The 60,470-nt window shown below is 48.9% G+C and overlaps 1 protein-coding gene across 1 annotated transcript; it reads left to right on the top strand.

Annotated features, from left to right (window-relative positions):
- The first annotated feature begins 602 nt into the window (after positions 1-602).
- On the top strand, positions 603-32,466 carry LOC104002907 (E3 ubiquitin-protein ligase LNX). Its single transcript, XM_054671134.2, is given in 8 exon segments — positions 603-720; positions 2,562-2,735; positions 3,090-3,161; positions 8,519-8,615; positions 9,936-10,132; positions 31,120-31,369; positions 31,371-31,480; positions 31,530-32,466. Coding segments are annotated over 8 exon segments (1,758 nt in total). The 3' UTR covers positions 32,270-32,466.
- Positions 32,467-60,470: the final 28,004 nt, after the last annotated feature.

Here is a 60,470-nt window from a genome sequence, read left to right as displayed (position 1 = left end):
ATAGTTGGTCATATTGAGAGATGAAGCCGGTTGGGCTTCTGGGTGGAGTGGGGACTTGGAGAACTTTTCTGTCTGGCTAAAGGATTGTAAATGCACCAATCTGCGCTCTGTGTCTGGCTAAAGGTTTGTAAACACACTGATTAGCACTGTGTAAAATGGACCAATCAGCACTGTGTAAAATGGACCAATCAGCGCCCTGTAAAATGGACCAATCAGCAGGATGTGGGCGGGGCCAAATAAGGGACTAAAAGCTGGCCACCATGTGCCGCCAGTGGCAACCTGTTCAGTATGCTTCTGTGTGATGCTTGTTTTTTTTATTTTTTATTTTTTATTTTTTTTGCTCTTTGCAATCTTGTTGCTGTTGGCTGTTTGGGTCTGCCCTGATTGTAAGACACCCATGGCAAAGGTCTGCAGCTTCACACCTGGATGAAGTCAGCGAGACCATGAGTCCACCAGGAGGAGCGAACAACTCTGGACCCGCCACCTTTATAGAGCTGTAACACTCATCGCGGAGCTCTGCAGCTTCACTCCTGAAGCCAACGAAACCACGAACCCACCAGGAGGAACGAACAGGTCTGGACGTGCCATTTTTAAGAGCTATAATGCTCACTGTGAGGGTCTGCAGCTTCACTTCTGAAACCAGCGAGACCACGAACCCACCAGGAGGAATGAGCAACTTTGGTTGCGCTACCTTTAAGAGCCGGAACACTGACTGCGAAGGTTTGTGGCTTCACTCCTGAAGTCAGCGAGACCACGAACCCACCACAAGGAAGAAACTCCGAACACATCTGAACATCTGAAGGAACAAATTCCGGACACGCCATCTTTAGGAACCGTAACACTCACCGCGAGGGTCCGTGGCTTCATTCTGGAAGGTAGCGAGACCAAGAACCCACTGGAAGGAGCCAATTCCAGACCCAATATTGTTGTAGAATTCTCTCCAGGGTGTGGGTGTGGTGGCTCAGGCCTGTAATCTCAGAGCACTTTGGGAAGTCAAGTTGGAAGGATTGTTTAAGGCCAGGAGTTTGAGTCCAGTCTGGGCAACATAGTGAGACCTTGTCTCTGCAAAAAATTAAAAAATCCAGATGTGGTAATGTGTGCCTGTGTCCCAGCTTTTTTGGAGGCTGAGGTGGGGAAATGGCTTGAGACCAGGAGTTAAAAGCTATGAAGAGCTGTGATCATGTCATTGCACTCCATGCTAGGCAAGAGTGACGACCCCCAACTTTTAAAATATATATTGTTGAGGCAGAGTTTCACACTGTCCCCCGGGCTGGAATGCAGTGGCATGATCTTGGCTCACTGCAACCTCTTCCATCAGGTTCAAGCAATTCTCCTGCCCCAGCTTCCTGAGTAGCTGGGGTTACAGGCGCCTGGCTAATTTTTGTATTTTTAGTAGAGAAGTTTTCACCATGCTGACCAGGCTGGTCTCGAACTCCTGACCTCAGGTGATTCACCCACCTCGGCCTCCCAAAGTGCTGGGATTACAGGTGTGAGCCTGGCATAAATAAAATTTTTTAAAAGAATGAAACAATTATCTACAGACAACTTGTCCCTTCATGGCCTGCATAGGCAGGGCCCTGCCTTTGGCGTCGTCTGTCTGGGGCCAGCTATTCTTTGACGTGAGTTGGTGTAAGTGTGCCAGCTCCCTCGCTCCAGCACAGAGGGACTGATCTGAGCCCTGGCTTTCCTGGGCAGATGGAGCTCCAGCTGCCCCAGAGGTGTCTATGTCAGTAACTTGCCCCTCCTTGGTTGCTCCTCCCATCTCCCTTCCTCCCATACCAGTGTTTCCTGGACCACCTTATGAATCAAGTGCTTGCACTTACATCCTGTCTCAAGATCAGTTTTTGGGAGAATCCCAGTCAGGACAGTAGCTCATTCAAAAAATAAAAAATAAAAAAAAATTCAAAAAACACACAACAGGCCGGGCGCAGTGGCTCATGCCTGTAATCCAGCACTTTGGGAGGCTGAGGCAGGCAGATCAAGAGATCGAGACCAGCCCAGCCAACAGGGTGAAACCGTGTCTCTGCTAAAAATACAAAAATTAGCTGGGTGTGGTGACATGCGCCTGTAGTCCCACCTACTCAGGAGGCTGAGGCAGGAGAATTGCTTGAACCCAGGAGGTGGAGGTTGCAGTGAGCCGAGATCATGCCATTGGACTCCCGCCTAGCGATAAAGTGAGACTCCGTCTCAAAACAAAAAACAAATGAAAACAACAGTGACAACAAAACACACAAAAGACAAGCCAACAGAATAACATCACTGGTCCTCAGACAGGTGGATGATTGGATAGGCAGGTGATAGGGAGGTAGGTAAGCAGGGCTTACCTGAAGCTCATGGAGCGGAAGTTCAATGTCTTACTTTTCTAATTTTCCTCTTCTCTGAGTTCATGTCTCCTTCCAACTCTCCCTCCCCGCCAGCCTCCACAAAGGGAAAACGAAGCCCCCAGATCTTGTCTTTTAAGCCCTCAACCTGACGTCGGGGAAAGAACCCTGACCTGTCTTTCCTCCCTCTTTCTGGCGTGAGAGGGCCACACTTGGTAGGGGGTATCCTCCTTTTCACAGCTAATAACACAGAAACGAGCTCCTTGTGCCCGTTGGGCAAGGGCCACAGGGATGGGCCTCAGCCCCCGGCAGAAAAGGCTCCCCAGCTCCCGAGGGAAGTTTGGGAGCAGCCCGGGAGCTCCCATGGGCAGGCAGTAGGCGTGACGGAAAGAGAAAAATCACAGCTCACACCAAGTAAGGCCTGTTGCTGGGTGCGCTGAACCTTTGGACAAAACTTTGTTTCATTTAGCAAACCTCCATAACAATGCTTTGAGGAAGCGATTCCCACTTTCAGACAAGGAAACTGAGGCTCAGAAGGCAAAGTCACCTGCCTAAGTTTCATAGGGCTTCGGGGGTGGAGCACTTACCAGTAGGAATGCTGGCCAGAGCCCCTTCTCTGCTCAAACTCTGCCTGTGGCTCCCACGTCACTCCAGGTAGAAGCTGAAATCCTTTCCATGGCTCACATGGCTCTGCTTAATCAGTCCCCCACCCTCACCCGATTCCCCCTAAGCCTACCCCCCACCACACTGTCTCTTCTTGTTCCTCAGATAGCCCTGGATCCTCCCGCGTTGGGGCCGCCATCCCTGTATCTGACTGGAGCTGGCTTCCCATGGAAGTAGGTGACCCGCAGCCACCTCCCTGCAGCCACCAGGTCTCTCCCCACAGGCAGCTTTTCCTTTCGGCCTTCCCTGGCCTTCCTGTTGGAGATCGCAGCCCTCCCACCCACTGACCTCCTGCGGCCAGGACTCCCTGACGTATTCTCCATATATCTTACATGTTTATGTATTGGATATCTGCCTCTTTCCAGCAAAACATTGGCTCTGAAAGGGCAGAGACTTTTGCATGGTTTGTTCACTGTCATTTCCCCGGTGGCCAGAACATCACCTGGCACATAGTAGGTGCCCAATATGTGTTTAGTGGATGAATGAGTTGGGACCTGCACCCGGGTAGTTTGAACTAAAGTGAACTAACTAAAATGTACCCTGACAGAAACCAAACTTCACTGAATTGTAAATCAGACTTCAGTATTTAAAAAATTTATTTTTACTTTTTATCATGGAAATTTTGAATAAACACAAAGTAGCAAGAATAGTATAACATGTCACCCAGTTGCAACAATTGTCAACCCACGGGCAATCTTGCGTCATGTGCACCTTCTCCCACTTCCACCCTTCCTGTGTTATTTAGTTTAAAAAGTACCCCAACTTTTAGCATCTTAGTAGTTTAGCAAAATAACAGTTCCTGTGGATCAAGAATCTGGGCCCGTCTCATCTGATGGCTCAGCTGAGGGCAGAGCTGCTCCTGAGCTCATTCAGGCGGTTGTCAGTAGGACTCAGCTCCTCCCAGGCAGGGGGCCAGAGGCCTCCCTCAGTCCTTTGCCAGGTGGGTCTCTCCAGAGGGCAGCTTACAATACGGCAGTGGCTTTGCCAGAGTAAGTAAGGCGGTGCTGGGTGGGGGGAGTCCAACTGAGAGGGGAGTCACAATCATTTGTGAGCTAACCTCAGAAATGACATCCCAGCCCAGGGCAGTGGCTCAAGCCTATAATTCCAGCCCGTTTGGAAGCTGAGGCCAGAAGATTCTTAAGGCCAAGAGTTTGAGATCAGCCTGGGCAACTTAGCCAGACCCCATCTCTACCAAAAAAAAAAAAAGAAAAAAATTAGGGGGGTGTGGGTGCACATGCCTATAGTCCCAGCTACTCAGAAGGTTAAGGCAAAAGGATCACTTGATCCTGGGGGGTTGAGGCTGCAGTGAGCTGAGATTGCACACTGCACACCCGGCCTAAGCAACAGAGTGAGACTGTCTCAAAAAAAAAAAAAAAAGAAAAATGAAAAAAAAAGAGAAGACATCCCATGGCTTTTGTGGTATTCAGTTCATTTGAATCAAGTCCCTAGGTTTGGCCTACACACAAGGTGAGAGATTGCACAAGGGTGTGAATGCCAGGAGGGGCCCTAGCCCATGCCTCCTAGAGAAATGTGGGCTCCCGGACGCAGGGCCCTGTGCGCGAACGCTCGCCACAGCATTGCCACAAGGCAGAGGCTTTGTGCACCACGGCGCATCCCCCCAGCCCTCCTGGCCCAGCAGTGCTGTGCTGCGGCACTGCCTCCACCCTGCCTGTGCTGTCCTCTGCTCTTCTGCCTCTGGGCTTGCTCAGCCCCTGCAGGTACAGGCTGGGTTTGTGAGGGAGCTGATGTTCTTAGGGGCAATCTTGAACCGATGGGAATGTGAGTCTGTAGAAGAGTCTCTGACCTCCATCCTATACATTCTACGTAGTGCTTCATACAATCCTTGGTGGGGTCAAGCTGCCAGTGCCAACAGCAGTGAACACCTTTGCTGGGCACCCTGCGTTGTTTCTGGACTCTTCCCCTGTTGTGGCCAGCTTCTGAGATGACCTCTGATGAGCCTTACCTCCAGTCTTCATGCCCTGTGACGTCTGTGGTCTGTTTACCTACTGGAGTAAGGTGGAGGTGATGGTGTGTGACTCCCAAGGCCGGGTCACTGAAGGCATTGCAGTGCCCTCCTGCATCTTTTGGATTCTCGCCCTGGAGAATGCCAGCCAACGTGTTGTGAGGACACTCAAGCACCCTGTTGAGAGGAACTGAACCTCCAACTAACAGCCATGCAGATGAGCTTGGAGACAGATCTTCCAGCCCCAGGCGAACCTTCAGATGATGGCAGCCCTGGACAATGACTGACAGCAAACTCACAAAGAAAGCTGAGCTGGAACCACCCAGCCAAGACCCACAGAAGCTACAAGGGATAAATAAAAGATAACTGTTGCTTTAAGCCATCTGCTCGTGGGGTAATTTGGTGCATGGTAGTAGATAATAGTGAGACTTTTATTCTCCTACTTCCTCCGTCTTGCTTCCTGAGAGCACCAACTGCCTGCACCCAAGCCTTTGTCTCAGCTCTGCTTTCAGGGGAATTCAAACCAACACAGTCACAGTGAAAACTTAGGGTCAAGATAACGTCTATCCACAAGACACTTGATAAACTGTGGTATTGTTATTCGACTGACCCCAAACAGCAGTGAACACGAGTGACCAAGAACTACCTCAATCAGCTAGGGGAGGTCCCTAGCACCTAATGTGAAATGAAAAAAATCAAGAAGCAAGAAAAAAGAAGAATACCCACAGTGAAACTCTCAATAAAAAGTTTCCAAACACATAGTTCCATTATTCGCACTAATGCTTATGGGCACATATGTATGTAGTGGTAAAAGCACAAAAGCGTTTGTGAGATGAGCAAATGCCAGAATCAGAGTAATGGCCACTTCCGGGGATACAAAGAGAGGAGAGACTGGCTGGGAAAGGGACCCAGGAGCACCATGTATTGGAATCCTTGGTGGAGAATTGAAGCAGATCTGAAGATGAAGCTTGTTGGTGAGTGCAAAGCTGTGTGTTATATAATTTTCTATGCCTGGTTGCATATTCATTGTTGCATTTAATTTTTTTTTTTTTAGATGGATTCTTGCTCTGTCACCAGGCTGGAGTGCAGTGGTGCAATCTTGGCTCACTGCAATCTCTACCTCCCGGGTTCAAGAAATTCTCCTGCCTCAGCCACCCAAATAGTTGGGATTACAGGCATGTGCCACCACACCCAGCTAATTTTTGTATTTTTAGTAGAGACGGGGTTTCACCATGTTGACCAAGATGGTCTCGATCTCTTGACCTTGTGATCTGCCTGCCTCGGCCTCCCAAAGTGCTGGGATTACAGGTGTGAGCCACCACGCCTGGCCACATTTAATATTTTTTAAAATGAGGGATGAAACATACAAAGGGAACTTGGAGGTCTGATTCCATTTCAGCCGCTGGTTCCGTGGCCTTCCAGAGCACTTCCCAAAAGGTACCACTCATGGTCCTGCCTCAATGACTTTGCATTGGCTGTTCCATCCCCAGCGATACTTTTCCACCAGAGAGATGCCTGACCTCATTCTTGCCCTTGTGTTCAGAACCACAAAACACTGTATATTGTAAAAATGTCCCGTTTGCTTATTCCTGAGTGAATGGGTTTCTGCTGCTAACCCCCTGACCAGGCACAGAGCAGTGGTCTTTGCAAGGATGGGCCTGGGGCCTTTCGGTCATTCCTCCTGAGAAATGCTGCTCAGGCCTTTGACCAAGACACAGGAAAAAGGGAGCAGAGATGCAAACACAGATATGCAGCAACCACTCTGCCCAGATTCACCTCGGCTTCCCCCTTGGCACTTGCTATTTTCACAGCTCTCCAAGGCCATTAGTGACAACTGTGCCCTAAGTAGGTCACAGCGATTATCCCCCTTTTAGGGGCAATCATCATCATCATTGTGAGGCCGCAGGTTGGTGTTTAGTGTCCTGCTGTTCCACGAACTACTTGGACACTTGACAGGCCCCATCAGCACAAAGCCCTTCAGAGAGGCCAGGGGCAGCAATCTGCTCTTTCCTTTTTCCAGAAGGAACAGAGGTTGAGAGAGGGTAAATGAACCCCCTGCCCTGCCAAGAAGAGTGTCAAGTGGGCTTTGGGGAGGGGATGAGTCCCCCTCAGACACTGTGAAAGGATGGTGTCCTCTGTGCCCAGGATCTGGTGTTGGCACCACTGACCACCCCCTTCCTTCAGAGAACGTCTCCTCTGTCCCTCCATGTGGTCCTGGGGAGGCTGCCAGTCCAGCTCACTGCCACCCTCCCTGCAGTGGGGAGCAGCCGGTCCAAATGGGATCATGAGCCACAAAGCACACAGGAAGTTAGAAATCCAGTGGTGCAATCAGAAGCAGAAAAACAAAACCCCCAAATCCGAGTGTCTCAGTGGACCACAAGATAAATTCAAGTTGGCAAGATAAAAAGGAAGGTTTCGCTAAGTGTTATTTAAGAAAAACAAGCAGGCAGGGCTCAAATTGGGAACAGAATGTGTGGGGATAAGCAAAGCTCTTCTTCTTGTACATCCCACAGTTTCCAGAGAGGAGGACAACAAAAATGCCTTGAGCACTTGAGGTGAGGACCTGGAGGAAAGGTTCAAGAGACCAAAGGCTTGCAACCTGGAGCAGAGAAAAGCACAGCCTCGCTCTGAGGCCCGCCCTTAAATGCTGTGCCCTGGGCCCTGCCAGGCCCCACCCAGGTCTGGCCCTTGCTTCCCTCACTGTTACACACTTGCCTTAAATTAGAAGCAGAGCTGCACACAGCCACCCACCCGATCCTAGGGGCTGACACCATATTTTATCTGCCATTCTTTTATTTTTTTTTAGATAGGAAAATGGAGACCCAGGAAGATGCACAAACTTGCCCACAGGTCCCAAGGCTGGCTGGGACTCTGTGGGACTTGAAGCCCAATGCTGGAGCCCACGTCCCTCACTGCTACTCCCTGCTGCGGCCCTGACTCACCCCTTCCAGCCTGCCCACTACTCTCAGCCCTTCCAGGCTGCCCACTACCCCGCCTGATGCTGGGTCCTAAGCCTGTGGGCTCCGGCCCAGCCCAGCTGTGCGTGGATCATGGAGTTGGATGGTGGCTCACTGGTCTCCCGCTCCCACCCCTGCCCCCACCCACACACTGCTAGTTTTCCTTCTAGCAGTCAGAGGGATGCTGTTGAAAGTCATCCTCCTTCCTCCCCACAAACCCTCCAGGGCTCCCACCTCCCTCAGGATGAGGCCAGAGTCCTCCCACTAGCCCCCGTGAGTGCTCTGGCCTGGTGGCATGCCTGCTCCCCTTGCTGCCTGCTCATTTCATTCTGGCCACTCACGGTACTGCCTCAGGGCCTTCGCATTGGCTGTACCCTCTCCTGCAATGCTTTTCCACACTACACAGACAGAACTTGCTCCCTCACCTCCTTCAGACTTTGTTCCACTGCAGCCTTCTCAGTAAGCCTTCCTCAAGCGCCTTGCGGTGGAGAGGTACAGAAATACCCTCTAGGGTGGGAAGAAAAGCAGCCAGCCTGGGGCCCCAGTCAGGGCCTCAAGATGTGTCCTTATGTTGCTCCGATCCTGCCCTGTCTCAGGGTGTGCCCTGCTCTCAGATGTGCCTGCCGCTGACGACCATTCCCACTCCGACAAGGAGGCTGCAAAGGCTGTAGCACCCAGGGATGAGGATGAAGCATTTTTATTCTTCCCACTGTAAGATGAAGTAGCATGCGTAAGAAGCCACGTTGGCTCATTTCTGCTTGAACCCCTGACTCTGTGACAACGTGCAGCTCTCTGGAAAGATGCTTTGAAGACAAAGCAGGATGAAGCGCACGGCCCCGCACGTCTCTTGCCTGAGTCACTTGATTCCTTAAAAGAGAAGAGCTCTAGTCCTTGCCTTTCTGACAGGCTTAATGACGATGTCTCTGCCATCTATAACCAGAGGTGCTCTTACACCCACACCTTGATGGGCTGCTGCTTCAACGTAACTTCTGAGCAAGTCCGATGTGATTTTGCACTTGCTGAACCTCCACCACCTGTATGTAAGCCGTGGGCTTCAACAGAACTGCCCCGAGGCAGTAGATGTGGTCTGGAGTCCTCAGACTCCTGAATGAAATGAACTTTAGTTCTTTGAAAGCTTGATTTTGTTTTCGTTGTCAACACTGGGAAATCGGGCTTAGAGGGGCTTCCAGGGGCCTCTTTGCCCTCCAGCTTTCCTTGCCTCCTCTTGTCTCCTGATTTGCTCTTATGTTTCTCTACCTTCCAGGATCCCGAGTTGCTAAGCTCCTAGCTCCAGCCTGTCCCACCAGCGGGGGCTCCAAGGGGCTCAGGCTTCCCAGAGTCCAGTGCCCACATGGCAGACAAACCCACATCGTGTGCCCGAGTCTCCTGGCCTGGTTTAGGCATGTGATTACACTCATGGGGTCTGTGTCTCTTGCTCGGATTTAACCACATACCCTCTCAACCCGCCAACTAGGTTTCAATGCAAGGGAAGGCCAGATCCCTGTGTGTCATGTCTAACCCACACACCCACGTGAGCGCATGTCTGTGCACATGGAACGTGTGTCTGGGGTCCCGATGGCAGTGTTTACACAGGAACCTCTGTCCAGTGAGCGGGCACACACGCATGTCCTGGGCATCTGGGGCTAGAACTCTCAGGAGTGAGAATGGGGTAAGGGGCAGAGGGTCCTTTACAGTGGGCCACCAGGGCACCCCCACTGGCAGCATGGACCCACCCCCTCAGAGGGCATGGAAAATATCTGGAGCCTAGGTCGAGGGTATGAACGTCCCCAGGGAGAAGGAAGGTCATCAGTGAATGTAGAGTGGGCAGAGTTGCCCCTTCCAGGGGAGTGAGCAAGGGGCACATCCCGTCAGTGCTGGGTCCACTGAGGGCTTGGGGGGCTGCCATTAGCCCACGTGGTGCGTTGTGTGAAGGAAGAAAGCGCCCTCTAACGGTGGCTGCACTCCCAAGGGTTGCAGGGCTTGGCTAGCGGAGCATGGACTGCATGTCAATGAGCACTGCGCCTTTGGCAGGATGCCCTTGGGCAGTGCACAGCCTGTACCGCTGTACAGGGCATCCGTGGGGGAGGCGGGACTTGTGGAGACACATCAGACCAAGGTCAGCTCCAGTGTGAATGGGGGAATTGAGGGAACCCGAGGGCAGCAAGAGGTGGAGAGGCATCCAAGAAAGGCCCAGAGGATATGTAGGCTGGGTCCCCACCAGCAGTCACGTGAGTGCCTGGCAAGACCATGAGTCAACATCCCAGCACTTGGGGTGGGGTGGGGTCCACACACTCACTCCTCTGGTGCCACCACAGCTCAGGGGGCCTCTTGTCTGCACGCTGAGCCAGGACTGGCCATGATGGAGGGGGCCAAAGAACAAGAGAGCCCTGCTCTCTAGTTAAAGAGAAAATATGCACCCACACGGAACATGTTTAAAAATGTTCTTCACAAGTTAAACCTAGAGTCACCATATGGCCCAGCAATTCCACTCCGAGGTATCTATACAAAAGAACTGAAAACAGGTGGCCGGGCATGGTGGCTCACGCCTGTAATCCCAGCACTTTGGGAGGCCGAGGCGGGCAGATCACGAGGTCAGGAGATCGAGACCATCCTGGCTAACACGGTGAAACCCCGTCTCTACTAAAAATACAAAAAATTAGCCGGGCGTGGTGGCAGGCACCTGTAGTCCCAGCTACTCAGGAGGCTGAGGCAGGAGAATGGCGTGAACCCAGGAGGTGGAGCTTGCAGTGAGCTGAGATCGCGCCACTGCACTCCAGCCTGGGCAACAGAGAAAGACTCCGTCTCAAAAAAAAAAAAAAAAAAAAAGAAAACATGTATTTGAACAAAAACTTATACATAAGTGTTTACAGCAGCAGTATTCATAACAGCCAAAAGGTGAAAGCAGCCCAATCGTGCATCCACAGATGAGTGGTAACAACTGCAGATGTGGATCCAAGCTTGGACACTTCTTACCTTCCAGACCCTGGACAAGTTCTGCAGCCTCTCGGACCCTCAGTCTCTTCATCTAAAAAATGCAAACGACAGTGCCCAGTTCTTGGGTGGTTGGGAAAACTAAGCCTACATACATAAGGTGTCAGATGCCCTGTAGGTCCTCACGGAGGTACGATATACCTGTACGATGGGATATTATTCAGCCACAAAAAGGTACAAGACAAGTGGACCTTGAAAACACTATGCAGAGGGAGGATGGCAGTCACAATAAATCACATACAATTCCACTTATATGAAATATCCAGAATAGGTAAACCAACAGAGACAGGAAGCAGACTGCTGGGTGCCAGGGGCCGGAGGAAGGGAGGAGTGGGGAGTGACAGCTCATGGGAATGGAGTTCCTGTCGGGGGATGAAAGTGCTCGGGAGCGAAATAGAGGTGATGACTGCACAGCACAGAGAATGTACTAAATGCTGTGAAATTGTTCACTCTAAAACTGTTAATTTTATAGTGTGTGGATTTTACTTCAATTTAAAGAAATCTCATGCCTGAAATCCCGACACTTTGGGAGGCCGAGGCGGGAGAATCACTTGATCCCAGGGGTTCAAGACGAGCCTAGGTAACACAGCAATATTCCATCTCCAAAAAAAATTTGAAAAATTAGCTGGGTGCGCTGTCATGCACCTGTAGTCCCAGCTACTGGGAGGCTGAGGCTGAGACAAAAGGATCACTTGAGCCTGGGAGGCTGAAGCTGCAGTGGGCTGTGACTGTGCCACTGCACTCTAGCCTGGGTAACAGAGAAAGACTTGCCTCTCTTAAAAAAGAAAAGAAAAGATCAAGAAAGCAGATGACCAACGGCCACAAAAATTTGCAGAGCTTCTTGCAGACTACGGAACACAAGGCTGGTGTTTAGAATAGTCACCAGCTGGCCTCATAGAGAACAGTCTGAGCCCACCTCTCCCTGATGGGTTGTGGGGAGGCCTGGGGTCCTGGAAGAAGGCCGTGTGGCTCAGGTTAGGGGCTTGGGCTATGAATCCCTAAGTATGAACATATCTGCAGACGCCCCCTCCCCCTCTGCCGCAGGCTCCCGAAGGAGGTCTGGACAGAGGGGAGGAGGGCCAAGGGTTGGTGGGTTTTGAGGGTCAAATAGCAAGCACTTGGGTCCGGCCAGGTCCAGGATGAAATGCCAGATTTTCCATCTGCCGTCTGCATGGACAGATCCTGCAGTTTCCCAAACCTCCAACTCCTCACCAGTGAAATGGAGCCAGTAATTCCCACCCAGCAGGAGGGTGAGGGAGAAAATGCATGGAGGAGCCTGGGTCTGCAGGCAGGTGTGGAGGGCAGGTGCCTGGCTGGTCTGGTGGCCGTCCTTTGATTACTTTTCAGAAGCAGCCGGAAAATAAGGCTCAAGTGCCCAGAATAGAAAGCCAGGCCGTCCAAACATAGGTTTAAAAAATATAACCGGGAAAAATCAACTTCCTTATGTTCACACTCGACCTCAGGTGTATTCATGGGGAAACGGCGAGAGGTCTGGAGGATGTTTGCAGCTGCTGTAGGTGGTGGTGGGCAGGAAGCCCTCCCCACCACCGCTCTGCCTGTGCGCCCGATCTGCCCGCCGTGGGGCCCAGACACACTTCCTCCTCTCCCTCTGCGCTCTGCTCCGAGGGCAATTTGGCATCTGCCGCCTTCAATTAACATTGCAGACTGGAAGTGGGGGCCTAGGGGAAGGAGGTGGGCGGCAGCGGAGAAAAACAAGCCCACTGTGTTGACAGCTGGGCACACCACCTGCTCCAGCGTGGCAGGGAAGTTGAGGACCGCAGAGCCAGGAGGGGGTGAGGGAAGGCTGTCGCACACACTGGGCCTCTGTGCCCCCCTCACCGGTTGCACCCCCAGATGCAGGCTCTGTCCCAGTCCCTGTGCCAGGACTGGCTTGAACAGACCCCTCAGCCCTCTGATGGGAGGAGGGAAGGCAGGATGCACCGAGGTGGGAGTGTTTCTCCAGCTCTCTCTCTGCCAGTCTGAGTCTTGCTGGTTTCCCTTGATGGTGCACACCAAGGCATCCTTCACTGAACTCCCTGCAGTTACCGTGGCAGGCAGGCTTTTTCTTGCTGCAACACTGGCTGCTACCCCAGATAGTGCCTGGGTGGGTGACTGTGTAAGGAGAGCGGCTACCTCCGGCCCTACTGCCAGGTTCAGCTGGGTGGCACTGGGCCTGCCTCTCATGAGGCACAGTCTTTGAGGACAGTGACCAATGACTAACCTCGACAATGACACTGGGGCCAGGGCTGATGTCTGTGTCTGGTACCTTATGTATGTGGGCTTATTTTCCCAACAACCTGAGAAGTGGGCACTGTCATCCCATTTTCTAGATGAAGAAACTGAAGGTCTGAGAGGCTGCAGAACTTGTCCAGGGTCTGGAAGATAAGAAACTTCAAAGCCAGGCCGGGGCCTGCATCTCAATCTCCTAATCCCAGCACCTTCTGGTTGTTGCCCAAGCTGCCCCTGGGGAAGTCCAGAGTTAAACGCAGTGAAGGCAGAGTCATGGACCATGCGTCCAGGGACCTGGGCAGTGCCATAGTTTGAATACATCCCCCAGACTTCATGCGCCATCCCCAGAGCAGCAATACTGAAAGGTGGAGTCTTTAAGAGGTGATTGCCCTCTTGAATGTATTAATCCATTCATCAATTCATCATCAATCCAATTCAACAATTAATGGATTAATGGGTTATCACAGGAGGAGAGCTGGCAGCTTTATAAGGAGAGGAAGAGAGACCTGAGCTGGCGGGTGGGCACGCTCAGCCCCCTCGCCGTGTGATGCCCTGTGCAGCCTTGGGACTCCACAGAGTCCCCACCAGCAAGAAGGCCCTCACCAGATGTGCCCCCTGACTTGGGATGTCTCAGTCTCCAGAGTTATAAGAAGTAAATTTCATTTTGTGTAAATTACCCAGTTTCAGGTATTCTGTTGCAAGCAACAGAAAATGGACTAAGCCCAGCAGTGAGATGCTGTTGGCATCACAGGACTCTGTCATGAGCATCCACAAGCAGCCTAGGCTTTTCAAGCCTCAGTTTCCCAGCTAGAAGATGGGCCAGACAGAGCTCCTCATGGGGCTGTTGCAAGGATAACATGGAGACAATCGGTGCAGGGTGACTGCCTGGGATGTAGGGAAGGGTTCCATAAAGGATCAACCTCTTGCTTCCGCCGCCTCCTTTTTTTCAGGATCCATGAGACTCTGGACACAAAACGGCTTTGGGACTCAGTTAGCAGCATCCAGGGAATGGGAAGCATAGTAGGGATTCTGTCCAAGTCACTGAGTCAGAGGTGGTGGAAAATTAAGCCCCAGTAGGGCACTGTTTTATCCCGCATGTGCATGTGGGGAAGCAAATCAGGACCCAGGAGATCTCGATTCTGGAAAGATAAGACAAGGCACTGGAGGAGGTGCCAGTCTACTTCAGAGTGGCCCCAAGAGGCACTGTTGGGCTCCCTCAGACAGAGCCAGTTCCATTTAACCCGCCCCCTGACCTAGTTTGGTGTCTCTATGAGAGACACTCTGCAGAGTGCAAATTGCTCTGAACCAACTTCAGCTGGGCCAAGTCAAATGGGAATGAGATGCACATGGAGGGCCTTCCCCATGTGTGTCCACACGTACAGGTGGGAGAGCATGTACAACCCACGCACCCCACCTCCAGGCCCATCTTCTGGGCAAGCCATCCCCTCCCTGGGCTGCTTCCTCATTGAGTGAAGTGCTTGGATGGAAACTGAGTTGCTTGCATCCTTTCCCCCCAGAGCTGTCTCTTCAAACAATCTCCCATGGAATCTCAGCATAAAGAGAAAGTGGGAGCACAGATGGGGCGTGTGGGGCCCTGGCCTCCTTCACAGGCCAACTGGGACCCCACAGAGTGCAGCTGAGCCCCAGCAGAGGTGGATTTCCTGGGCCCCTTCCGGGCCTGGTGCTGTCTGATGGGTACCTACCTGTCCTGGTGATGTCACCCCAGTGCTGTCACCAGAGGTTTTGTGTCCAGCCCTGGCTCAGAGCTCAACCCATCCTGCATGCGTCTGGTGACCTTTGGCATCCGCAGGGACACGCTGTGCTGAGGCTGGGCTGGAGGGAGGATTACATGGCTCTTACGCTGTTGCCAAACACATCTTCGAGAAGAAGAGAGAAAGAGCAAAATAAACAGAGCCATGTTCACCTCCCTGGTGCCCGATGAAGAAAGCCTTTCCTGAAATAGCTTGGCCACAGATCCTTGTGGAAAATCCCAAAGTTGAGAGAGGGATGTACCCTCCTGTCTCCTGTAGAGTGCCCCCCATCTTCCATCCCCCCCAGATCTCTGGGCACTTAGGGAAATAACCTGTTTAGAAGTAGTTCTATTTTTCTAGCAATTGGGAGGGTCTTGCGTATAGAAGAAAGTGCAAGAAAATTAAGTCATCTGGACATATTGTCGAAAAAATCATGAAGGACATGGGGAATCAGCTCCACCCCTTTCTTCTTGCATGACTTTGGGCGATGTCACTTTAGCCACTGAGACTTGACCTGTGTGATCCGGTCCATGGGGTCCTGCAAATATCTATTAGGCTCCAACCACCGCATCTGGCTCATGGAGGAATCAGAACATTTCCTTTCTTCCTTCCGTAGGTTGCATCACAAGCAAGGGGCTAAGTGAGCCTCAGTTTCTGCATCTGTAAATGGGGGTGTGTGCTTCATGACCAAGGCCTCCAACAGCTAATATGACCCCAGTGTCACCCTGGGTGCTGTGGGCCACTGTGTGCACAGGAAGAAACAGACTGGGAGGGACTAAACAGGGAGGAGAAGAGATGTAAGACATATGGGGAGATAGGGAAAGGAATAGAGAGGGCCAGGGAGAGACAGACACACAGTGAAATATGGTGGAAGACAAACTGGGAAAGACAAGGAGAGAGACAGGGGCCCACCAGAGATTAGAGAGAGACACAGAGATAGAAAGAGACCAGAGAAATGGCAGTTACAGAGAGAGATGAGGAGAGACCAGGGAGACACAAAGACAGGGACAGACACAAAGACCAGAAGAGGCAGGAGAGAGAGGAAAGAGACACACAGAGAAACAGGGAGACACAGAGGCAGATACAAAGAAACGCAAAGAGATACACTGGGAGAAACACGCATTTACACAAAGCAACTGTTGTCCTGGTTTCAGGTTTGTGGGTCCAGGCTCCAGTGAAGTACGACTACGCCTGTACCCTCAGCTTCCAAGAACTTCCCCTTGTGCCCCTGAGTTGTCTGGAGTGGATTTCTGTTTCTTATAATCCAAGCATCTGGAGTCAGATGACCCCCTCTTCCAGCACCCAGCAGACTACCTTGGCCCATTTGAGCCTGGCCTCTTCTGCTCACACATCCCTCCTGCCCAAACATCCTGGGCATTTTTTTGTTTCATTGAAGAAAGATTTTTGTTTTGAAATAATTTTGGATTTACCAAAGAGTTGCAAAGATAGTACAGAGAGTTTCCATGTACCTTTCACTCACTTTACTTAGTGTTTACATCTTACAGAACCATGGTACTATCCTCAAAACTAATAAGTTAACATTGTTAAAATACTATTCAATAAACTACAGACTTTATTAGGTTGCCACCAGTTTTTCACTAATACAAGAGTCAGAAAACTCTTTCTGTAAAGGACCAGATAGTAAATAGTTTCAGCTTTGCAAGCCATATGGCTACACAAAAGCAACCACTGAAAATACGTAAATACCAGCCTGGATAACATAGTGAGACCTTGTCTCTACCAAAAACAAAATTTTAAAAAATCAGCCGGGTGTGGTGGCATGCACCTGTGGTCCTAGTTACTTGTGACGCTGAGGCAGGAGGATCACTTGAGCCAGGGAGGTCAAGGCTACAGTGAGCTGTGATTGCACCAGTGTACTCCAGCCTAGGTGACAGAGTGAGGCTCTGTCAGAAAGAAAGAAAGAAAGGAAGGAAAGGAAAGAAAAAAGGAAGAAAGGAGAGAGAAAAAAAGAGAAAGATGAAAGAAAGAAAGAAAGAAAGAAGAAAGAAAGAGAAAGAAAGAAAGACAAATGAGCATGGCTGAATTCCAATAAAACTTTATTTACAAGAGCTGGCAGAGGGCCAGAGTTGGCCCATAGACTGTAGTTTGCTGATCCCTGATCAATGTTCTTTCTCATTCCCAGGTCTCACATTGCCTTTAGTCGTCAGTTCCTCGGCCTTTCTTTGTCTTTCATGACCTTGATATCTGTGAACAGTCCTGGTCAGGTATTGTGCAATATGTTGCTCAATTTGGGTCTGATATTTTCTCATAATTAGATTGAGGTTATGCATTATTGGAAAAACTACCCCAGGAGTGATGATGTGTCATTCTCAGTGCATCATATCAGGAAGTACATGATGTCAGTGTGGCTTATTATTGGTAACACTGACCTTGACCTATTGGTTACAGTGGTGTTTGCCAGCTTTCTCCATTATAAAGTTATTATTTTCCCCTTTGTAATTGATAGGTATTGGGGGAAATGCTTTGCATCTGTGCAACTCTTGTTTCTCCTTAAACTTTCTCCTACGAGTCCGAGCATCCATCGGTGGGTCTTGCCTGCAGCAGTTGTTCCTGTGGTGTTCAAATGGTGATTTGCTGTTTCCCTGGTTCCTTCCACTTTCATTAAAGGGAACTTCTCTCGAAGGAAAAATGGTCCCTTCTTCCCCGTTTACTTATGCAATCAGTTATTTATATCAGTATGGATTAATGGATATTTATTTTATTTGATGAGGTAAAACCCAATAGTATAATGTACCTGGATGTGTTGCTGGACTGTTCCAGTTTTGACTCCTGGGAGTTACTTCCAGCTGGCTCCCACATCTTCTCCACAGTCCCCTCTATTTTGAGCACATCCTGACTTTCTGGCCCTACTTGATGCTCCAGCCACATCTGGTACCTTCCCTGCCCCAGCCCTGGGCTCCGATGCTTCTCAGGAAGGTGCAGGCACTCTTGCCCTGACTCCTCCTTCTTTTTCTTTTTGAGATGGAGTCTTGCTCTGTTGCCAGGCTGGAGTGCAGTGGCATGATCTCGGCTCACTGCAACCTCCACCTCCCGGATTCAAGTGATTCTCCTGCTTCAGCCTCCCGAGTAGCTGGGACCACAGGCGTGCGCCACCACCCCAGCTAATTTTTTGTATTTTTTAGTAGAGACGGGGTTTCACCATGTTGGCCAGGATGGTCTCGATCTCTTGACCTCGTGATCCGCCTGCCTTGGCCTCCCAAAGTGCTGGGATTACAGGCCGGCCAACTCCTCCTTCTTCCTCCAGGGTACTCTTCCTCCCTCCCGGTGGCCACTTCCTCTTTGCTTCCTCCTCCAATGTGTAGACCTACCTCCTCCATGCAGCCTCCTCCCCTCCCGCCAGCCCTGGTCATGCCTGCTCTTCCTCCTGACCTATCATGGCTCCGGCTGCTTGCCTGGCTGGTCCCAGTTCAACGGCACCTGTCACCCACCTCATGGGTCTGTGGCTATCTCCAAGGGCTGCTTCTGAGGCCCCTGAGCTGACCACTGGGCTTCCCCTCAAACCTTGGGGACAGGCTGCTGCCCTCCTAGCCTGAGATGTCACCTCCAGGAAAGCATGGCTGAAAACCATGTAGCAACATCACTCATAGGTGCACACCACTGTGGTAGGCAGGAACTGAGAGGTGGCCGGGGCTGCAGCTCATGGATGGAGGTTGCCAGACAGTGGTGGTGTCGGCTTAGAGGTGAGCCTGCTGGCAGGAGCTCCCGGCCACACGGAGATTGAAACGACTTCAGAGCTCTCTTCACTCCTCCCTTCCTCTCTGGTCTCCATGCCAGTGTGGCTAAGGACCATTTCTTGTGCCTGAAGGACATTAGTCAAACTTGTTTTAGTTTGTTCACTCATTCATTCACCATTCATTCATTCGACAGGTACTGAAGCATCTACTATGTGTCACAGCTATTCTAGTTGGAGGCACAGCCATGAACAAAACAGGCAGAAATTGCTGCCAGTTCTAATAGGGAGAGACAAACAAAATAAAGTGTGCGTGTGTGTGTGTGTGTGCGTGTACACGCACGTGCATGCAGTGAGAGCTATTCCAGGCTTGTGATGTTGAGGGTCTACATTTTTGGTCAAAAGAGCATTCACAGCTTTCTCTCAGGCGCAATGGATCCAGCTGCTTGCTGAGGTTAAGTCAGCAGCAACTTAACACGGCTTTATTCAGCATGACGATTCTTCACTTGGGTCTGAGCAGCCCCGTGACACATTTTCATTTTCTCCCCTTTCAGCCCCTTTGAATGGAAGTGCTTAGTAAACCTGGCATGTCAGAAATACAGGAGGGGCCTTCAAGGACATCCAGCTGAGTGGTTCTCAAACCAGGGCCCTAGGAACCCCCTGGGTCCTTGGGTGGGTGGAGGGGGAGCACTGTGAAGGGAGAGTAACCACTCCTCAGCTTCCCTTCTACCAGAGAAACTCCTTTTCACAAACGGGGCTTCTGTTCGGGATTTTATTTGGAGAAAGGGATTCTGGTGCTAAAAAACAAAGTTGGGTAACCCCTCATTTTACTCTTGTGAGGTAAGGTGGCATCCGGGTAAGAGTCCACACCTGGCATCAGGCTGCCTGGGCTGGATCTTGGCTCTGCAACTTCCAACTTATTTAGCTCTCCAGATCTCAGCTTCCTCATTTGTAAAACGGGTTCGTAGCAATGACTGCTTCAACAGGGCTTTGGTGAGGGCTGGATAGCATAACCTGTAGCAGATGCTTACCAAGTCCTGATAAGTAGGCACTAAATCACTCCTATTTACAAATTTTAAATAAAAAAAGAGAAAGAAGTGATACCTGTTCTTAAGAACACTCAAACACAAGAGAATCCAAAAACCATTTTAGAAAATTTCAGCCGGGCATGGTGGCTCACGCCTGTAATCCCAACACTTTGGGAGGCCGAGGCGGGTGGATCACCTTGAGGTCAGGATTTCGAGACCAGCCTGGGCAACATGGTGAAACCCCATGTCTACTAAAAATACAAAAAAAAAAAAAAAAAAAAATTAGCCAGGAGTGGTGGCACATGCCTTTAGTCTCAGGCACTTGGGAGGCTGAGGCAGGAGAATCGCTTGAACCTGGGAAGCAGAGCTTGCAGTGAGCCAAGATCATGCCACGGCACTCCAGCCTGGGTGACAGAGTGAGACTCCATCTCCAAGTAAAAAAAAAAAAAAAAAAAAGAAAAGAAAGAAAAAAAAAATTCCAGCCATACTCCCAAGAGTAACTACAGGTAAAACAGTTTGGTATATGTTCTTCCAGACTGTTCTTCTAGACATTTGCAAATTTGTAATATATATGTTCAGAAACACTTCTTGCAAAAGGATATTTCACTCTCCATTCTGCTTTGTAATTTGCTTTTTTTCCACTTAGTAATACATCATGGGCGAGTTTCTTCACCTGTTCCAGAGCCTGACCACATTCCTCTTCATGGCTGTATAGCATTCCATCCCAGGGACCTTCTGTCATTTTTAACCAGTCTCCAACTCAAACATATTTAGGTTGTTTCCAAGTTGTTGCTATCACAAACAGTGCTGTAATTAACACATTTGTACCTACTTCTTTGAATTCTTGACGTTTGCTGCAGGTTAAATTCATAGAAGTGGAATTGCTGAGTCAAAAGGTTTTCCCATTTAACATTTTTATAGGTACTGGCAAACTGCCCTCCAAATAGATTGTACCAATTTATACTCCCATCCATAAAGGAGGAGAGGGGCCTCTCTCCACACCCAGTCAATGTTGGGGATGACGTTCTCTCTGTTCCCTGCCCTGTGACAGATGAAAAATGTTGTGCTTTTTTTTCTTTTCTTTCTTTCTTTTTTTTTTTTTTTTTTCCTGAGACAGGGTTTCACTCTGTCACCCAGGCTGGAGTACAGTGGCTCAACCACGGCTTGGCTCACTGCAGCCTCAACCTCCTGGGCTCAGGTGATCCTCCCACCTCAGCCTCCTCAGTTGCTGTGACCACAGGCACACATCTTCTGCCTAGCTAATTTTTGTATTTTTTTTTGTAGAGACAGGGTTTTACCATGTCGAGACCAGGCTGGTCTCGAACTCCTGGACTTAAGTGATCTGCCTGCCTTAGCCTCTCAAACTGCTGGGATTACAGGCATAAGCCACCGTGCCTGGCCTGTTTTACATTCCTTCCTTCAATGATTCATGATGCTGTCTGCGTGTCCCAGTGTTTCCTGGCCATTCATAGTCTTCTCTTCTGTGAACTGCCTCATCACATCTTTTGTTTTTGAATGAGGAAGCTGAGGTCCAGAGAGGTGTGGAGGTTTATCCAAGTTTGTAAACTCCAGTTCTCCCCACTGTTCCTCTTGCCATCTGTCATGTTGGTGGCTCAGTCTCCATTCATTTCTCTCTTAATAAAACAGTACCTGTCCGGGGTTGGATTCCCCCACAGACAGACGCCGAGTCAAAGGTTCAAATTCTCCTGGAGGAGAAATCTCGTTAGAGAATGAAGGAAGCAGAACCAGGAGGGGGAAGAAGCTCTGGATGAGATTTTAGGGAAAGTCCTAGCTCAAGCCTGAACCTGGGCCAGCTCTCAGGTATGAATTCCACCTCGCCTGTCCTGCGTGGAGGCAAGGAAGCAGAGCGGTCCTGCTTCCTCACAGCTCAGGCTGGCACAGGTGGCCCCAGGGAGTGCAGAACAGGAACCTAGGCTCTGTGGGAGGGTCTTCTCTGAGGTGACCAGGGGCTCAGGAGTGAGGCACTAAAGTGCATAGTAGCTGGGCACAAGGACATGTTAAAAAGCGATGTGAGGAAGTCTGGGAAGGACACCAACATTGTCCTCTACTGTACCCCCATTTTCTTTGGGGATCCACTCCTCCCTTACCCCAGCCTAGCCTTTTGGGTTTCAGTGGAGCCTCAAGAGAGAGCCCTGCCTGGCTCAAGCAATTAGAACATTCTATCCCTCTGGCCATGACTGATTTAGGGTTGGATCCACAACACAATCTGTGCCAGTGGAAGTCAACCCAGCAACTGTCGGGGGAGAGCGGTACTTGGTTCATTTTTCACTGCTGTATAGCACTCCACTGTGTGACTAAGTCTGGCTTTATGTACCCCCTCACATGCTGGTAAACATTTGGGTGATTTCCGGTCTTTCCATCTACGGAAAGTGCTGCTGAGAATTGCTAAGAACATTCTCGTATGCATTGCCCAAAGCATGTGTACACCTGGGAATGAAATTGAATGCAACATTCAACTTGGCAAGACAATGCTCCATTGTTCCCCAAAGTGCTTATAACAATTGACACATCCACCAACTGTGGGTGAGCTGTTTGGAGTTTTCGCCAAACCACGATAATGTCAGATTTCTTACCTTTTGCCAATTTACTGGGTGTAAGAAGATAGCTCACCCTGGTCTTCATTTGCATTTTCCTGATTAATATGTATATTCACCACTTACCACTCAGGTTTCCTGCAAAGTTATTTCTTCCCGATTCTTCTCCCACTGTCCTTTCTCACATAGAAGTCAGCCACTCTTCTTTGTTTAAGCTCCTCCTTCTGTCTGGAAATGCCCCAAGGAAACTTTCTGCCCACGCTTCCACACCTGGTCCTGATGGCACCTCCTCCAGGAAGCCTCCTTTGATTCCCCTGTAAGGGGCAACTCCTCCTCACGGTCCCCGAGGACCAGCACTGCGAGATCCCTGAGGACCGAGTCCTAAGTGTGTTTCCTCTCTCTCCTTCCCACCCCAGCCAGGCTGATCAGGTGACTCCTCAAAGAACAGGCTCAAAATGGTTTCTGTTTCCCTCCCTCCTACTTGGGGTTTACCCCATGCTCGTGACAACAGGACGGGCACAATTATGGATTACAATGTCAATGTGAACCAATAACCCAAAACATTGCCCCCACCCTCATCTCCACAGTGACTTGCCAGAGAAATCCGGGCAGGGCGTTTCACCCCTGCCACCTCCAAAGGAAAGCTGGTGCACACTCTGCTCACATTTTCTGTGCCTGTCGTAGAGAAGGATGAGCATGCCCATCCATCAGCTTGTCCTGGGAACACCCCAGTAGCGGGAGCGCCTCAGCTTTTCATCCCTGCTCATCTCCACCCTCCCAAGCTCACCCACAGCCTTAGAAACGGGCGACCGTTCCCTGGCTCTGACTCAGTGTGTGGTGTTTATCTGCCTGCGAAAAACCAGAAATTATAAAAACTCAGAGAAGGCTTCACCTCTGCCAAAAAAGATGATTCCACCTCGAGACACAGCTCTCCCTGGGGCTGTGGGGTTGGCAGCTGCTGTGTTCCCGAGGTTTCAATGAAACTGAATGCCCCAAAACAATGCGTGCTGATTTGCAAACCTCAGATGGAACCAAAATTTTCATTTCCCCCCCATGCACTACAAAACAAAAACAGAGATTTTGGCTCGGATTTTTGGCTCAGCTCCCAAACAGCACAGTGTGAACCAGAACCCAGGCGTCCCCACGGGGTCTGTGTGTCGGGCTCTGCTTCTCCCCCCGCTCTTCTGTCTCCAGGTCCTGCAGACTGTGGAGGGGACAGGCCATAGGAAAGGATTAAGTCTCCTCATCTGCCACTTTATTGTTGATCTAGAACTTTCTAGACCTTGAGGATTTTGACAAAATGTGAATCTCCAATTATTTTGTGCAGCAGACATTTCAGAGGCAGAATGGTGGGAGGCTGTTGAATGGAGGGTGCACTGGATACTTTAGGCAAATTACTCGATTGAGCATAGCCTGTTTCTCCTTTGTAAAGTAGAGAAGACAGTGCGTACTTTCTCCATTTCACTGTTTTCTTCTGTGGATCAAAATGAGACAGCATTAAAGCACTCTGTGGTAGGGGTTGTTCCCAGTCTTAAGACTTCTTGGATCATGAAACATGACACAACATGGATGAAACTTGAAAATATGAAGCTAAGTGAAAGAAGCCAGGCACAAAAGACCACACGTTGCATGATTCCATTTATATGAAATGTCCAGAATAAACAAATTCATAGAGACAGAAAGTAGATTAGTGTTTGCCAGGGGCTGGTGAGAGTGTGGTTAGGGGGGATTGGTGAGTGACAGTTCATGGGTGTAGTGTTTCTTTCTGGAGTTGATGAAAATATTCTGAAAGTAGACAGCGGTGCTATATATAGTGGGGATAGGAGTGAATATATTAGAAACCATTGAATGTTACACCTTATTTTTGTTTCATTTATCATTATTATTTTTTTGAGACAGGGTCTCCCCTCTATCACCCAGGCTGGAGTGCAGTAGCATGATCATGGCTCACTGCAGCCTCAAACTCTTAGCTCAGGTGATCCTTCCACTTCAGCCTCCCAAGCAGCTGGGATCATGGGCATGCACCACTATACTCAGCTAATTTTTAAGTTATTTGTAGAGATGGAGTCTCCTTATGTTGCACAGGCTGGTCTTGAACTCCTGGACTCAAGTGTTCCTTGTGCCTCAGCCTCCCAAAGTGCTGGGATTACAGGTTTGAGCCACTGCACCTGGCCAATGGTACACTTTAAATCAGTGAATTGTATGGACTGTGAATTATATGTCAATAAAGCTGTTATAAAGAAGAAAAGAGCATATGCTCAGATCACTAGATATTTTGAGTTTTCAAGAGAAGCAGTGTTTCAGGATTAGGTTAGCTACCTATAACAGTAACTTCACCATTACAGTGGCTTAAGTAAGAAAGAAGTGCATTTTTACTTATGGAGAAGTCAGGAGGTAGGTAGTTCAGGGCTGGTTTTGTGGCTTCTTAGAGTCTACAGGGACTTAGGTTCTTCTCTCTCCTGTGCCATTCTCAGCCAGTGGCTTCCACTGTCAAGGCCAATTCAGAGTTCAAAATGGCCACTTGTTTTTATCCAGGCAGCAGGAAGAAGAAAGGAGGAAAGAATGAAAGCCACCCCCTAACCCTTGCGCCACCTTCTTCTTTCATCTCATTGGCCAAAACTGAGTCACATGGTCTCACTTTGCCACAAGGGAGGCTGGGAAATGTAGTATTTTAGTTGGGCACATTGCTGCGCTGTCTAAAAATCAGGATTTGTAATTAAAGAAGCAGGGAAAACATCAGCTTGGTAAACATCAGCATCTGCCACTGCTTTTAGGTGAAATTCTGGTTGGTAATTTGACCCCCCCTTTTTAAAAATACCTTGCAGAACAAACTGAACACACCTGCAGTCTGGACTCACTGCAGGTAGGCCTGCTGGATTGGCTGTGGCTCTGTGGGGAGACGGGAGTGGGAAACCTTGTCCACTATGGCTTTGCAGATGTCAGTGGTTTGAAAGCAGCTATAGTTAAAATAAGGACAGTGCTGAGTCACTGTGAGGTGGTGGAGAGAGGGAACACACAAGTGCTTGGCAAACACAGGGAGCACAAACACACGAAGTCACAGTGTGGCTCTGCCACCGCATGGTTCAGACAAAAGCTCTGGGCTCTGCACAAAGCCTCCACAGCATCCAGGCTGCTGGGCAGACAGGAAGGGGCACGGCAATCTGAGTCATGGCACCCTTCCTGTTGTGTTCTGCGTTTGCATTTTCTTTGAATATAAACCAAAAGCATTACAAACTATAGATGTAATTTGGACATGAAGGAACAAGGACAAAAAGTCAATAATTACTCACTCTGGACATGACCTTGTCACTGCCTCACCTTCACTTCCGGCAAGGCAAGAGCCATTCACGCTACTAATGACGTCTCCTGGGAAGATCGCATAATAAGCCTTGGTCAGAAAGCTGTATTTTTTGATAGGCAGGAAGCCGATGGACCTTTACTGCAATGTGTTCCGCAGGCTGCTCTAAGTTGCTGAGAAGGCCTCTTGGGGAGAGGAAGCGGGCCTTGGGTAGGGTGGCATGGCGCTGTCAGATGCATCATGCCTACTCCCCAGGTGCAGGAAGGCTCAGGTGTGCAAGCCCAGAGGGTCGAGGAGTGCTGGACCAGCCCAAGACAGGCCATAGAGGTTCCAGCATTGTCATGAGCTCGCAGAGTGACTTTCTTTTCTCATTTTCAAAAGATGAGGCTGTGCGAAACTTCTTTTTGGGGCATCTCCCTTGCTGTCAAACCAAGTCTCTCATCTTCTAGGAGTCAGTCTTTTCATGGTGGCAGATCTTGGAGTTAGACAAGCCTGGCTGAATATACAGCTCCAATTATTTATTGTATCCCAAAATGCAGTGGCTTGAAACAGCCCCATTTGATTAGATATGAATTTGGGTAGGTGGGCCTCCATCAGAAGATCTTTCGGTTCCACATGGCTGTGGTTGGGGCTCATTCAGGGGTACTTACCTAGCCACTGGTGTGGGTCTAGAGGGTACCTGGTGGCTTGGGTGGTGCCTGGAAGACTGGGCTCCTCTGGGGCTCTCCACATGGCCTTCTCAGCCCAGTAGCTGGACTTCTGACATGGCAGCTCAAAGCTCCAAGGGATGGGAAACGGACCCAGAGATGGATTCTTAGTCCACTGCTGTCTTACTCATCCTCAATTTAAAAGAAACACTGGAGGCAGTGTTAAAGATTCATACCCCCAAACAGCCCCAATTTTCCATCCCCAACCTGTATCCATTTCCTTTGAATGTCATATACAGTAGCCTTGACATAAGTAATTCCATCTTAGAAGAAGTCTGAATCTTACATTTCGCAAGGCTCTTTGCCAACAGGGAACAGATGTTTTGCCTGATCAATAAAGATTGCAACCGGCCAGATAAGGACATAACCAAACACACCCTGCCACTGTCAGTCCTCACCAGAGGACTCTGTGGCCATAAAAAGAGCTGGACTTCCACCGCTCATAACAGCTGTCTTGATAAGCGCCTGGCATCTGCCTCTAAAGACTCTGCCTACATCAAAGACTCTTCCTTGCAAAGCTGTGATGCTGCTGAGCTGCCCAAGCCAGACCAGAATATTCTTTTTGTTCACATCGCTCTCCCTGGACTGGCTTATTAACCCTTTTTCCTATCCCTTTTCTCATGCCATGTTACTTTGTTTGATGCGTAATTTTCAATCTATAATGTTTATATACTGATAAGTATGTTATGTATGGCTTGCAATACTGACTGATCTGTGAAGTGGCTTGAGCCTGTGTGAATGCCAAGTCCTAAAAATTGTCTCCTCCTCTTTGGAAACTCCATAGAGCTGGTGGCTTTTATGATCGAAGTAGCATTAAAAAAAAAAAAAGCCTGACATTGTGGAAAGATACAAACAAACATGTGGGAGACTTGCTTATCTCTGGCCTTGAACCACTCATGGTAAATGTGACTTTGCAATTCCTCCCACCAAAAGGTACAGTCTATTTCCCCACGATCTGACTCAGGCCTTATCTATGGCCCATAGAAAGTGCCAGAAGGGATGGTGTGTTAATTCCAAGCCTAGTCCTCAAGAGGCTCTTCAGCTTCCCTCTCTCCCTTTCCCCAACCTTCCCATACCCTGATCCCTGTGATTGGCATAAGGATATATGCCCAGGTTAGCCTGCTGGAGGACCAGGCTCCTAGAGGAGCCAGGGGCCGCTGACCTCAGCCAATGGCAGACATGTGAGTGAGCCTGTTGGACCACAACTGCCCAGTCAAGCCCAGGCCAGATCAGCAGAATCGCCCTGTCAAGCTGCCAGATGCCAGTGGCATTGTAACATTTTCATTTGAAAAGAGAAGCAGCCAGGTGTGGTGGCTCATGTCTCCAGCACTTTGGGAGGCTGAGGTGGGCGGATCATCTGAGGTCAGGAGTTTGAGACCAGCCTGCCAAACATGGTGAAACCCTGCCTCTACTGAAAATAAAAAAAAAAAAAATTAGCTGGGTGTGGTGACATGTGCCTGTAATCCCAGCCACTAGAGAAGCTGAGGCAGGAAAATCACTTGGACCCAGGAGGCAGAGGTTGCAGTGAGCCGAGATTGGGCCACTGTACTCCAGTCTGGGCAACAGAGTGAGACTTAGTCTCAAAAAAAAAAAAAAAAAAAAAAGAGAACCATTAGGAACAAATTAAACTCCAAAGAGTGAGAACAGTGGGATTTGAAGCCTTGTGGCAACTAAATAAGAAGGTATTTTAGGGCAGGCAACCCCCATGGCCTGTTGGGAACCAGGCTGCACAGCAGGAGGTGAGCAGTGGGCAGGCAAGTATTTCTGCCTGAGCTCCACCTCCTGTTGGGTCAGCAGTGGCACTAGATTCTCACAGGAGCGTGAACCCTATTGTGGGTTGCACACTCTGTATGAGAATCTAATGCTTGATGATCTGAGGTGGGAGGGTTTTATCCCAAAACCATCCCCCTCCCACCCCCAGTCTGTGGAAAAATTGTCTTCCATGAAATCAGTTTCTGGTGCCAAAAAGGTTAGGGACCACTGTTTTAGAGGCAAGGGACCCCTCTCTGCCTCTGATCCCCAAATGCACTGACTCCTCTCAGGTCTGCAAACCTAAGGCTGCCTGGGTCCAAATACAGGTTCCCAACTAGAAGTGATTTTCAGATCCTTAGTAACTGGTATGGCACGGGCCATCAGCCATTGGAATACACCCAGCCAGGGCCCTCATCAAGTGCCTACTGTATGCCAAGTGCTGTTCTGTGTGCTGGGGATGTGCCAGTGGAAAAAAGTCCAAATCCTCACCACGAGAAGCTGTTGTTCTAGTGGAAAGGAGCAGATGATAAACAACTGATTAAATGAAATCCATGGCGGCAGATGGCAGTAAGAGTCATAGAGGAAATCAAAGCCAGGTAAGGGGAACCACAAGTGCTGGGCAACGGTGGCTGCACTTTGAGTAGGTGGTCATGGAAAAGCTCATGAAGATGACATTTGAGCAAAGATGTGGAGAGAGTGGAGCCACCCAGACATCTGGGGGAACAGGGTTCCAGGCAGAGGGATGAGCATGTGCAAAGGTCCTGAGGCAGTGGTGTGCCAGGCACATTCCAAGAGTAGCAAGGGGCTGGGTGTGGCTACTGTGGAGGGAGAGAGGGACAGTGGGAGGAGATGAGAGGCAACAGGACACCATCTGGGTATGGCCTTTGGGAGACTGCGAGGACCTGGGCTTTGCTCCAGAGGACACAGGAAGTTGCTGGTGGGCTCTGAGCCAAGGAGGGACATGATCTGACCCTCCAGCTGCAGTGTGCAAGGAGGAAGCAGGGAGACCCCTGATGGTCCACAGAGTGGGAAGATGGCTTGGATCAGAGGAGAAGGGCAGAGGTGCTCAGATCCCGGATCTGTGTTGAAGACGGGATTTTGGTGATTGAACTTCTTTAATTCCCACAACAACCCTATAGGAAGTCACATTTATTGGATGCAAAAACAGCTCAGAGATGACAGAACTTCCTGAGGCTTGACGGGAGCAGAGAGTGGAGGGGCAGGGCCTGACCCCAGTTTCCAGATCCCTGTTGGTTCTTGTGGAGTCAACAGCCTGGTTTGGTGATGGCCATCGGGGCTCCCAGAGGAAGTGACATTGATGCTGAAACTTGGAGGACCTGGAGGCATGAGCCAAGCTGCAGCCCTGCTCCCTAGAGATCGCCGTCTTCAGAAACTCCCAGGCCCCTGCTCTTTCAACATCTTTCAGCCTGACGTGTGGCCAAAGCATGACAAACCTCCATGGGTGAGCACAAACGCAGGCGCCTCCCCTTTCGGGGCCAGGGTGGAGAAGAGGCAGGGCGTGTAGAGAAGCAGGAGGAATCTATCTTCATCCCCACGATTCCTTAGAATCAGCTGACACCGAGGCCTGGGCCTCCCTCTGCTGGAGTTAGGCTTGGGAGGGCCCCGAGGGGTGTGTAGGAGCCTGTCAGGCCAACAGAGCCTGGGCTGAGGGAGGTGTCCCAGGCAGAAGGAGTGAAGGTGTAGAGGAGGGCTGGGATGGGAGGTGGGGGCAGAGCAGGAAGGGGCTGCCCAGGATGTGGAGCTTATCTTAGAGGCCACTGGGTACCTGTGAAGTTGACTTTTCTTTCTTTAAGAGACAAGGTCTCGCTCCATTGCCGAGGCTGAAGTGTGGTGGCACAATCACGGTTCACTGCAGCCTCTACCTCCCAGACTCAAGCAATCCTCCCACCTCAGCCTCCCAGAGTGCTGGGATTAGAGGTGTGCACCACTGCACTTGGCCCCAGAAGTGGGCTATTTTTTAAAGTAAGTTTTTATTAAAGTCAAACACGCATACAGAGGACAGTACAGTCCTTTTTCAAGTTTTTTTGTTTTTAAATCTTTTATTTCTTTTTTCTCCTGGAGATCATGGAACACAGGATGTCCTCACACTGGATACACCTGTGCCTCCTGCACCTGGGTGAAGAAGCATCACAGCTAGGCCCCCAGGGCTCCTTGAGCCTCCTCTCAAGGTCACCACTCTCTGATCTGCTCCTATGTGGTGGTTTTGCCTGAGGTGGGCTGTTTTGGCATGTGCCCTTCGGGTCTCTCTTTGGGATTCTCCCAGTGGAGGGTCACTGAGCAGTATGCCACCGTCTGCTGGATCACAGGCCCTCTATTTGTTCCTCCATGATGGGACAAATAGGGTGACTCATTTGGGTTGTTGTCTGGATGGGGCTCTCATGAGTGGAGCTGCTCTGGCCCTTCTTGCATCCTGTCCCTTCTTGCACATCTGTCAGGTGTCTGCCTGCTCTGGAATGCCTGGGTCCTGGGGTAGATGTTTGTTCTGTGATGACCGATATTGCCAGACAGTTTTCCTACATGGTCGTACCAGTTCATGTGGAAGTGTTTTAACTGATGAGCAGCCATCATATTCTCTGTTCCCTGCACCCCAGTGCTGCTCTTTGCCATCACCATGGGCCTCTCCAGGACCCTGCCCACCACATGGTGGGTGGATCCACACACATGTGGTTGGCCACTTCCCTGACCGATGGGCAGCATATGACATTGGCCACTCTGGGCAGTGAGACCCTCCTCTCTGCTCCTGGGGCCTCACCCCCTCCTGGGTGCATTTCTGCTAGGGCCCATCAAGGCCTTGTACCCATTGCGAGCTCCTCAATTTGGGCCCTCTCTTTCTTACTTCCCACAGCCACAGGAGATCTTACTCACTCCCCGAGCTTCAGTCATGGCTGTGTCAATGCCTCCCTGTCATGGGACCTTCTTTTCTGAGGGTTAGCCCTTGCCACCCAGCCTCCACTAGACGTCCCTCCTGGCCACACCCTGAGCTCTCAGACTCCCTGCATCCAGAACAGGACCTGCCATCTGCCTCTCAACCTCGCCTTCCTCTGTGCCCACCTGGTGACCTCAGAGGGGCTGGTGGACCACCTCGCTGGGCTTGCCAGTCCTCCCTCTGTGGCTCAGCCAGTCCCTGGCCACATGATGTCCATTCTTTCTCTCTAATCTCACAAATATTTCCTCTTCTCTCTACCCCTGCAGCCACTCTGACTTCCCCGTTGAAAATTATCACTCCTCTCTCTGTGTCCCCTCAATGCCGTACATCGTCAGGAACTTCTACTCATCACAAAAGGACCTCCCACGATGGCCTGAAAAAAGACAGGAGGAGGGGCTCAGAAGATGGCTGATCAGACAGCTGTGTGAGCCTCACAGCCATGGCACCCTCCCCAGAGGTTTCTGCAGCTGCCACCACCTCCTTAGTGACAGACAAGCTTGGCCTAGACAACCTCGCCTGTGTGCCTGGCAGAGGACAGTCAGCCAGCAATCAGCCCAGGGAACTCTGGCCAGAGCAACCAAACTAGGGCACAGCCCTTTGAGCAATCCAGCAACGGTACAACCACGTAGGAAAGCTGTCCGGCAGCATCGGTCGTCACAGAACAATTAGAAGCATCTTTCCAAAAATAATCGAGCTTTGAGTGTTCTTCGAAGGACGAAGAGTGGGAGTGCAGTTGCCAACCGAGCTAACCAGGGCAAGGAAAATTCTGAAAACATCACCACCCCTGAAGTCTTTCCAAGGTTGTACCACCTGATCCCAGATGGTGAAATTACCAGCATCAAGATCAATCAAGAGGATCCCAATGAAAGCCTCTCCATTATGCTGATGGGAGGCAGTGAAACCCCACTGGTCCGTATCATCCAACACATTTATCATGATGGGGTGAATGCCAGAGATGACCAGCTGCTACCAGGAGACATCATCCTAAACGTCAATGGGATGGACATTAGCAAAGTCTCTCACAACTACGCTGTGCATCTCCTGCGGCAGCCCTACCAGGTGTTGTGACTGACCATGCTGCACAACCAGAAGTTCTGCAGCAGGAACAGTGGACAGGCCCTGGATGCCTACAGACCCCAGGATGACAGCTGCCATGTGACTTGCAACAAAAGTAGCCCCAAGGAACAGCTTGGAATAAAATTGGTGTGCAAGGTGGATGAGCCTGGGGTGTTTATCTTCAACGTGCTAGATGGTAGTGTGGCTGATTGACATGGTCAGCTGGAGGAGAATGATTGTGTGTTAGCCATCAATGGACATGACCTTCAATATGGCAGCCCAGAAAGTGGTGCTTATCTGATTCAGGTATTGCTGGCCCTCTTCACCACTGTATGGACTTATGCAATGCCAAGAAGGTAGAAAGCTGCACTATGATCCAGTGTCCAGCTCTGAAAAATGCTGCTCCTTGTGTGGTGGCATGTTTGACTCCTACCTCTCTGCTCTTGGAAGTTGCTGGCCTATGTTGCATCCTGATGGTACCAGCAGTTTTTATCAGCCATAATAATGGCAGCAGCGGGCTGTCTGGAGTAGCTGCTGCCATCACGCTGGCTACAGCAGGGAGGCACAGCTGGGACTGCACACTCCATGGAGCTGGTGGGAACCTGGGACAAGTGGAAGCCCCGCCCCTTCTGAGTTGGTGGGGCAGGAGTTCCCTGGGTGCAGCCACAACTGCCCAAACTGTGGCTGCAGACCTGGGCCTCCCAGGCCATGAAGCAGGCAGGGGCCCAACCCCACCAGGTGCAGCTGCAGTCCACCCCAACCACTGCTGTGGACCCAGGCATCCCTGCACTCTTAGGGGCCCAGGAAGGCTCCCTCTGCCCTAGCAGGCTTGGAAGTACCTGGCTTCCCCCTGCTGTTGGCACCCACTTTGATCTTGGAGCAAAGTTGGGGCCAAGCCCAGGCACTGTCAAGGCCTGGCCAGGTATACACACACTCAGTGCAATGCTGACATGCCAGTCCCCTGCTGCCTCAGCTGTCTCCAAACTTTGGACACCAGCAAGCATAAGAGAGAAGCCAATGGGGTGCAGATGGTAGCTCAGTGCTGGCCTGCAGGTGCCCCTTGGCACCTACAGCTTGGTCACCATGAATGGCAGCAGGAGGCAAATAGGTTCCTGGGTGGAAGAGGGTGGGTCTCTGGTGAGGCCCTACCTTCAGGCCAGAGAGGGCCTGAAGGCTAGGGGCCAGGCTACCAGTTCCATGGACCAAAGTGGGAACTTGTGGTGCTTTTTCCAGATCCACCCATGGCTGCCCATGGACCAATTGGCACTCACTTCCTCCCTCTGAGATCCATAAAACCCCCAGACTCAGCCAGAGCTGAGCAGATGTTGGGAAAACCAGCTGCAGAGAGGAGCTACCCACTCCAGGGTCTCCTCTCTGCTGAGAGCTTCAGAGAACGATGGGATGACCTGCCTGCAGAAGGAGCTACCCACTCCAGGGCCTCCTCTGAGCTAGTCTATCACTCAATAAAGCTCCTCTTCACCTTGCTCACTCTCCACTTGTCCACATACCTCATTCTTCCTGGATGTGGGACAAGAACTTGGGACCTGTTGAATGGCAGGTCTGAAAGGTCTATAACACAAACAGAGCTGAAACATGCCCCTTGTTTGTGACATTGCAGGAGAGGAGCAGGAGAGAAGAGCTGTAATCCTTCAGAGATCCCAGACCTGGGAGCTCCCTGAGCCAGGGCTGTGCCTCCCTCTTTGGGACCCTGCAGTTCCTGGAGTCTCCAAGCTTCCAGGCACCACTGTGTCCCCCTGGCGGCAGCCATGGAAGCTACTTGCATTGCATCTAGTCCAGCTGCAGCCTCACAGAGAGCCTGTACCCATGCTGGCACCTGGAGTTGCCCGCCCTGCTGCAGCAGCTGGCGTGCCTGTGTGCAGTGACCAGACCCCATGCTCATTCACTCACACACCCCTCACCGCCCCATGCCTGGCTCACCCTTGCCAGGCATGGGATCCAGTCTAGTAACATAAGCCGGCACAGCCTGCCAGGCCAAGTGGGCAGAATGAGCCCAGAGGGTCCAAGCAAAACTCAGGCAAAAGGTACCACTGACCACAGAGGTTTCTGGCTAGAAAAGCAACACCTCAAGGATCCCATAACATTTTGGAGGGCTTGTCCAGGATCTGGAGAAGGGTGAGTAAAAGCAGATCTACTCTTTTTATTTTATTTTATTTTATTTTATTTTTATTATACTTTAAGTTTTAGGGTACATGTGTGCAGATCTACTCTTTCTGTCCTTTTTTCAAAGTCTCTAAACTCCACAATAGTCAAAATGAAAGAAAAATACCAGGCCTCTATCAGCCAGTTAAGAGCAACTAGTGTGGCTGCCAGACTTAGGACACGGAGGACAGGCTTGCTGGGGAGGACACTGTCAACCCTCCATTACCCTCAGATGTTGGGAATGTTGGCTTTGTTCCAAACCAGTTTTCTTTCACAGAGGTCTAGCCATTGTGTGGGACCAGAAGGAGGTCCTGAGGCAACTGAGGGTATCTGGCCAAGGTTACCCTTTGGCCTAATTCAAAGGCCCCTGGACTAACTCCAGTCCCTGACCACCTGTTACAGTGTCAGCACTAGGACCTCCAGTCTTTCCTAACATTCTTTCTTTCTTTCAGGATATCAAGGTTCCTATTTCTTCTTTATGTACCATGTTAAATGTTAAGGATGTTGCCAGGCACAGTGGCTTACGTCTGTGCCAGCACTTTGGAAGGCTGAGGTGGGTGGATCACCTGAGGTCAGGAGTTCGAGACCAGCCTGGCCAACATGGCAAAACCGTGTGTCTACTACAAATACAAAAAAATTAGCCCAGCGTGGTGGTGCCTGTAATCCCAGCTACTCAGGAGGCTGAGGCAGGAGAATCGCTTGAACCCGGGAGGCGAAGGTTGCAGTGAGCTGAGACTGTGGCACTGCACTCCAGCCCAGGTGACAGAGCAGGACTCTGTCTCAAAAAAAAAAAAAAACAAATGTTAAGGATGTTGTTGCAAACCAGAGCTAGTACTGGATTGAATGAGCATTTGGCTTAGTCATCAAAAGTCTAAAATGGAAGGTTAAGAGTAGCACAGAAGCCAAGTGTGCCTTGGTATCTGTACATAAGTTTGTGGCAAAAATGTTCTTGTCATTTCCTTGGGTGATAACTTAGTGCCAAGCACCTTGAGGCACAGAAAAGAAGCACGGCCTCAGGAAGGAAGCCTTTCTGTAAATGCGGGGGCAAATGGTCCATGGTCCCATATGTGCAGGCCTTCTTTGCCTTGCAGGGTAGCCTGGACCTTTGCTGATGTTGGATTGATTCAGCCCTCCTACCGGCCATCTCAGGAGAGGCTGCAAGGGACAATACCAGGAAAGCAAACCCCAGAAGTACCTCCAGCAAGAGAATCAACCCCCTCTGCTCCTCCCTATCCAGGTTATCTCTCAAGCTTGCCCCAGCCTGGGAATCCTCGTTTTAGGCAGGTCCCAGTCTCAACTGCCCCTACAACAGATGCCTGGTGAATATGGCCCCATTAAGGTCCAGGTCCCCTTTTCTCTACTAGACTTAAGGCAAATTAAGGCGGATCTTGGCAAGTTTTCAGGCAGCCCTGACAGGGATATAGAGGCTTTCCAGAACTTAATCAAAATATTTGAGCTCTCCTGGAAGGATGTCATGTTACTTTTGAATCAATCCCTGACCACCACTGGAAAGCAGGCCACCCTGCAAGTAGTAGAGAATTTGGGGGATGAGCTTTGTATCTTATATAGGGCCAAGGAAGGGAATGAGACTTATGTGATTGGAAAAATAGCAGCACCACTGGAGGACCCTAAATGGGACCCTAAGGATGAAATGGGAGAATGGAGGGGGAAACACATTCAGGTGTGCATACTGGAGGGCTTGTGAAGAACTAGGACTAAGCCTCTCAATTCCTCCAAGATCGCCATGATAGATCAGGGATTAGATGAGAATCCCACTGCCTTCTGGAAAGGCTAAGAGGGGCCTTGGTAAAGCACACCTCTCTAGCTCCTGATTCAGTCGAGGGACAGCTAATCCTAAAGGACAAGTTTATCACAAAGGTGGCCTCTGGATATCAGGAAGAAGCTACAGATACAGGCTATAGGACGAGATAGTGCTTTAGAGAACCTCCTAAAAGTGGCCACCTCAGTCTTTCACAGTAGGGACCAGAAGGAAGTCCAAAAAAGAGAAAGGAAATACAAGAAAAAAGCAGAGCCTCTAAAAGCCACCTTGCAGGCTCACAAACCTCAGAGTCCCCAAGATGCATGACCGTGAGGGGCGTCTCAGGTCTTTCCTCCACCGTGTCAAGAGTCATGGTAAAAATCACTGTATTATCTGCCCCTCCATGAGTTCAAAAGCTAGAAGTATTGAAGTATTGGCCATTTGGTGTGGCTAAGGTCAGGTAATAAGAGATTTAAAAGGACTTCTTAAAGAGGAGCCCTATGGTTAAAAGTCAACTTTTGGGAGGCCAAGGTGGGCAGATCATGAGGTCAAGAGATTGAGACCATCCTGGCCAACATGCTGAAACCCAGTCTCTACTAAAAGTACAAAAATTAGCCAGGGATGGTGGCACACACCTGTAGTCCCAGCTACTCAGGAGGCTGAGGCAGGAGAATCGCTTGAACTCAGGAGGCAGAGTGAGCCGAGATCGCACCACTGTACTCCAGCCTGGATGACAGAGCAAGACTCTGTCTCAAAAAAAAAAAAAAAAAAAAAAAAAAAAAGGGTATCCAAGCTGCAAGCTATAGGTCAGGTTAATTAAAGATGGATGTCCATGCTATAGGTATATTTAAAAGGCTTTTGTTGTCTTTTCTCTTCATGGATCTTGTTTTTCTGGAAAAAGGTTTTTTTTTTTCTCGGTCGACTGAATTATTTTTCTTCATTTTTTGTCTTGCCACTCTTAATGCACACATGAGAGGCCCCACGAGAACTTCTGACGGCTGGGACTCCTTGGGAAAATGGAGGAGGCGCCACGGACCCTGTTTTGGGAAAAACCTATTTTCCTCACAGAACTCCAGGGATTAGAAGCAGATGCATCCCTCTCAAAATTTGTTTTTGTCTTCCAGCTAGGCCTACCTATTAGGGCTTAGAAACTGCACGTTTTCCTAGCCCTGGTTCTTGAAGGACTCCACCCCAAGGTCAGTAATCCAACTAGGAGACTGGCAATCCAATTAGGAGATTGGCAAGTGAAAAATTTTACAACTACTGGATCTTCTTCTGTCTGTTTGTGTAGTTATATATGTGTCAGGTGTGACACATTAAAAAAAAGCTCTAATTGATTGGCTTAAAGAAAAATAAGTGCCTAGGTCAAATATTTTGAAAGAAAGATAAAGCTGTAATGCCTTTTAGTTCACGTGACTTTCATCTTTGAAAAATAAAATATCTTCAACATGTAGACATATGGTCCAAATTATGCAGGTCAGATATTAGGTTTGCTAAATGCTTTAAAGGTTATAAACTGCTTCTTTCATTTTTGAAAATTCTTTAACTTTCCTGCTTTACAGTTTTGTAGGGCCTAGGGACATAGAGAGTTAACTACATCCATGCTGGAAAGAGTCAGACCTTATCTGCACCTAACACATAATTAAAATAACTTACCAGGTTTTACACCAAAATTAAAAATTGCCAAGAGTTACCATTATAACATGTAATTTGAGACCACTTAAAAGGAGACTTACATGTAAAATGTGTAAGGAAAGTAAAATGTGTCTTTAGTAAAAGAATATAAGAAGGCACGGGAATGTAAATTTTTGCCTAGTTCAGAGGGTTAAAGGATTGTTTTAAATTAGATAAGATAAAGCTAAAGGTTTAAACAAGTTATGGGAGGTTTTTAAAGATTAATCTTGAAAAAGAAATGCTGTGTGTGAACATATCGACTAAATTCACAAGGGCATTATTTGGTTTTTCTGTAAATTGAACATTGGAATAAAAGCACAAGAGTTTCTCAGAGCACTGACCTCCTCTTTAACAAAGATTTGTAAAGGGTTATAAAAGGATTAGGAGAATCTCAGCTCATGGTCAAACTGATTAAGATTTTCAGGTAATGTTAAAGGATGATGAAAGATTTTTGTTTGCCTTCCAAATAAACTACCAAAAGAAAAAGGGAAAAACAAGAGACAGATTGTTTAGAAAGCTAAGTCTTCTCTCTTAATGTGTAAAGGTTTTTACCTTCTTTTTTTGAGTCATCATTTTGGCTAAATAAGTGACTTATGGTAACCTGGAATTCTATTTCATAATGTCAAGTGTTTTAAACCTTTAACACATTTGATAGGCTCCCCAAAATCAAATTTCAGCTTCAAAATTGTCTTTTCTGACCCCTGGAGCATCCAAAGCAGAGGTAAACAGGATTATCTGACATGTTTAGTCACATGGAATTGTCAAAATAAAGTGGTGTTTGATCTTCTTCAGGTTACATTTTAGTGAATAATGTTAATATGTGTTTCAAAATGTATGGGATTTCTAAAATTCTGATGTCTGAGTATGTGTTTTCAATCATAATTAGGGTTATTGTGTTAGGTTATTGTTGACCACAGAGGTGATCAAATTTCTTTGCCAATCATGTTTTTGACTGTGACTACCTTAGGACACTGATATTCACAGGCAATTGCTGTCTTGTTTTAATCCTCTTCAAAAGATGGATTATAGTCCTCGAGTGCAGGTTTCTGATAACTTCAGAGATCGTGAACAAGAGTTGACTGGGTGGACTGAACTTATGGAAGACTGAAGTAATCTTTTTTGACTTTTTGCTTGGAACATTGCTGATCCTTTGTTTTGTTTTTCAGAATCAAGGAAGCTTTTCTTTTGAGTTATTTGTCACCTTTGACAATTATGGGGACAACCAGTGATTTCTGACTGCAGAGAGTGGGCAGAATGAGCCCAGTGGGTTTGAGCAAAACTCGGGCAAAAATGGCACCAGCCATAGATGTTTCCGGCCAGAAAAGTGACATCCCAAGTATCTCATAACAGTAGTGGATTTTGGAAAGAAAAGAGCCAATTACAGGCTGAACACAAAGCAAGATGCTTGCTCTGCAAGAAGTCACAGTGCAATGCTCCTGGTCTCCTCCTTCCAGCTATAAGAGATAGCCTTTGTTACTTAAAAATGGGTAAATATAAGGTATAAGGAAGGGATCCAGTTTCAGCTTCCTGCATATGGCCAGTCAGTTTTCCCAGTGCCATTTATTAAATAGGGAATCCTTTCCCCATTTCTTGTTTTTGTCAGGTTTGTCAAAGATCAGATGGTTGTAGATGTGTGGTATTATTTCTGAGGGCTCTGTTCTATTCCATTGGTCTATATCTCTGTTTTGGTACCAGTACCATGCTGTTTTGGTTACTGTAGCCTTGTAGTATAGTTTGAAGTCAGGTAGTGTGATGCCTCCAAACCACAATGAGATACCATCTCACACCAGTTAGAATGGCGATCATTAAAAAGTCAGGAAACAACAGGTGCTGGAGAGGATGTGGAGAAATAGGAACACTTTTACACTGTTGGTGGGACTGTAAACTAGTTCAACCATTGTGGAAGACAGTGTGGCGATTCCTCAAGGATCTAGAACTAGAAATACTATTTGACCCAGCCATCCCATTATGAGGTATATACCCAAAGGATTATAAATTATGCTGCTATAAAGACACATGCACCTGTATGTTTATTGTGGCATTATTCACAATAGCAAAGACTTGGAACCAACCCAAATGTCCATCAATGATAGACTGGATTAAGAAAATGTGGCACATATACACCATGGAATACTATGCAGCCATAAAAAATGATGAGTTCATGTCCTTTGTAGGGACATGGATGAAGCTGGAAACCATCATTCTCAGCAAACTATCGCAAGGACAAAAAACCAAACACTGCATGTTCCCACTCATAGGTGGGAATTGAACAACGAGAACACTTGGACACAGGAAGGGGAACATCACACACCATGGCCTGTTGTGGGGTGGGGGGAGGGGGGAGGGATAGCATTAGGAGATATACCTAATGTAAACGACAAGTTAATGGGTGCAGCACACCAACCTGGCACATGTATACATATGTAACAAACCTGCACATTGTGCACATGTACCCTAGAACTTAAAGTATAAAAAAAAAAGGGTAAATATAAATGAGGCTGCTGGACTGTGTTGTTTCCCTTCTTTGGTCTCTGCTTAGTTCCATCATATAGATATGATTGGCAGTTTTGAGTCAAATCTCAAAAGAACAAAGAAAAATAGTCATTAAACAAAATAACAGGGAAAAAAAGTGGCCCCTGCAGCCACTTCCTCAGGCCAGGAAGGGTGGCCCCTGCCCCCGAGTCCTGAGGATGAGGTGGAATCTGAGTTCTCCACGTGGTAGCGACAAGGGACCTTCTCAAATCCAAATATGCTCACACTCTTTTGCCAAAACCGTGAGGCCAGCTACGAGGGAAACCACAGATGGATCTCAGCACCATAAAGAGAGGTGCCAGACATCATGCACTCAGGGTGGAACCAGGAGGGGGTGCCTGGTGCCAGGTGCTCAGCGCTGTCCATGAAGTTGTCTTGCAAAAGAAGAAAGACAAAGCTGGGAACCTGGGGCTATGCCTCTGGATCTCCCAGTTTATGGAGAGCGTGTGGGACAAAAGAACACACAAAACACAGGGGACCAAAACCAAATTACCTGGCTTCTTCCTGGAGGAAAGAACGAAAGGACAAAGAGGGCGGGGAAACTGCAGACCCAAAGAGGCTTCAGGGCCAAGTCCACCAACCCCAAGGCGTGGGCCTGTTTGGGTCCTGAACTGGCCTGAACTGAACAAACCAACCAAGAAACACTCACTTAGGAGGCAATCGTGGAAATGCAAATACTGACTAGATACTTCACAATATTAATAAATTACTGGAATTTTTTCAGATGTGGTTATGGTTTTGAGATTATGTCTGAAAAAGAGCTCTTTCAGAGGTACATGCAGAAAAATTTATAGATGAAATTATGTGGTGTCTGGAATTTACTTTAAAAAATTTCAGTTTTTTGTGGGGGGAGGGGAAGTGGAATAAATGAAGTAATATTGACCATTTGCAGATAATTGTTGAAGTTTGATGATGGGCATGTGGAGATTCATTATCGTATTATTTTTACTTCTGTGCATGTTTGCAATTTTCCTCAATAAGAAGTAAAACAAATAAATAAATAAAAGACCATCCTGGTTCCCCAGCACTCTCTGTATAAAGGCCACGCTTGTAATGTTGGTGCGCCACTTTCTCCCTGCAGCTGTGCCAGCTCCCTCCACGCACCCCTGCTTCCTACTCTCCAGGTTTGATGAGAGCTTCTGGGCAGCTCCCTTCACTGCCTTGTGCTTTCTCCCTTTAACCTTTATTTATTATCTTTCCAATAGGCAAGCATTCATATGGTTCAGAACGCAGCACTGCACAGTAACTACTCTCCCTTCCTTCTCGTCCCCAACACGTAGTGTCTTAGTTTCTTGTTTCTCCTTCTAGAGATTTAATGCATATGCGGGCAAACAGAAATAGACCCTCATTCTCTGTCTCCCCCTCCCTTTTTACACAAAAAGTAACCTGATGACACGCTACTCAGCGCCTCACTTTCTCACTATATTCTGGAAAGCTTTCCGGATTTGTCCACTGTGAGCATCTTCTTATGCAGAGAAGATGAAACCTCTTATGTAGAGATCTCCTAAGAGAGGTCTCTGTGAGACCTTGATATGGTTTGGCTGTGTCCCCACCCAAAATCTCATCTTGAATTGTAATCCCCACATGTCAAGGGTGGGACCAGGTGGAGGTAATCAGATCATGGGTGCAGTCTCCCCCATGCTGTTCTTGTGACAGTGAGTGAGTCTCACGAGGTCTGATGGTTTTTATAAGCATCTGGCATTTCCCCTACTGGCACTCATTCTCTCACCTACTGCCCTGTGAAGAGGTGCCTTCTGCCATTATTGTAAGTTTCCTGAGGCCTCCCCAGCCATGTGGAACTGTGAGTCAATTAAACCTCCTTTCTTTGTAAATTACCCAGTCTCGGGTATTTCTTCAGAGCAGTGTGAGAACAGACTGATACAGACCTCTTATGCAGTTGCACAACATTCCGTTGCGTGGCTGCACTGCATTGCATTTACCCCCTCTCCTGTTGATGGGCAGTTAGGTCATGGCCAATCTTTCCTCTTTCCAACAGTGCTGTAAGGAACAACCACATGCTCACATCGTTTCTGGTGCTTTCTCTTTAACTTCCCCCACCTGCTGCCCCTCCCCCACCAGCTTTTGCCCCTCCAATTCCTGTTTACCCTTCAGCTCTTGAATTAGGTATCACTTTATCTGGGACACATTCTCAGATTGGAGACAGAGAGGTGGATGTTAAGAACAAAGGCTCTAGGCTGGGCGCAGTGGCTCACACCTATAATTTCAGCACTTTGGGAGGCCAAGGTGGGCAGATTGCTTGAGCCCAGGAGTTTGAGACCAACCTGGGCAACACAGTAGACCCTGGTCTCTACAAAAAATACAAAAATTAGCAGAGCATGGTACAAAAATTAGCTGGGCATGGTGGCACACAACTGTAGTCCCAGCTAGTCGGAAGGCTGAGGTGGGAAGATCACCTGAGCCCAGGAGATCCAGGCTGAGCCATGATTGCACCCTTGCACTCCAGGCTGGGTGACAAGCAAGACTCTGTCTCAAAATAAATAAATAAAGACTGCAGAGTCAGGGTGGAGCTTGACTCTTGCCTCTTCAACTTAAGAGGAAAGTTACTTCACTCTTCTGAAGCTATTTTCTCTCTGCAAAATGCACATGATAACATCTCTCCTGATGGGTTGCTTTGAGGATTATGTGAGATACTATATGTGTAGAGTCTTAGAACACCGCTGGGACCATAGTAGATGCCAAATAAATGATGCTATCATCATCATCATCATCATCATCATCATCATCATCATCTTCATCATTGTATTGATGAACTTTTCCTTTAGAATGCCTTCTCCAGCCTTCAAATTCAAGTCATTGTTAAGGCCTAAGTTACATGCTTCTCAACCCATTTCTCCCTAATCCATTCAACTGAAAATTAATTTCTCTCTTTTCCATACCCCTGCAGTATCCAAATGGAACAGCCAGGAATTTTTTGGCTGCAAGTGACAGAAAACCTGCCCAACAGTGGCTTCATAATATCTGGAGTTATTTCCCTCATATATTAAGAAGTTGGGAAATGGGCAGCTACAGGCGTTGATTCAACTACCCATGGAATCATTAAAGACCAGGCAAATCTTTTCTTCCTTCTCCTCCATTGTCCTCATAGTGTTGCTTATTGGTCTTTAAGAGTATTGCCTTTTAATTACAATGTGGCTGCTGCGCCTCCAGCCATTATTGTGCAACTTTCAAAGCCAGGAAGCAGGGATGGCTGCAGTAATGTCTTTCCCAAAAGCCCTCTCAGACATTTCCAGCATCCAGAACTGGATCTAAAGCCCACCCCAAGACTGGGACTTCCTTCTCTGAAATCTAGAGATATCAACTTCCTCCCTGAGTAGGATCAGGATTCTGAGTTCTGTCAATAGGAAGAGAAGAATGCCTGGGAAGGTCACTGTGGTGTCTGCCACATTCAGACACTCAAATTCAGGCTCCTGTACCTCTCTTTTGACAATGATAGCTTTCTACCTTTTATTATAGTTTTATCTCCTTTACTAAACTGTGGGCTTGGATCCATTTCCAAGTACGTCCATATGCCCCCAAGTGCCAAGCACAGCTTCTGTAGACAGTAAGAGCTCAGCCAGCATTTGTGGCTCTAGGGATGAATGGACAATCTCAGAGACACCATCTGATTCTAGCAGACAAGGATTCTGATTCAAGAAGCTGCCTGGGAAATCTGAGTTCTGTGTGTGCCAGTGACATGGCCCTAAGATGCCCACCTTATGCTCCCACCCCCAGGGGCTTTGAGTGTCTTCTTGTGGCTGTGACAGTGAAAACCAAACCCCTCCCTCACTCTCTCTCCCATTCCTCTTTCTTGTACTTATCTCCTATACCCTCCTAGGGAACCCTAGGATTTTGTCTCCATGCTTGTGTGTGTTTAGGTTAACTGGATCATGGAGGATGAGTCACCTGTCAGAAATACGTGGAGAAAAGGAAATTTTGCCTGCAAAGCTCTGATTGTATCATGAGCACACTGTCTGAAGATGAGAGAGACCAGGCTGTTTATTGCTTTTGGGAGGCATCAGAGTCCAATCGGCATGTGAGTCACTTTTCAGAGGCTGGATCAAAGGGCAGCCCCCTGGCTGCAGGAGCTGAGCCTGCCTCACCTCCCAAGAGTGCTGTTGGGCTGTGAGCTGGCGGTGAAGTTACTGCCTTGACCTCCAAAGTCCCAGCTGCTTAAGAAGCCTTTATCACATCAAATAGTGCTGCATCCCCTCAAGGTGGTAAATGAGGTGGCTGGTGGGGCGGCCAGGCTCAGCATTTGTGTCGCAGCTGCAAATGACGCTGGCCAGGGGACAATGAATGAGGTGAAGATACAGATGGAGGGATGAAGGGGTCCATCTGGCTGTGGTCCCCCTCCTACCCCCACTCCCCTTCATTCTTAAGAATCAGGAAGTGGGCAACAGTGGGTGATTCATTTTGGTGAGTGGAGTATCAGCTGGTGGCCACATTATAGTTGGCTAAAATTCAGGATATTAAAACAATAAAATACAATAAACACGCCAGTGCAGTGGCTCATGCCTGTAATCCCAGCACTTTGGGAGGCCAAGGAGGGTGGATCACTTGGTCAGGAGGTCCAGACCAGCCTGGCCAACGTGGTGAAACCATGTCTCAACTAAAAATAAAAAAATTAGCTTGGCACGGTAGCAGCCACCTGTAATCCCAGCTACTCGGGAGGCTGAGGCAGGAGAATCACTTGAACCCGGAGGGGGTGGAGGTTGCAGTGAGCTGAGATCGTGCCATTGCACTCCAGCCTGGGCAACAGAGTGAGACTCGGCCTCAGAAACAAAAATAAAAAACAATAAACACTAAAACGAAATGGGATGCAGCCGGGGCTGCTTGTGGGGTGCTGGTTACTGGAGTTTTTTGTTGTTGTTGTTGTTGAGACAGAGTCTCCCTCCGTCGCCCAAGCTGGAGTGCAATGGCACAATCCAGGCTCACTGCAACCTCTGCCTCCCGGGTTCAAGTGATTCTCCTGCCTCAGCATCACAAGTAGCTGGGATTACAGACACCCGCCACCATGCCCAGTTAAGTTTTTTGTATTTTTAATAGAGACGGGGGTTTCACCAGGTTACCCAGGCTGGTCTCGAATTCCTGACCTCAGGTGATCCACCCGCCTCAGCCTCCCAAAGTGCTGGGATTACAGGCCTGAGCCACCATGCCCGGCCCGGTTACTGGAGTTTTGATGGCTGGAGTCTGGGAGAGTGGGAGTGAGCAGGGAGAGTGGTCTTCTTTCCTTCAGCATCACTGGACAGCTGGTGTGACTGTGTCTCACTTGAGTCCCAGAACAGTGAGCACTGGAGTCCTGGTTTCTGTCTGGCTCATTTTACGAACTGCTTTGTGTATGGGCCCATTTCACCCTCTGCCCTTGGCTAAGTCCAGCAAAACACTTTACCTGGCTGTAGAGGACCCCACTTTAGGACAGCTCAGCCACTCTCCTTCAGTGCCGACCCTTCCCTCTGTGGCCCAGTGATACCCGCCTGCCACACAGGTAAGCTAAGAGTGGTTTCTATAGACCTGACAGGACTGGGGCTTGTCAATGGAGCACTGTAGCTCAGGGTCATTCAGGGCTGCCTGCGACCCTGCCCACGGAGAAAGTTCTGGTACCATTAGGCAAGCAGCAGTGTCCTCTTGGGGCTTGGCATAAGTTCCCTCAAGGGTCTCTCTCAGGCCCCCAATTTTATCGCCCATCACTTCTCTCTGCCCTCTCACTCGGCTGGCATAGTCAGGTGGTCTGGGGAGGGTGGTCTCACTTAGGAATCGCCCTCTCCTCCCCCTAAAAGGCCAAGAGGCAATCAACTTGAGGCCCAGAGGGAAGGAAGCCCAGGCCAGTGGGAAAGAAAGGAACTCCTTTTTTTTTTGGAAACAGAGTTTCACTTTTGTTGCCCAGGTCGGAGTGCAGTGGTGCAATCTCAGCTCACTAAAGCCTCCGTCTCCCAGGTTTAAGTGATTCTCCTGCCTCAATCTGGCTAAGTTTTTTCTATTTAGTAGAGATGGGGTTTCACCATGAAGATCAGGCTGCTCGTGAACTCCTGACCTCAGGTGATCCACCCACCTTGGCCTCCTAAAATGCTGGGATTACAGGCATGAGCCACCACGCCCGGCCAAGAACTCCTTGTTGAGTCGCTTCTGATGTCTGGGCTCCATCCTTGTGGGAGACTCCCAGCTAAGCCCAGGGCTCATAGGGCCCTGCTGTTTTGTTCCAGCTGCAGATGGCAGCAGGGCTAGCTTTCTCGTGCCTTTAGAGTCCCACACATCTAGGGTTTGTCTGTCTATATTGTGGACTCCGTGGGGGCTCCGGGTCTCATCAGGCAACATGGCCGACGTGCAATACATATGTGTTGAATTGACATTAAATTCAGCCAGGTATAATGCCCAGAAAGACAAATACTGCATGTTCTCACTCCTATGTGGGGGCTCAGAAGGTGGATCTCACAGAGGAAGTGAATGGAGTGCCGGCTACCAGAGGCTGGGAAGGGCAGGAGGGAGAGGGGATGGAGAGGTTGGTTCATGGGTACAAGCATACAGTTAGATAGGAATAAGCTCTAGTGTTTGACAGCACAGTAGGTGACTATAGTTATCAATAATGCATTGTATATTTCACAATACCTAGAACAGAAGATTTGGAATGTCCTCAACACAAAGGAATGATATGTGTTTGAGGTGATGGAAATCCTAATTACCCTGACATGATCATTACACATTGTACGCATGTATCAAAATATCACGTGGACCCCATAATATGATTATGTATCAATCAAAATTGTTAGCCAGGTATAGTATGGCAGTTCCTTAAAAAATTAAACATAGGCTGGGTGTTGTGGCTCATGCCTGTAATCCCAGCACTTTGGGAGGCCGAGGTGGGCGGATCACCTGAGGCCCGGAGTTCGAAACCAGCCTGACCAACATGGAGAAACCCCGTCTGTATAAAAATACAAAATTAGCCAGGCGTGGTGGTGCATGCCTGTAATCCCAGCTACTCCAGAGGCTAAGGCAGGAGAATGGCTTGAACCTGCGAGGCGGAGGTTGCTGTGAGCCAAGATTGTGCAATTGCACTCCAGCCTGGGCAACAAGAGCAAAACTCCATCTCAAAAAAAAAAAAAAAAAATTAAACATAGAATCACAACATGACCCACAATTCCACGTCTGGGTATATGCCCAAAAGAATTGAAAGCAGGGACTTGAACAGACATTTGTTTATAGTTGTATTATTCAAAATAGCAAAAAGATGGGACAAGCCAAATGTTCATTAACAGATAAATATGTAAACAAGATGCAGTATATCCATAGAGAAACCAGGAATAAAATTCTAAGCCCCCCTAACCAACTGAATGGACCTCCTCTTGGCCAAGGGCATTCCAAAGTTAATCTGAGGCCGGGCGTGGTGGCTCATGTCTGTAATCCCAGCACTTTGGGAGGCCAAGGCGGGTGGATCACCTGAGGTCAGGAGTTTGAGACCAGCCTGGCCAACGTGATAAAACCCCGTCTCTACTAAAAATACAAAAATTAGCCGGGCGTGGTGGCAGGCATCTGTAATCCCAGCTACTTGGGAGGCTGAGGCAGGAGAATTGCTTGAACCTGGGAGGCAGAGGTTGCAGTGAGCCGAGATTGTGCCATTGCACTCCAGCCTGGGCAACAGAGAGAGACTCTGTCTCAGAAAAAAAACAAAAATGAAAACAAAGTTTTTGTTTGGCGGTCCAGCCATGATGGGAATAAGGGGTCAGGCATGCCTCCTTATACCCTCCCTACTTTGAAATTCAGGCATAACTGACCAATATTAACATTAAAACAGAGACCTTAAGAGAATTTCTTCTTTCTGAAGCCTGCTACCTCATCTGCATAATAAAATTCTTGGTCTCCACAACCCCTAATTTTAACCCATACACTCCCTTCTATTGATTCCAGGTCTTTAGATAAACTCTTTCAACCAACCGCCAATCAGAAAATCTTTGAATCCACCTATGACCTGGAAGCCTCCTGAGGCTGTGTCACGGGCATGTCCTTAACCTTGGCAAAATGGACTTTGAAACTGATTGAGACTTGTCTCAGATACTTTGGGTTTACACATACAATGGAATATCATTCAACTTTAAAAAGGAAGAAATTTTTAAAGGAAGAAAAAAGAAAAAGGAAGAAAATTTTGACACATGCTACAACATGGCTGAACCTTAAGGATTTCATGCTAAGTGAAATAAGCCAGTCACAAAAGAACAAATAGTAAATGTGTAATTCCACTTATATGAGGTACCTAAAGTAGTCAGATTCATAGAGACAGAGAGTAAAACAGTAACTGTCAGGGGCTGGGGGAGGACGGGATAGGGAGTTACTGTTTAATGGGTACAGAGTTTCCGTTTGGGAAGATGAAAAACATTCTGGAGATGAATGGTGGTGATGGTCCCAAAACAGTGTTAATGCACTTAATGGCACTGAACTGTACACATAAAAAGGATTAAGATGGTAAATGTGTTATACATTTTTCACCACAATTGAAAGCATATATTATTTTTAATTAATTTTAGCCTGGTAATCTCTCAGTGTCACCTTGTTTTGGTGCTGCTCTATGTAGATTGTTCAACATAGTACAAAACACGACTGGAAAAGATCAATCTTGCTGACATTTACTCGGGCTTAAGATATGGCTCAAGGGCCTTGCTCTTTTGGTCTTGTGCAAACCGCCCCCAGTCCACCTGCTGGCTGGATGCCCTCATTGCAGGCAAAGCACCAGGATTTCTTATAATACCACCCATAGACCCAAGTAGGATGCCGGTGGCCTCGTGGTAAGCTGTGACAGGAATGCACAAGGATCTCCCGGCTTGTTGGCTGGCATCGCTGGCCCAGTGATGTGAGGTGAAGGGATTCTTTGCTCCGACTCAGCTCAATCCCCCTGTACAAAGGGACTAGGTGGGCTTGCTGTGCTTTTGGAAGGACCAGAAAAATCTGCTTCCTTCACTCACTGGGAGCCATATATTCTCTTTGACTTTTGTTCGCAGGAGCAAAATAAACAGATGCTTGGGGAAAACCAACCAAAAAAGGGGGAAGGGGAGGCTGGTGCTGGCTGGCAACCTTGACTCAGCGCTCGGCAGGAGGTCCATTCGGAACAGAAACCCTCACCCTGCACTTTCCTCACCCAGCCCTGAAATCACAAACAACCCCTTGGCCAGGGTCCTAATGAGCCTCTGACAAACACAGCCCGCCCTCCTGACACAGAAAAGACAATTAGACATGCACAAGTGGCCTGTGAAATGCCAGGCTGGGCACTTGAGCTCTCCATGAATGGCACCCCCTGTACCCTGGGCCTTCTCGGAAAAACATTGCTTGGGATCCTTACGGGTGGTAATGGCTAATAATGCAGAGAGAACACCGTGTTTTGGTTTCAGGCCTTTGGCCAGGGCGGTGAGAGAGGGGTGTGTGTGTGTGTTTAGTGATGGTAGTGGGGTGATATCTATTTTCATTTCTCCATCATAAAGGAATTGAAGTCCTATAGCATGTCAGCAATGTCAATGTTTCAGGGTGAAATAAACAAGTAAAAGGTGTTAGCATTCAGATGAGCTCCAGCAGCCTGTGACGTTAGGAAAATCACCAACTCCTGGGGCCTCAGTCTTCTCATCTGTAAAATGAGGATAATAATAGAAACCACCTTCCACTCATGGTGATTGAGTGAGCCATCGCAGGTAAAGCACTCAGCCCCAGGCCTGGAACATAGTTAGGACTCATTGAACATTGGCTATTAGTTTAAAAGCAAGCGTTATGCGTTTTAGTCTATTTAAGGAGCCACTTTTGAATATCTGCTTGTGAACTCCTATATGAAGTTGGCTGTGAAAACACAGAAAACACAGTCTTTATGCTCACAGAGCTTGAGGACAACCAGGGTGACAAGAAAACCATCCGGGCAGGGCCAGCTCAATGCTGGCGCGTTGGCACCAACCAGGAGACAGCTGTGGCTTGCTTTAGGTCTGTTTCTTCTAATTTGTGTTAGCTTTTTTCCTTTGGCGGTGGAGGAAGGGCGGTTTCTGTAGGCCGCAGACAGCAGGGTATGGATCATTGGTCTGGTCAGGCTTTAATTAAGTGAAAATCTGCTCTTCATTTGTTTGTTACTGCTACAAAGCACATGATTTTCAAGGGATAAGTTGTTAGGATGTTTTTAATTGTGATGATGAAATTCCAGCTCAAGTTAACTTAAGCAAAAGTAAACAAGCAAAATTCCAAAAAGGGAGTTTACTTTCTTACATAATTTCAGAGAACAAAGATGGGTGTCTTGCTAGCTTCAGTCATAGCTGGACCCAGGTGCTCAAATCTCTCTCTTTCTCTCTCTTCTTTCTTCATTGTCTGATCGCTTCAGGCCTACACAGTAAACCCTCAGCTCATGATTTCAGAGTAAGAGAGAGCCTCCTCTTGGACCAACAACTCTAGACCGGGAAATGGGGCACCACAGTTGGCCAGACATGGGTTGCATTCCCCCAAAGCCAGGGGATAGGTTGACCAGCAGCTCCACAGGACCCACATGGGGCAGATGGGATGCAAGGCTGACAAACTATCAGTGAGACTCTGTGGATAGAAAGCATGAGTAGGCGCCAAACATTCCACGTAAGCAGCGAATATGCAGGCTTCCTCTTTGCATCTCACCCAACTGTGCTTAAAATGGCTTGTCTGGCACACTTTGAGGGGTCAGCCTACTTCCTTGCATTCAAAAGGTGAAGAGTTTCTAACTCTTTGTTCTTGAATCAAACCAAGTGACTGAAGACTAAGTGTTCCAGATGGGCCAACCACGCAGCAGCATGGTGGCAGCTCTGAGATGCTGCCCAGTGAGCCCCAGTAGTCACATCCTGGAGAGTCCCCTCTTCACTGAATAGGACCCATCTGGCAACCAGTAGGACTGCAGAAATGATGTCCAAGGCTAGGCCATAAAAGACATGGTTCCTGCCTTGCTCTCCTTGAATCACTTCCTCGGGAGCAGCCAACTGCCATGTTGTAAGGACACTTAAGCAGCTCTGTAGAGGAGTCCATGTGGTGGGAAACTGAGGCCTCCCACCAACAGCCAGCACCAACCTGCCAGGCATGTGGGTGCACCACCTCAGAGGTAAATCCTCCAGCCCCAGTTCAGCCTCTAATGACACAACCCCAGCTGATACCCTGACTGCAACCCCATGAAATCCCTGAGCCAGAACCACCCAGCTAAGCCACTCCTGAATTCCTGACCCACAGAAACTATGAAATAATAAATGTTCATTGTTGTTTCAAGCCACTAAGTTTTGGGGTCATTTGTTACACAGCAGTAGAAATCTGATACAGGCATATTGTGGTCCCTTCCTCCCTTCCCAGGGACAGAGTCACTTTGGAAAGCTTCCTTGGATCATTTCCAAAGCACTTCTCAATAACCATCTTAGTTCTTGTTACAAAGTTTCAGTTTCACAAATGGACTCACACGGATATCACAGGCTGCTCCAACCCTCAACAGTGAATTTGCCGATAAAACAAAATCAGGGACTAGGTGTGGTGGCTCATGCCTGTAATCCCAGCACTTTGGGAGGCCAAGGCGGATGGATCACCTGAGGTCAGGAGTTCGAGACCAGCCTGACCAACATGGAGAAACCTCATCTCTACTAAAAATACAAAATTAGCCGGGCATGGTGGCACATGCCTGTAATCCCAGCTACCTGGGAGGCTGAGGCAGGAGAATCGTTTGAACCCGGGAGGCGGAGGTTGCAGTGAGCCGAGATTGTGCCACTGCCCTCCAGCCTGGGGAACAGAGTGAAAAAAAAAAATTAGATTTCCACTGCATTTACTTCCCTCTCCTGTACTAGATATGGAGGTAGTTGAAATTCTAACAGGAAGGATGCCTTCAAAGTTCGGTCAGTCTCCCTCCTTGTTACTACATATGACGGGTGGTATCACACACTATCACAATACTGCAAAGTCATTGATAACATGTGGCAGGAGTGCCCTGGGTTCTGAAGCCCCATGAAGTCCTCCAGGCGGTCTTCTGGCTGAAGTAGTGCCTCCCTGGGAGATGAGCTAGAATTCAAGGAAGTCTGATCCTAGGCTGCTTGCATCAAGGGAGGACTCGGGGAAGAGGTGGATCCTGAGCACACCCTTCAATGCCCCCCTTCCCTGAGGTGACTGGGACATACCCCACACATACCCCACCTGGGTCCCCTGCTGTTGCAAAGCAGTTTCCCTCCCCCTCCCACAAGCCCTCAGTCAAGTAGGTGCCAGCACCTGGGCCCCTCCCACAGAGAGCCCCATGCTGAGCACCTTTCTGATCCTATGTCATTGCTGGCGTTTGCTTTTCCTCCCCTCTCAGGATCCAGATGTTATCATTCCCCAGGAGCTCAAACTACTCCATCTCCCTGGTCTCCCATCGTTGAACTCCAATCATGGAAAGAATGCCATACAAGTTAGTGCTCCTCAGTGTACCAGCCAGGACTCTGCAAGTGACAGAAAGCCCCGCACACAGGCTCCAACCCATCCTCAGGTCTCTGCCTCCTGCTCCGGCTCTGGCTTCCTCCGCATGTTGGATTCGTATGGGTTGGTCCCCAGCTGCCCTGTGAGGCAAGGCAGGCCTTGATGTTCACTTGCCATATCAGGTCCCGCCTGCCTCTGCAGAAAAATTTTAGGCTCCTCAAGGTCAGGGTCCACTTCTACTCCTCCTATCAGAGTGTAAATAAAAACAGTCTCCTCATCCTGCCCCTGCTCATATAACCTCTGTGACAGGACGCTCACTACTTGCAGAAGTAACTCTTTTTGCGGAGCTGGTCTCCGCCCCTTCTGTGACTGCCACCCACTGGGCCAGTTCTGCCTAATAGCAAAGAACACTGCTCACCAATCTTCTTTCCTTTCCTTCCTTCCCTTTTGCCCATAAGTCACCGATGGATGGACTAGACCCATGGGCAACGTCTGTGGATGACGCTGTGTTTGTCCTTCCACAGGGCGTGGGGCTCCTCCACCCTGCATCAGGCACAAGCCTGCTTTTGGGGAAAGTCCCACCATCTCATTTTCCCTTGCCTAAAATAGCTACTTCCTTTCTGGGGAATGCAGCGTGGTGGGGAGCAATGAAAGGGATGAGGTAAGTCATCCACAGATGCCTGGTTTGGAATCATTCCTGAAAAGGTCAGCGTTTTCATCAGCCAAATAGGAGGCAGGGCACTTCCGGCTGGTCATTAACCAAGGCAAACAGCGTGGCGGGGAAAGTCAAAGCCATAGCCGACCACAAACAAACAAGTCATGTATCCTCTGTGGAGGTGACTTTCTTCTAAAGGAATGTGTGGTTGTTTGCAGATAATATCAAATCCATTTCACGTCAGATCAGGATGACAGACAGCCAGAGGCTATTGGGGTCTCACATTAAATGGCTCTTTTATGGTAATAAATTGTTTCCTTTTCACGGTTGCATGAGCAATCTCAAGTTTTATTTTGAGGTGTCAACTGCCCTCAGGGACACCTGCCACAGGTGGGATCTTGGGTCCTGGCCACCATATGTGAGAGAGCAGACCCTGGCTGAGTCACTCAGCTGTGGTTGCATCACCCCTGTCCCTGCCCCACTCCTCAGCCCCATGCAGGCCGGCAGGGGAGGCCTCCTCTCCCCCACGGGGTCTCCCTTTCTTCCTCTCACACTGATCATTGGAAAGAGTGGCTTGCATTTGCCACAGTGCTGAGGGCTGTCAGTCTTCACAGCTGAGGAAATGACATGATTTGTTGGGAGTCACTTGAAATAACCAGTTCCCCAGCTGGTCTCGCTGTCCCTGTGCTGGCAGCCCTGCTGACGTGGGGCCTGGCTAGAGGGAGGTGGGCCTTCTGTGCCCTCACCTGGGCCATCCCCACCATGCGGTGAGGTTGGGTTGCATCCAGCCAGGAGGCAGCTGGCAGAGCCCTGTGGCTTGTCTGAGGACCCAAGGGGGAACTTATCAGAGGGCAAGAGAGAAAGAGGGCTGAGGGGTGGTATGTAAGAGGGAGGGGGCTAGGAGAGTGTAGATGCTTCCTGAAAGGTCACGGATTCTATTGGAATTCCCAGCCAAACTTCAGGATTGGGAAACACCCTTCTTAGGAGGTGGCTAGGGGCTCAGGCTGGCTTGGCTCATTCCTGGCCTGCAGGCCTTGCTCCTGAGCACAGGGCAGGGGCTGCCGGCCCCGGTTCAGAATGGGATCTGAAAGCTGCCTGGAAAGAATGGGCCTCTGGATCAGGATCACCAGGGTGGGACCTGGATATTTCCCATAGTCACCAGATGTGTTGCTCAGAGGGAGGTTCCTGGCCAGCAGCTTTGTTGGCATCACCTGGGAGCTTGTTGGAAATGCAGAACCTTGAGCTCTGCCCAGACTTACTCCCTCAGAATCTGCATGGTAAATGATCTCTGCTGACCCGGGCACTGGGGTTCAAGGACCTCCGCCCTACCAAATCTGAAATCCAGAGCTAGGCCAAAGTACACTTGTAGAATCAGGATGCTGAATCTAAGTTAAATGCAGAAGCATCCTTTGAGCAAAGGTGGTGGAGTGGGCTGAATTATGACCCTCTCAAAAGATGTCCATGTCTCAGAAATGCAGAATGTGACCTTATTTGGAAACAGAGTCTTTGCAGATACAATTAAAATCTTGAGGTGAAATCACCCTGAATCATCCAAGTGGGTCCTAAATCCAATGACAAGTGTCCTTGTAAGAGAAGAGGAGAAGACACAGAGACACAGGCAAGAAGACCACGCAAAGACAGAGACAGAGATTGGAGTGATGTGGCCACAAGCCAAGAAACACCTGGAGCCGCCAGAAGCTGGAGGAGGTAGGAAAGATCCTCCCCTCAAGCTTTTAGAGCGCACACCCCTGCAGAAACCTTGGTTTTGGACTTCTGGCTTCCAGAACAGTGAGACATTACATTTGTGTTGTAATGATTACAGCAACCACAGGAAACTAAAGCAGGTAGCCTTTTCAGACTCTGCAGAGGAAAAAAAAAGCATGGCCAAAGTTACCCAAGAAAGAGTTGATGACCCCACCAGTCCCCAGTCACAGCAGTCTTAGCTTTGTTCCCAGAATTAGCTGACCTCCTCCACCCCATTTCCTTACTCCTTTTTAATGCTCCACAAAACCCAAGGACAGTCGAGACCTGGTCCTGCGTGGCTGCCTGATCACCAGACCGTCAAAACCTGCCGGCTCCTTCATGCTCCCAAACATGACTATTTTATTTACTCTTAACTTCACCTTGTTTGGAAATTATTTAAAGCAGTTTCAATGGAGTCAAACTGAGTCATATTTTAACTGCTTAAGTACCACTTAAAAACAGACTTTATGAGTTCACTCGGATTAAGAAACAAAAAAGGAAATAATAAAAGAAAAATGAAATGAAATAAAATAAAATAAAAAAGAATAAAAACAGATGTCAACAAGTCCTTTGGCAAATGATCCCACAATGGCTTCATTTTCTGAGCTTAGATGGCGCTAGATGAGGTTAATTTCAAACGAGGTATACTAGTACTAGATTCGAATGGACAGAAACTCTGAAAGTTCTGGGATTGTTTTCCTTTTAGAAAGTTTTCAGGATTCAAAGATAAAGATTCAGGGCAGTGGTTCTCAACTTTGACTCACACTAGAATCATGTGGGGAGCTTAAAAAGAACAGCCACGTTCCAGACTCTCCCCAGATCAGGTAAGTCAGAATCTTGGCGGGTAAAGCCCACCCTGGGGCTCCATGGAACCCCTGAGCCAGACCCTGCACCCAGCTTCGCACTGACCTCCACATGCTGCAGGGTGTAGTGTGGTCATGTGCCCAGGGCTGGCCAATCAGATGTGCTCACCCTGAGCTCAGCTGTGAAGGGGCAGGTACCATCCAGGATCCATTCTGCCAGGCATGATCACAGGCAGTGCCGGTGTGGACAGTGGTGGGATAAGCTGTGGGCTGGCACTCCATCGTACAGATGAGGACACAGCTCAGAGGGATCCAGAGACTTGTCCAAAGTCCCATAACTGAGGACTGGCAGAGCTGGGATTTGAACCAGCCCCTCTGGCTGCAACGCCTGCCACCTTTTCCTCCCTTGAAACAGCTCCATGCCTTAATTAGGGGCAGTGTTGGCCAGGCGCGGTGGCTCATGCCTGTAATCCCAGCACTTTGAGAGGCTGAAGCGGGCGGATCACCTGAGGTCAGGAGTTCGAGACCAGCCTGGCCAACATGGCGAAACCCTGTCTCTACCAAAAATACAAAAATTAGCTGGGTGTGATGGCAGGAGCCTGTAATCCCAGCTACTCAGGAAGCTGAGGCAGGAGAATTGCTTGAACCTGGGAGGTGGAAGGTGCGGTGAGCCGAGATGGTGCCACTGCACTCTAGCCTCGGTGACAAGAGCAAAACTCCATCTCAAAAAAAAAAAAAAAAAAAAAAAAAAAAAATTAGGGGCAGTGTTCTGGACTCTGGCTTTCAGGCCTAGCTCTCTGATTCTCCCAGCACATCCATGAGCAACCAAACATGCCTTCTGCTTTTTTTCAAAGTTAACTTTGTTATTGAAGTATCAGATACATACAGAAAAGATCATAGATCCTAAGTGTGCAGTTCAATGAAGTTTGACAAAGCAAACACACTCATGTAATCAGAACCCAGACCAAGAAATAGAACAGGGCCAGCACCTTAGAGACTCTCCCAGGGTCTCTCCTCCCAAACATAACCACCACCAGATTTCTAGATTGGTTCTGCTTGTTTTTGAGCTTTATAGAAACAGCATGATAGAACAGGGCCAGCAACTTAGAGACTCTCCCAGGGTCTCTCCTCCCAAACATAACCACCACCAGATTTCTAGATTGGTTCTGCTTGTTTTTGAGCTTTATAGAAACAGCATGATATAGTGCACACCCTTTTCATGTCTGGCTTCTTTGAGTTAGCGTGGGTGAGAGTCATCCATGCTGCTGTACGTAGCTGAGGTTTCTCCATCCTCCGTGCTGTCTGGTGTGAAGGGCCGTAGCCGGCTTACCCGTTCTATTGTGAATGGACATTTGATGTTTGAATGGTGCTGCTAGGAATATTCTATTCTTATGCCTGTCTTTTGGCACCAGTGTGTACCCAATACCCTCTTAAGAAATGCTTCTGCTAAAGTGAGCAGAGTTGTTCTATGTTGTTTACAGCCAAGCACCTTGGTTGATGCCATTTATAAGCACTACTATTGTCCCCACTTTACAGAGGAGGAAACTGAGGTTCAGAGAGAGGTTCAGCCACAGGCCAGGCACAGCTGCGGCCTTAGTTACAAGGCCATGTCACTAAAGAGTAGCAGAGCTGGGATTTGATCAGAGCTGTCCTCTTAACCACTAGTTAAGGGACACAAGTGCATCTCCGTCCCTTAGACCTGCCTGATGCCGCACAGCGGTTTAACAGATAATACCCACCCCCTTGATGGAAATGGCTGGGGCGGGGGACTGAGAGCTGCACTGATGGTGCTGTCCTGGGCAGGGCTTGGGATGTCGCCAGCGTGCAGGAGCCCTGAGAGGAGGATCAGTCCCTTCCAAGAGGGATATGAGGGAGGGGGAAGCCTCCTGGGCTGCCACTGCGCCTGGCATCAGCCCTTCCAGAGGGAGGCTCCTCCCTGAGGGCAGGGGAGCTTCCTTTTGGAGGAGAGGGCAGGCTCCTTCGCTGGGCAGAGCAGTGGTCTGGGCATTGCTGAAGCGGCCAGTGGAGACAGGGATCCCAGCCTTGAGATTCACCCTCTGCCTCCCACGGGAATCATAAGTAAGAAAATGATGCTTCTGACTGACTGTCTGGCAGCCCCTGGTGAAGAGCTGTCCCTACCCACTCACCTCTGCAAATAGCAGAATGGCATATGGTGGCAGAAGGAAGGGTCCAGAAGGTAGTTCTTCTGCGGAATGACCCATGCGATGGGCTGCTCTGTGACGCATTGGAGTGGGGATCATTTCCTTGCAGTGGAGGAGTGGGTCAGAGGCCGGGCTTGTCACATGGAAGCCCCTCCTGGGGATGGGCCACTGCCAGATCCCTCTGTAAACAGCATTTGCATCAGATTCACTGCTCCAGAAAGTGGGGATCAGGGTCCCTGAAGCCAAGGAGCAGGCATAGAAGAGGCCAGAGGTGACTGGCAGCATATTTGACAGGATGCATAAATCTTGTTAAATGGGAGAGAAGCCAAACACGCTGGCTTTGTATGGGCAATTTAGACCTTCCTAGGTCATTCCCTGCAGGGACTACAGGCCTCAGTGTAGTCTCTGATCTGCAGCAGCTGCAACAGCATCTAGGAACTTGTTAGACTTACTGGTTTTCAGGTTGCTACTTAATCAGAAGTTCTTCAGGTGGGGCCCAGCACTCTGTGTTTTAACATGCCAAGGGGATTCTGACGCATGCTGAGGTTTGAAAGCCACCAGCATAGTGCAATATGAAGTAGGCATTATCATCAATCCCATCTCACAGCTGAGGGAACAGAAGGTCTGAGCCAGTTTTACCCCAAGTTACACAATTAATAGGAAAGACAACAAAATTAGGTGCAGCTGTGAATAACAAAAATCGAACTCCAGAGCACCACGAACTAAACAAAATTGTTTATTTTTCCTTCATGGTCCAAGATAGCTGCTGAAGCTCCAGCCATTGTGTCCATATTCTAGGCAGCAAAAAGGAGGGAAAGGGCCAGGCGCAGTAGCTCACGTCTGTAATCCCAACACTTTGGGAGGACAAGGCAGGTGGATCATTTGAGGTCAGGAGTTCGAGACCAGCCTGGCCAACACGGTGAAACCCCATCTCCACAAAAAATACAAAATTAGCCAGGCATGATGGCGTGCACCTGTAATCCCAGCTACTCGGGAGGCTGAGGCAGGAGAATTGCTTGAATGGGAGGTTGCAGTGTTGCAGTGAGCCAAGATTGCGCCACTGCATTCCAGCCTGGGTGACAGAGCGAGACTCCGTCTCAAAAAAAAAAAAAAAAAAAAAATACCACTGTGCTCCAGCCTGGGTGACAGAGTGACACTTTGTCTCAAAACAAAAACAAACAAAACAAGTAAAGGGAGGAAGGTCCCACCCTGTCCCTGTAGGGGACACTTCCTAAAATTGTATATACGGCTTCAGCTTACATCTCATTGGCTGCAATTTAGTCAATTGCTTCACCTAGCAGAAAGAGAAGCTGGGAGAATAGAGTCTGGGTCCTAAGTGACTATGCATGCAGGTAAAACTTGGGGTTCTGCTGCTATAGAAGAGCCTTGATAATGGGGGACAACTAGGCAGTCTCTGCCGCAAGAGTGTATCTGAGAATCAATCCAGGGCTTCTAATTTCACCATCTGAAGTTATGTTTTTGTTTAAATGTTGTCTTTATCTTCCCCTTTTAGAAGTCCCACCAAAAGCAAGCCTTCTTGGAAGTCTTCTCCGTTGCTGCTGTCTCCCCAATGCCTAGAACGATGCCTGGCTTGTAGTGGTGATCTTTGCTTGCTATTGAATATACTACTTTAAAAATTAAATTAAATACCTCATGTGAGAGAAGCTTGTTCAGGGTCTGGCACATGGAAGGTACTCAGAATGTGGTTGCTGCTATGTATTTAACGCAGTGCTTCCCAGCGAAGCCCAGCTGGCCCCTGGCAAGGTTTACCTCTTAGACTCTCAATCCCACCACCACCCACTGCCTGCATGTACAGACTTGCACACAAATCTTGGCCCTTTCATTGGACTTTAAGAATAATCAGTGCTGGTCAGGCGCAGTGGCTCACTCCTTTAATCTCAGCACTCTGGAGGGCTGAGGTGGGCGGATCACTTGAGGTCAGGAGTTTGAGACCAGCCTGGGCAACATGGTGAAACCCCATCTCCACCAAAAAAAAAAAAAAAAAAAAAAAAAAAAAAAAAATTAGCCAAGTGTGGTGGTGCATGCCTGTAGTCCCCAACTACTTAGGAGGCTGAGGCAAGTGAATTACTTGAACCTGGGAGGCAGAGGTTGCAGTGAGCCAAGTTCGAGCCACTGCACTCCAGCCTGGTCAACAGAGCAAGACTCTGTCTCAAAAAAAAAAAAAAAAGAATCAGTGCTGTTTGATTGGGTCTGGAGAATGCAAGCCACAGCCCAAGTAAGCAACTAGATTGGGAGAGAAAATTCATCTCGCCATTTCTTGTACAAGCCTGGAAGTAGGCCTTGAGAACAAAGCTGGGCTCAGGCTGCCGTGATGGGGTGTCTATTCTGGCGTTTGTCATTTGAGCTTTTCCTTCGTAGGTGCAGCCTTCTTGGGTTCCAGGGACTTGGTGCCCTTACTTACAGCCTATTGGGTGCCTGCCCCTTGTCGCCAGTGTTCAGGTTTGTGGTCGCCCCTGTGTTGCCTAACCGGGTCAGGCTGGATGGAGCTGGGAGGGCTGTTTGCGTTGGCTGCTTTTCCCTGTCGACTGTCACACACGAATGCAGCCTCCAAAATTCAATTTAACATAAATCTTGCCATTTGGACCAAGGCAAGTGGGCCTTATTCAAATCCGAACAGTCTATTGTTGAGCTCGGAAACAGACAATAGCTGATGCTG

Source organism: Pan troglodytes, chromosome 19 (genome assembly GCF_028858775.2).
Source record: "Pan troglodytes isolate AG18354 chromosome 19, NHGRI_mPanTro3-v2.0_pri, whole genome shotgun sequence".
NCBI lineage: Eukaryota > Metazoa > Chordata > Mammalia > Primates > Hominidae > Pan > Pan troglodytes.
This window is presented reverse-complemented; position numbering and strand designations above follow the sequence as displayed.